This window comes from Vitis vinifera, chromosome 14 (assembly GCF_030704535.1).
Source record: "Vitis vinifera cultivar Pinot Noir 40024 chromosome 14, ASM3070453v1".
NCBI lineage: Eukaryota > Viridiplantae > Streptophyta > Magnoliopsida > Vitales > Vitaceae > Vitis > Vitis vinifera.
Genome location: NC_081818.1, coordinates 7,805,888 through 7,877,976, shown reverse-complemented (window position 1 = coordinate 7,877,976; position 72,089 = coordinate 7,805,888). Strand labels below are relative to the sequence as shown.

At 33.9% G+C, this 72,089-nt stretch overlaps 1 protein-coding gene across 3 annotated transcripts; it reads left to right on the top strand.

Annotated features, from left to right (window-relative positions):
* Window positions 1-32,550: 32,550 nt before the first annotated feature.
* Window positions 32,551-55,390, top strand: LOC100253609 (GRF1-interacting factor 1). 3 transcript variants are annotated; one of them, XM_010661834.3, is made up of 5 exons: window positions 32,611-32,700; window positions 32,781-32,971; window positions 45,369-45,445; window positions 54,028-54,112; window positions 54,723-55,390. In XM_010661834.3, exons 2-5 carry the CDS (start codon window positions 32,891-32,893, stop codon window positions 55,149-55,151), a joined length of 672 nt encoding a protein of 223 aa, XP_010660136.1. In that variant the 5' UTR covers window positions 32,611-32,700; window positions 32,781-32,890; the 3' UTR covers window positions 55,152-55,390. The 3 variants fall into 3 exon arrangements, with proteins under 3 accessions (XP_002263259.1, XP_010660136.1, XP_059598600.1); XM_059742617.1 differs by having other exon boundaries at window positions 32,666-32,704; XM_002263223.4 differs by having other exon boundaries at window positions 32,551-32,971.
* Window positions 55,391-72,089: the final 16,699 nt, after the last annotated feature.

Below are 72,089 nucleotides of genomic sequence, written 5' to 3'. Positions count from 1 at the left end.
TTGTGATTTTAATATTATTTTTAAAATATTATTTATCATAATAACCATAAAACCATAGTTAGTAATTGTGGTTTTAAAAATATCTTAAAAACCACAATCACAAACTGTGGTTTTACAATTTTCTTTAAAACCACAGTTACTAACTGTGGTTTCACAAATATCTTTAAGGGGAACTCATGTAACCATACATCAACTAAAAAAAAAATGAGATTTTAGAACTTTGTTTTTTTATTTTTTATTTTAGTGTAAATTATGGATGTACCAAAATTTCTTAACGATGTACCAAATTTCCTTAAAGTTCGTTTCGGAATGGGAAAAATTTATTTGTTTTATGAATTTTATCACATATGAATTAAATAAAATTATTTTTTTCATATTATTTTTAAATTTTAAAATAACTAAACAAATTGTTTATATTATTTTAAAATTTTATATTTTCATATGAAAATTAATACCAATGATAATGATTTTAGATTATTCCTTATTAAGTATGATTTGAACTTATGTCTTGGTTAAAATGTATGATTTTTTTAATTATATGAAAGAAAAATAGGTTATGGTTGTAACAATTTGTTTAGTTAGAATTTCTTTCACTTAAAATTTAGGATGCATTTGAATCTGATTTGTTTAAATTATCAAGGAAACAAGTGAATAACATAACATCACTAATTTGAATTAACATTTTATATAACCTTAAATGTATGAACCAAAGTATTATAGTTCTACAGACATGAAAAAAAACTCTCAATGTGTCCCACATGATGGAATCTTTCTCTTTTGTTGTGAACATCTTTTGTAGATGGCCATATTTGTTGTATTCATCTGTACTATCTAAAAAGCCTCCATCTCTATAGACTGTGACACGTCATTTACATGAGCTGTCAAGTTAGATGGGACTGATGAAGGTAGAGCACGACCTACACGTGGAGCTCAATGTCCTCTAGGTACTAGTACATGCAATCGTGCGACATGAGTTGTCCTCTCAAGAAAGGGTAGAGGTGTAATGGACTCTATAATAGGTGGATGTGCAATAGACTCAGTAACAGGCAGGGGTGCATCCAATGATATAGATGGCTGGGGTGAAGGTGGAGGTGGAGAAGTCTGTATAAATGTAACATGAGGGAAGAAAGGTAAGTCTAATGATATAGATGGCTCAACAAAGGTAAGGGTAGATGGTATGGTAGTCTCGGGTCGAGATGAATGGGCTAGTAAGGATACATCAGGGGAAAAGAGTGGGGACTCTAATGATGCAGATGGCTGAAATAGAGGAAAGGTAGATGTGACTGGTGGATGTGAGGGTTGTACCAAAGTAGATGCTAGAGATACATGTCACTGACCAGCTCGACGACCACCTCTCTCCTGACCTCTAATGGGTGGTACCCTAACAGGCGTAATCAATGATGGTGGTCTCATGGATGGCCCTAAAGATGTGGATGGCTCTTGTATCGAGTGTAAGTGATGGTTCTCTCCTATAGCATGTAAAACATCAATAGCAATTCGGTGAGTTTCCTCTAAATCATCTAAAATAGCCATTTGCGATACAGTAGTGATCTATATAAGAAAATGAAACATGAGGCATTTGCATATAATTTAAGTTTAACATTCATTAAAAAATGGTTTTGTATTTCAAATGGTCTCACCAATAACTCGGTGGCAAAAGTTGTACTATGGAACCTCATATGACCTCTATACAAAACAGGTGCGATCAAGCGTCGTGTGATACGTCGATACCACTGCATATATGGATCATAAAAATCCATGGTAGTAATCGCAAGTGGTGTTGTCGCAATACGCTAAGAACGAGTAACCCAAAGAGAAATATAATGAACATGGAATGTCGCCCAATCATACTGATGTCGTCCTCACCTATCTAATAAATGTAGTTCCATATCTATCAAACAAGGTGGAGGTATCCCTTCTTGCATACGAAACTAGCATAAAACTCGCTCTAGTCTATGCCACTCGATAATATCAAAGCAAATTAGAGGTGACATAGTTCGCCAAATCTCTTAATCAGCTTGACATATAACCGGAAGATGTACAATCAAATCTATTGTATATGGTTCCCATAATGCCTGTAATTTAAAAAAAAAAAAAATAGTCACATTGATGGAAAATGTTGCAAAGGTAATCTTACACGTCAACACTTTACCCGATCCTATGTCTGGGCATCCAATTGATCTCGATAGACTGTCAACACATGTGGTGATGGGTTATGAGACCAAAACAGAGGTACTCTCCACCTATGGCCCAATGGATCAACTGGAAGTGTCTCATCTAGCAGTAGATGATCACGTAAACCATCAACTACATCATCATGTAAATGTGGGACTACTATAGGTATTAGAGAACGACCAAAATCAGGTCGATCCACATGAAGTCTCTCCCATGACCAAAACTACAAAAGCAGATAGCATTATCAAAATTAAACAACTTACAACAATAATGTAAGTCAATTAATTAGAATAGATAGTTATGTCGAAATACCTATAATAGTGTGGTAGGTTCATAAATCTTTATGGCACTATCCAAACTCGCATGACATAACTCTCTATATAGGTATGCCAACACTGCACTGCCCCAACTATAGTGAGAAATCTCAATGAAGTCTCTCAACAGTGGAAGGTAACATAATTGTACATGTGTGCCAGTCTTGTTTGCGAACAATGCTCCACCCAATAGTGCTAATATGAAAGCATGAGCATAACGCTGTAAAATAACATCATCAACCCCTACTGGTGGATATGAGAACTGCTCAAGCAACCATCGTGTTGATATAGCTGACTCTCTAATCTGAGATGGAGGTGGGACCACACCTAAAAGCTCTGAACATAGTAGTGATCAATCTATGTCACATGTGCCAATGATAGAAGATCGATGAATACATGACCCTAGAATCATGGCTACATCTTGTAAAGTAACAATCATCTCTCCAATAGGTAAATGAAATGTGTGTGTCTCGGACTGCCATCGCTCAACAAGACTCGTGATCAATGGCCAATCTAGTGAAATGTGTCCAACACGATATACACTATAAAAACCAAACTACATCACATATCGCCGAATACAAGGGTTCATCTCCCACTCTTGCATGAATGTCCATAAACATTGTCGACATGTCAATACCCGATTAAGGTACAAAAAATACTATTTCGATTAAATAAGAACTTAATTAAGGTTTATGATTATGTTTTTACATACATCTATATTTATATATACATATATACCTAACCAAAATCCACTAATTGAGACCTATGTCAATCATGTAGCACTAAAATAGAGCAATCTAATGGATTTGGATCGGATCTGCCCTCTCTATGCTCCATTACTATATTGTCATAATAAACTAATGTTAATATTATAATTTAAACAATTTCAATAGAGTCTCCTCTATAAATAGGGTATTCTCCAAAATACAAAGAACCTGATTAATCAAAATATCCGTCTGCAACCAATATCAATATCCAAGTACAAAAATGGAAAAAAAAATGTCATAAACTAATATTCACATCCAAATTTTAAAAATTTCAGCAGAGTCTCCCTTATAAATAAGGTATTCTCCAAAATACAAACAACCTGATTAATCAAAGTATTCATCTGCAACCAATATCAACATTCAAGTACAATAATGAAAAAAAAACTGTAATAAACTAATGTTCGCATCCAAACATTAAAAATTTTGCCAGAGTCTCCCATATAAATAGGGTATTCTCCAAAATACAAACAACCTGATTAATCAAAATATTCATTTGCAAATGATATACTATTATAAGACTAATAATTTTTAATATTACAATTTTGAAATTAACAGTAAAGTCTCTCTTATAACATAGGTATTGTCCAAAATACAAATAACGTAATGTCAACATCCAAAGCTAACCAAGGCCAATGAAAAGTTAAACACAACTAAATCATTCATGAACTTGTGTCTATGTTAAAGGAGAAATACAATGTCAATGACACATCATGAAGCCCAACACCCATGTTCTTATTTGGATAAGAACAAAGATTGTGACCACTTTGTTTGCACAAACCACATGTAACCAAGGTTTTACATGAGCTTTGACCCAAAAGACTATGTTTTAAAAAAAAATTCATAAAATACCCCGTTTTCTAAAATAATGCCCAATCTAATGTGTGTGCGCCATGTAGATTACCACGTCATAAAACCGTAGTTGGTAACTACGGTTTTATTTTTAAAAAATAGTTAAAACCGTAGTCACCAACCACGGTTTTAACTTTAAGTTTAAAACCGTAGTTGGTGACTACGGCTTTGACTATATTTAAAAACAGTCAAAGCCGTAGTCACCAACTACGGCTTTAACTTTCCTTTACCTTTTCCCCCATTCCCAATTAGGTTTATTCATTTTCCCAATTACCTTTCTAAAATTTACAATCTAAACCTCCAATCAAAATAATTTTTAAAAAAATTGAACATTCACATGATTTAAAATTTGAACTTAAAATATTGGTTTTAGGTTTAAATTTAAAGTTATGATCACCAACTACTATTTTGACTATTTTTATAAATAAAAAAATCAAAAATCATGATTACCAATTACAGTTTTGTGATGTGAATACCCACATGAATAAGATACACATTACATTAAAAATTATTTTGAGAATAAAATTATTTTATGAATTTTCTGTTTTAAAGAAATCATTTTTGCCCAAAACTTCCATTAGTACCCAATAAGAAACATTTTTCTTATTATCAATGAATTTACAAAAATATTCCAAAAGCATTTTCATCTATTTACCAAAACAATTAAACTAAATAGTGAATTGATTGGGAAAACAAAGGTATTTTCTTTCTACAATTCTATATTTTAAGAAATGGAAAAACAAATTCTTTTAGGTTGACATTTTAAGTTTAACATTTTAAGCCTTTCCATTCCATTTTGATCCCATTTTGAAAGGAGAAAAATGGAAAAAAAAAAATATTTTTGTTGTATTTAAGTAATTTTCCAATTATTTACCTACTTGAAGTCATATTATATTTTGTACAAGTGCATAATTGCCTTTAATTTTTACACAAAGTTACAAAATAATATAATATTATATAAAACAATATATTTATAACTAATTATATTTATATTGAGTGTATTGCCAAATATTTTAATAAAATTATCAAAATATTTTTTTATATCAAATTAAAGACATCAATTATTTAATTTCATATATTACTATTATTTAAATAATGAGATCAATTAAAGTTAAATATTTTTATTACACCACTTACATATTTTTAATCAATATAAAATCAAAATAATATAATATTTTATTTAAAAAAATTAAAGTTAAATATATATATATAAATATATATTTATATATAAAATTAAAGTTAAAGTCATAGTTGGTGACTACGGCTTTGACTATTTTTAAAAATAGTCAAAGTCGTAGTCACCAACTACAGTTTTAAACTTAAAGTTAAAACCGTAGTTGGTGACTAGAATTTTGACTATTTTTAAAAAGTAAAACCGTAGTTACCAACTACGGTTTTATGACATGGCAATTTACGTGGCACAAACACATTAGATTGGACATTATTTTGAAAATGGGGGTACTTTATGGATTTTTTTTTTTAAAAACATAGTATTTTGGGTCAAAGCTCGTTTTACCTTCTCTAACATCCATTTCATTGTGCAAACGAGTAGATTTAGGTCATCCACCTGACACACGTTTCATTGAATCTACAGGCATAATAACTAGACCAACATATGGCGGCCACTCGTACTCATTGTGTATAGGGTTAAACAATGGTGCCCAAGTGCTAAAATACGATTGCATAGTATAATAATGTTGAACAAATGATCTAAAATCAATTAAACGAAAATGACATGCCGCTATAATATGACTACATGGAAATCCATATATGAGTGTTTTGCCACATTTGTATCTATGCTCACGTAGGTTAACATGATATGTTCACCCACCAGATGATGTCTTTTTACTACCCCTACTAGCCTTCACATGAAACAGTGCTTGGAAGTGGTCATACAAACCAACCTCATGAAAACCTGTTTTCACAACATTTGCATTAATCTTAGCATCAACATAAGGAGTGTATTCACCTGAAGCAAGTCAACTAGCACCATGTTCTCTTCTTACAGCAAAGTAACTATTAACTCGATAGAATGTCAATTGAACAAATGCAGTGATAGGGAAGCTTTGAGCCCCTTTAAGCACACTATTGAACACTTTTGACATGTTTGTAGTCATTATATCATATCGTCGACCTCCATCACGTGATAGTGCCCATTTCTCAAAGGGAATAGCCTCCAACCAGCTGAGTGTGTCTTGATTAATTCTCCCAATTGTATCCATATGCGTGTTGAACTTTTCTACCTTAGTTTCTAAGGCGGCTCTACATCAAAGTTGTTTCAAGCATTTTTCCTTAAAGCGAGTCATAAAGTTGCTAGCAAGATGGCGCATACAAATCCAATGATATGCATTTGGATCAGACCAACCAGGATAAATATTAGCAAACGTAGCCATAATGCCCAGATGACGATCAAAGATAACACAAAGACCTTTCTTTTGAGTTACTCGATTCCTAATACATGCCAAAAATCATCCCCAACTATTAACATTTTCACCCTTAATTAATGCAAAAGTGAGAGGAAACAATTGATTATTTTTGTCACACCCCATGACAATCATTACAGTGCCCTTATACTTCCCATACAAGTGTGTACCATCAATAGTTAGCACAGGACGACAATGCTTGAAGCCCTCTATGGAAGGATGAAATGCCCAAAAGACTCACTAAAATACCTCTTCATTTTGCATACTACATGGGAATGTTTTAGAAATTACAACACATCTTGGATTTGTTTGCTCTAAGGCACAAAAAAAATGTGGCAGTTTAGCGTATAATTTATAGAAATCACCAAACAAATTAATTAATGTTTTACGCTTGCCTTTTGAAGCCTTAATGTATGAGATCTGGTACCCGAATCTTTCTACAACACTTGCTTGAATGACAGCCACTAAAAGTGTGAATTGTGTCTTAATAATTCCCTCTATATGGGTGGCTATCAGGTTCTAGTCTAATTGATGATAATCTTGGTTCATGCAAGGATTGACACATGTGTGCGGGCTACTATATTTGTTGATCTCAAATAAAGATGTCACTTCAACAACCGTAGCATGAAGTCTCTAAGGACATTGAAACTGTTCAATTTTCTTGCATCTTAGGACCAACAATTTCTTGTGGATGACAAAACGATATACTCTTGGTGCGAATTAATAGAGTACATCTTTACAGCATGTTGCAAATCTCCTTTGGAATGAAATATTTGGTTAACTATGAACTCTCCAATTGGATGTCCAATCATTTGGCACAACATGACCAATATTTTCAACATTTTCAAACTGTGGTGATGGTGCCAAATGATATTGCATTGGAGATAATTCAATTAGGTCCTCTAAATCCTCTATATCTGGATTGTTTGACAAGTTACATCATTCCCCATCCACAGCCATATATCTCATTTGTTCCCTTTCAATTGCCTCACGAACAACTAAAAAAGGCGAGCTACGTTCCTTATCCTAATTATCATCATTATGAACATCCTCAACTCCTACACTATCATCATCACATTGTCTTCTTTCTTCATCTTCCTCATCCTTTTCTGATCTATGCTCAAAAGTAAATGGATTTTGAACATTACTAGTACCATCATTTTCACCAAGTAACAAAGGTATGCAATTACCAATTAGTGAATTCATTTGTAAGTCAATCGGTACTTGTTCAACAAATAACTCAACTTCATCCATCCCAAATCTGTTATGCATTTCTAACATTTGAGCTACACCATTATCATTCTTTACTAGGCAAGGTTGGAATTTATTCCTTTTTTTCATAGGATACTTACAACTAAGAATTAATTGAAAATGTTCTCTATTGATGTCAGTGACTTAGTATATCATTTCCAACAGTTGTTCATATGTTGTCCCAAGAGACACGTCAATAGTTTCAACCACAACTCTATACCCAAGATAATCAACATCGGTTTGTGTTCTCACCATTTTCCCATTACAAAAACAAACTATTGTCACCTATAAATTAAACATAGTTTACCTATAAAAGATGCCAAAAAAATCAAATCAATTTCATTTTTAACCACAAAATTACACAATAGAAAACATTAGTAATAACATCAATTTGTAATGAAATAACAAATAACAATAATAGGGTATGCTATTAACAATAATCAAATAACAAATAACTCCTTAATATCCAAATAATTCCATGTTTTTTATTAATACTATTTTCTTATTATTTATTACCATTAAAATTGAATAAAATGTTGTTATTTTTCCGTTAACAATTACAATGTCGTTGTTTAAGCTACCCATATTAAGTGGAAAAAATTTTAAATTTGTTCAAAAAATGATTTTATATAAGTTTCAAAAATGGATGTAAAGTGTACATATTCAACAAAATTAATAGTTATGACTAAAAATATTTTAATATTTTTCCATTAAAATAATAATAAAAAAAACGGAATAGACAGATTAATACACTTTTGCTTATCTTTAGTTAATTTTTAAAATTTTCTAATTTAATTCAATTTTTACAATTTATAATTTAATAAGTTAAATTTTAAGTAAAAACTAATATTTTTCTATATATTAAATTTGTTTTTAGTGCTTTTTTTTTTGTTAATAATTTAACATTTTGGTAATGGTTTTACACGTAATTAATGAAAATTTTATAAAATATAATATTAATAATAATATTTTTAAAATATAATTTTGATTTGTTTAAAAGGGAGGACTAAGTGTTTTTTTAGATTTTTTTTACAAATATTTTACGTTTTCATATGATATCATCCCAAAATCCATTTTTAAGACTTATTACCAATTGAATAAAATTTAAAATAATTGAAAAAATAAATTAAAATATGCCCAATAAGGCCATTTTTATCATTTATATCCTTCATTCTCTCAACTTCTATACAATTTAATAAGTCCAAAAATAGTAATTAAAATATTAATTTCTTTCTTTTTCCTATTAAATATTATAAGATTTGTAGGATTTATGTACAAATATATCATCCATTCTTAAGTAGTAATTTAACCAATTTCACTTTTTAATTATCTAGTTGGCCACAATGAGAAATCTAAAATAAATATTAATGGAATATAGATAAATCTAAAATAAATATTAATGGAATATAAATATTAAATAATGGGTGTGATAATAAAAAATTTGTCACATGCTTAGCAATCACATTTATAGCTTGAAAATAAATGAAATTTAGGGCCTGTTTGGTTGCTGTTTTTTAAAAATAGTTTTTAAGAATAGTTTTTGGTTTTTTTCAGAAATAAAATTGTATTTGGAAACTGAATTTTGGAAAAAAGTTTTTGTTCTTAAAAATAGAAAAAACATGTTTGGTTGAGTTAATAAAAAATGTTTTTTATATCAAATAAAACAAAAAAAAGTTTGGAAGTTGGTTTTTTTTTTTTTAATTTAATGTTTTCTTCATAACTCTTCTCTATTTATAGAAAAATATATAAATAAAAAAATCAACAAAAGATAATAATAAGAGGGTGATGGATTTGAATGGGAAATCAAATTATATTTTTAGTTTTTATTTTATTTTAAATTTTGATAATATGTTTTTTTATTTTAATTACAATAAATAAGAACATGAAATATTTTAATAACAAACAACTAAATATCATACTAAATGAGGATTAATGATAAGGTAATCATTTTCAATAAATGGTTAGATTTTTTAATAAAAAGAAAAAAATAAAAGGTTATAATTTAAATTTAAAACTTTTGTTAGCACTCTAAATTGATTGTAGAAACATTAGATACAAATATTTAAAGGAAATATTGACAATTATGTAAAATCAGACATATTTTATTATTTTAAATATTGGTAAGAAATATTATTAATTAAAGGATTTATGATTTATAAGGATATATTTATTTGAAATTTTCTTAACATTTGCCTTTTTTATCTCCTATTTTTTACTAAATCTTATCCCTCCAACATCTTTTCCAATTATTCTAATTTTCAAAATAAATACAAAATTATTTTAATCATAAAAATAATTTGATAATTAAATTAATCTATAAATATGAAGCCTTTTCAATATGTTTATTTTTTAATATATATATATATATATATATATATATATATTTTTTCTTTGATTAACTTAATATTTTAAAGATAAAAAAAAAATATATCCAATTTTCAATTAATTTTAAAAAATTGTGTGCATTTTTTAATATAAAAATTATTTGTTTAATCATTTTTATTTTTCTTTTTTTAATAAAAAAAATTAAAAATTAATTTTTAAAAAAAAAATTAAAAAAAAAAAAACTCTTTTTAGACCTACCCCTTACCCTAATTTTTCATCTGCACCCTCTTCTTTCTCTTGAAATCTCTCTCATTCGTCTCTCTTCTCACGATCTCTCCCTCTCGTTTCACATAATCCAAACTCATTTCTTTCTTTTTCATCTCAACACCTCCATTTCCCCAATCCTCTTATCTCTCTCATACACACATATATTCACCCACCTTCGTTGTCCATGTGAAGTTCAGATTGCAGCATTGTCACCATTACCAACACTGTAGCTGATAAATTTAGCATTTGGAGAAGGAAATTTGGAAAAGAAATTTTTGAGATCACAAATTTGAGGGTTTGTGGGTTTGTGGGTTTGTTCTCTATGTGTGGATTTGGGATTTTATTGAATTTGTTGTAAGATACATTTTTTGAGGGTTTGTTATTTGTTCTCTATGAATGGTTTTTTGTTCTCCGCAAGTGTTTTTTTTTTTTTCTCCATGATTTTCTTGTACTTTTTTTTTCTTCCGTTCACACTATAGAAAACAAGAAAAACAACTTGAGATTGTTCTCCAAAACCACCAAATTAAAAACAAAGAAAACAAATTTAAAAACACGAGAAACAATTGTCAATTGTGTTTTTGAGTGTCTTTTGTTCTCAAGAACAAAAAACAATTTTCGGAAACAGAAACCAAACAAGCCCTTAATTTTTTTTAAATTTCAAATGGTGTTTCTAATGTTTCGTTTTCCTCCGTTTGGTTGGTAAGAAAGCTATGGAAAATGAGGGCAAAAAAACTCATGAACCACTTTTTCGATTTGATTCTTTGTTTATTTTCGGCATTTTTAATGTTTCATTTTCCTTTGTTTGGTTAGTGAGAAAGCTAAGGAAAATAAGAGGAAAAAACCCATTAGCCACTTCTATCCTCAAACCCACTTACCCAAATATTTGCCTATTATTTTACCCAAAATTAAATTGATTCAAAAACTTACCTAGCCATTGCAAGACATTACTAATGGGCAAGGAGGAAAATGTCGCGATATTTCGGTGATATATCGCCGAAATATCGTGTGTCGAAGGGTGTCGACACGATTTTTCTTGCATAAATATTGGCCAGACAATTTTTCGGGATAAATCTCGAGAAATCGGCGATTTTTCCTCGATATATCGCCTGGTCAACGCAGGTCAACGGAGTCAACGCGCTACAGTGAAAGTCAAATGTGCTACAGTGTCCCCCGCTACAGTGCACCCTTATGATATAAAGTGCATTAAACATATATATACTTAAAGTCCTTATATAAAGAAAATGTTAAAAGAATATTTTAAAGAGCAAATTAATTATAATTATTTTATAATTAAAAGCAAAATTTTCTTTTAATTAATTACCAAAAATATAAAAATTATATAATTTTCTTCATAATGTTTTTAATATCATTAATAATTAATTAATTATTAAAAAATTATATATATATATATATATATATATATATATATATATATATATATATTATAATTTATTTTATATTGTTTAATACAATTGAATTAAATGGATCATATTTTAATATTAATATATATTTTAAAATTAGACATATTGTAATCAAATATCATAATATTATATGTAATTTAATAATAAATGTACACTTATAAAATTCATATTTTTATCGATGCATACAATATTATTATCAAATATGATAAATCATGTTATACATATATCAAAATTTTCAATAAAATAACTTTAAAATGTCTATTATATTTCTAATTATATTATTATGAGGTTTTCTTTACATTTTCACGAGTTTTTAACAATTTTAAGCACCAATATTTTTTTCCAAAATATCTACCGATATATCTCCGATATATCCAATATATCTCCGATATATCCGTAAAATCGAAGTACCGATATATCCGTGATTACCGATATTTTCATCCTTGCTAATGGGAGCTGTTAGTGGAACTGTTGGTGGGAGTCACAGATGGTGGAAGCCACAGATGGTGATGAGAGAAAATAGGAGCTACAAATAGTGGGAGCCGTAGACAATGAGGAGAGAAAATAATAGTTAGGGTTTCAAATAAAAATAGCTTTGGGATAAAAGTATGTTGAATGGTTTCAGATGAAAAAAATGGTCTTAGAATAAAAGTGTGTTGAATGGAAAAAAAAAAAAAAAAAAGTCAAAGATAGCTTGCTGATGTGGATTCAAAAGAGTAGTTTGACAATTAGTTTGAAAGATGCACTATTTTGGTTTTTTTTTTTTTAAGTAAAGACTACTTTGGCTGCAAACTCGATATCTTATGCCTCGTATACTGGATTTACATGCCTTAATGCATTAAATCTCTCATTGCCATTAAAGAAACTTTAACTTGCATTTTAGATATGGTAGCCTAGTAGCTGCATCGACTCCCTTACTAATTGGTGTAATTATGTGTGCTCCTGCATTAGATGGACTTGACTCCTTATTGATTACGCAGGTTTATTGCACTATAATGTATTGTACCTTTAGGGTGCATCATGTTGTGGATATCAGACAAACACATTGTTTAAGGAGGTAACCACATACTATTCGTGCCAATTTTATCTTTATATTTAATCAGCTTATCAATCGGTTATTTCAATGCAATGTACACGCCAAGGGGTGTCCATGTTGCTACAGAGGCTATAAGCAATGCCACAAATGATGGTTTGCTGGCAGTAAGAATGTTGGGGATTGGTGATCCCGATCTACAAGCAAGGTTGGGCTCTCTCTCTGTCTCTCTCTTTCTTTCTCCTCTCTACAAATTGCTTTGTTGAGCTTCATCTATCTCACTGTACTCTTTCCATGGATACTGCATTGTTGGACTTTCTTTTCTTGCTCCATGGGAAAAAGAAGACAAATCCCATGTACCGATCTGATATTTATGTTGTGGGAGGAATGAGCTATCACCAAGAAGACAAATGATGATGTCTTTGTAAAAGCTGAGAAGTTAGAGAAATATGGCTGAGAGTCCTACTTGAATCCCTAGTGCTGGCATAGTTTTGGCAATTTTTTGGCCATTCTATTTTTCTCGGAAAGCTCATACACTTACCATTAGATGATTTTGAGGTTGGAATAAAATCAACATCAACAAAGACCATTAGGATTTAGGACAATTGCAAAAACATCTGAGAAAGATATAGCAATGTTTAAGTTACAATATTGGGAAGCTGGGAAAGCAAAATTGGGGAGGAGACAGTGGTGGTTACTGATTTTGTGTTTGTTTAAAAGCAAAACTAGCTAGTTATTTTTTTCTAACAAAAAAATTGGTATCAAACCTTTCGGGAAAGTTTTAAGAAAAAAACAATTTTAAGAAAAATGATTTTCTCATATTTGGTTATATTATAGAAAATGGAATTTAGATTGAAATAGAAATTTCAAATAAAAGAAATGAAAAAAGAATCAGCTCAAAAAATAGAGTTTGGCTAACACTTTATTTATATGATAGTTTGTGGTAACAAACTATACAAGTGGTAGCAACAAGGCAATTGAAAAAAAATGAAAAGGAAGACCCTAACTAATTACACGTATTAGTAAGGGCAAAGCACTTAAGCAGTGCTTTATCATCCCCCGTAAGCTGATGGGGTTGGGAAAGACTGTCAGCTTGTTCTTGAGACTTTGGAAGTGTTAGGTAGGAAGGGGTTTGTTCAATATGTCAACCACTTGTTCTTTTGATAGAGTGAAATGAACTTGAAGAGACTTGTTACAACACTGTCTCGAATAAAATGAAAATCAATTTCAATGTGTTTGGTCTGAGCATGGAGAATAGGATTAGCAGTGAGATGAGTGGCACTGAGATTATCACAGAGCAAATCAGGGGGCGACAGAAGAGAAAGATGAAGTTCAATAAGAAGTGTTTCAATCCAAATTAACTCAGCAGCTACATTAGTGAGACCATGATATTCTAACTTAGAACTAGATCATGAAACAACACGTTGCTTCAAGGAAGACCACGAGATGAGATTTGAGCTGAGAAAGCAACAATGGCCACTAGTACTCTTCCTATCATCGAGGCAGCTAGCTCAATCAACATCAGTAAAACATGTAAGAGATTGGCCTGATGATTGTTGGAAGGAAATGTCATGACTAATAGTGCTCTTGAGATACCATAAGATGCTTTTAACAACCTTTAAGTGAACTATAGTAAGAGAATGCATGAACAAACAAACTTTATTCACAACAAAACTAATGTTTGGCCTAATAATGGTGCAATATTGCAATGCACCAACATTACTACAATAAGACGTAGAATCAAACGGCACTTTACCATCATACAATAAAATAGATGCAGTAGAAGCCATGAGGTGGAGATAGGCTTACATTCAAACATTGAGGCACGATAAAGGAGGTCAAAAATATACTTCTGTTGAGATAAATGCAGCATAAAAGCAATAAAAGTCACTTGGATTCCCAAAAAAATCAGATAAAGCACCTAAATCCTTCAAGGCAAAGTGTTGATTCAGCTAGCAAATAAGGAAGCCCATAAACTGAGAATCACTACTCGTGACAATGATGTCATCGACATAAACCAAGAAAATAGTAATGGAGGAGCCAAAATGAAGAACAAATAGAGATGTATCAAATTTGGAGCTAGAGAATCCCCATTGAAGTAAGCAATTGCTAAGCTTGTTGTACCAAGCACGAAGGCTTTATCTTAGACCATAAAGTGACTTGTTGAGCTTACAAACATGAGTTGGAGCAGTAGAGGAAATAAAACCAATAGGTTGCTCCATAAAAACATCTTCAGCCAAGTCACCATTTAAGAAAGTACTGTGAACATCTAACTACTTTAAAGACCAAGAGAAGGTAAGAGACAAGCTGAACACAATCCGGATAGTCATAGGCTTAACAACGAGGCTAAAAGTTTCAAAATAATCCAACCCATGAGTTTGATGAAAGTCTTTAGCCACAAGGCGAGCTTTGTAGCATTCCATTGACCCATCAAGTTTCAATTTAACCTTGACAACCCATTTATAGCCAATAACCTTTTATTCAGGTGTTGGGGGAACCAAAGTCTAGATGTGGTTGTTCAAAAGTGCTTGAAATTCAGTTTTCATAGCCTGTTGCCAATGAGCATGCCTTGCATCTTGGTTATGAGTAGTTGGTTCAAAGAGATCCAACTCAGATGAAGCACCATATTAAGCAAGTAGGATTTTAGGCTTATAAATTCCAACCTTGGAGCGAGTAACCATCGAGTGTGTATTGACAGGGCCTTGCAAGTCAACAGTAAGATTGATGGGTGATATCCCTATTGAGTTCAAGGTCTGAGAGTCCTAAGAGGAAGAGGAGAATGATGAGTAAGAGGATAAGGGATTATGAGAAAGAAAGAATAGATAAGAAAATGAAAGAGAATGAGAAAAATAAGTTGAGGATAGAGAAAAAGCAAGAGAATCATGTTGGTAAGTTGGAGAACAAGAAGAATGAAAAAAAAAAAAAAAAAGACAACTCATTGAACACAATATGGCAAGATATGTAAACATGACTAGTGTCCTTTTGAAAGCAAAGGTAACCCTTATGATAAAAGCTAAACCCAAGGAAGACACGTTCAATAGACCGAAATTGGAGTTTATTTTTATTATAGAGCCGAAGAAAAGGAAAACAAACACAACCAAAAATACAAATTGAGACATAGGAAAGCGAGAGTGATAGAGCAATCAAATGGTGTTTTGTTGCAAAGAATTGGTATAAGAAGCCTATTAATAAGATAAATAGCATATTGAAAGGCGTAATGCCAAAAAGATAAAGGTACAGAGGCATGAGCAAGTAAGGATAGGCCTTTTTCAACAACATCATGATTATTTAGTTTAATCCTCCCATTTTGTTCAGGAGTAAAAGGACATGGATGAGATGAATGATACCTAGGTTGGTAAGAAACAATTTCAGGGGTCAAAATTCTCCACCCCGATCTGTTTGCAATGTCTTAATGGTTGTGTTGAATTGTGTCTCAATGAGTTGTTTAAATTTAAAAAAGTAAGAGAAGGTGTCACTTTTATTATTTAACAAGTAAAACCAAGCGAAGCATGTATAATCATCAATAAACAAGAAAAAATATTTAATACCAGTGACATAAGCAATAGGAGATGGTCCTAATAAATCAAAATGTACTAAATCAAAAGGTTTCATTGCTTGAGATTCTAAAAGTACAAAGGGTAAACGATGGCTCTTGGCCAATTGACAAGCAAAACAAAAATGTTTACAATTCGAAAATTTCAAATTGCAGGATTGTAGAACTTGACGAACTACTTTAGGAGCAGGATGGCCAAGATGATTATGCCACAACACAACTTGATTTTGTTGAGACAAAAAGGCTTAAGCAGTAGGAGTTGGAAAGAATTGAGTTGGGAAAGATGAAGACATAGAACTGGAAGAGAGAGTGACAGACTAAGCAAGTTTATAAAGACCATGATCAGGATGGCCCTAGAGGAGAAATTGTTTCGTTTGTTGGTCGTTCAAAAGAAAGTAAGTGGGGTAAAACTCAATAAAGGCTTTATTGTCAGCACAAAGTCTAATGACACTAGTGAGTTGTTTAGAAATCACAAGAGTATGAAGCACATGATTTAAATGTATGGGTTTCATAGGACTATGTAATAGAGCATGGCCAATATGAGATATAGCAATTTTCTTACCATTGCCTACTACAGCATGATCACCACCTGAGTATTGCATTGCATCAGTCATGTGCCCAAATTTAACGGTAAAATTGTGTGTGGCCCCCTAATCCATACTAAGAATTGCCAAGTGATTGAGAGGAAAAACATGTTGGTGCAATAGAAGTGGTGAGCATTGCTAAGATTGAAGAACTCGTTTGGCCAAGACCATTTGGATTGAAGGTTGTTGCATTTGGGAAAACTGGTGGGTGATAATTCAGGTTTGTCTTATGATAGCAATTACGAGCAAAATGACCTGATGTGGACCCTGCATTTCGGCTCATGCGTTTTCCACTCGATGGCGAACTCATTTTTTATTAGAAAATGAGTTGGAGTCGCCACTTATTTTTTATTTATTTAAAAGTGTGACTCCTTATTTAGAAAATGTGGTCTATGAAAACCGAAAATGGGCTCAGGGGTCAGGTTACTTATCGGGAAGGTATGGTAAAGATCGTAGCACCCCTCTAAGTTTCTAAAAATGGGTCTCTACTAATGAAATGAAGTAATCATGGTAATCGATAAGGAGATCAATGATAGTCAACAAGATCACACACTGTAAGCCATAGCATGCATGGAAAACGATCAAAGCGATAGGGAATGCGTACCTGGACAACAAGCCACTATACGCTATCAAGAAAAGAGGTTAGTGCACAATTAAGGAATAATCTTGTGCATGTCATAGAGCAGAATAAATCAATCGTGCATGGCAATCAAATCAATCAATCATTCAATCAATCAATTATAAAATCACGTATGTTGGGCCCCCACCAATGCCCGATTTATTTCTGAGTGAATCAATTTTGTAAATTCCATCACTTAGAATTACGAAAATAAATTCACACTTATTTTAAAATTCGAAAGTGGCTCGCCAGAAAGAAAATGGCAGCCAAATTTTATTGAAAGATGGGACTTTTGGTCCTAAAAATTCTAAGAGTGAAAGATGAGAGAAGTTGGGATTATTTGAGAAGTTGGAATTTGGAAAATCATTTGAAAATGAGGTTAGGAAATTATTTTTAAAATGAAACAAGGATGGAGAAGCAGGAGGGTGACACGTGGCCCAAATAGCCAAGCTTAGGTGCGTTTTGTAAACAAGAAGCATGCAAAGTGGGCCCAAAATTCTTTACACTCACACTGAAAAGAATCGTTCTTCTGGGCTCAACCCATCTTATACTACTCCATTTTGTTTTCATCATGTGAACTGCTTTCAACTGGTGCACCTCCCCTATCGCCATTCATATCTTTTTTTTTCCTTCGAATTGTTCTCAGGTAATGAATCCACATCCCGACCATTTACAAGGACTTCCATTTCTGTAGTTTCCCCTGATTTGCTTTCAGGAGGCAAGTCCCTATTCGCAACATGTGAATCGGCAGGCCTATCAGTGTCCATGGGCTGGTGTTGGGATGTTGAATTCAGCTGACTGTTTTGCTCCTCCCATCCACCCAGGGATGGTGCTACTTGTTCTGAATGAGCCGAAAACTGATCAAATTGATGGCCCATTAGTCGAGCCTGATATACCTGATGCATTTTGAAATTAACAATGCCACTCGTCTCTTCAACACCACTGACAAGCTGGACTAGTCCAGGATCTACAACATGTCGATCTGTAAATGATGTAGTTTCATTCAAGTTTAGGGCAAGATGATATAGTCTTTGAAACAGAAGTTGAAATGTAGGCTACAGTTCATAGCATTGTTTAAACAGAGAAAAACGAAAAAACACATAGAGACCAAGTCGAGCACGAGACATGGCAACAACCAGTCTTCTAACATCACGAAGGTGACCCACGAAACGAGTTCGAACAAGAGACAGTAAGATAAAATCATTTTACTGACCTTGAAACTTATCAACTGTAGTAACCTTACCGGAAGGACTTATGAAATCATATGGAATGCGTCGTCTGTTGATGACATCATGTATCAGTAGTTTCTAGCAGCATGGATTTTAAGGATTTCCATTCTGGATTGTTCATTTGGCAATGGAATTTCTATCTTCCTATCCAGTCGCCTAGGACAAAGAAGTGCAGGGTCCAGAACATCAGGTCTATTTGTTGCCATAATCATTTTGACCTTCCCAAACTGATCAAATCCATCCAGCTAGTTGAGCAACTCCATGAGTGTTCTCTGAATTTCACGATCAGCACAAATTCCCTCGCTGAAACGACGCTTACCAATGGCATCAATCTCATCCATAAAAATGATATAGGGTTGGTGATCTCGTGCATATCCAAACATTTCCCTCATCAATCTCGCTCTTTCACCAATATATTTATCAATAATGGCACTTGAGACAACCTTCAAGAAGTTGGCATCTATGTTGCTCGCAATTGCTCTGGCTAATAGTGTCTTGCCTATTCCAGGAGGTCCATAGAGAAGAACACCCTTGGGAGGCTTAATGGAATGGGGATGAATAAGTTTAGAAAGAGAAATGTGATGATATGCATGGGGGTATAGAAGATAGGTGATACGTGTATGCATAGAGATGGGCATAAGAAAGTTGAAGAATGAGTATGAAGTGGGTGTGAATGGCAACCATGGGTGCACAATCCTAGCATGCATGCGTGAGAAATGAATACATGAAGGTGGTGAGCAGGTTTGATGAGCATGAGGGATGACAACGGATGAGTATTCAAAAGGCGTGGGCCATGATGGATGGTAAGGTTATAGTCACGTGGAGGGTACTAGTGGGTTTGAAAATGGGTTGAGATGGGAAAAATGTGATGTAAAGAGAATAAGTTAAAAATTTTGCAAAGGCTTGATGGGATCATGCATGCGATGAGATGGGTATTGAACAGAACCCAGAAAAAATGAAACTCAGTGCGCCATTACAGCCATTCTACCCTCAATCCATCTTCAACTGAACCATGTAGACTTTTTGTAGGGATCGACTATCCATGGGCTGCATAACCAATTGATTGGAATAAATCCCAAGCATCTTCCAGATATTTTTTCTACAGGCTCCATACATCCCATGAGACTAGAATAGGTGAGGAGATTCTTGACATTAACTGCATTGGGTTGGACTCAGGCGGCACAACCTTGGGATACTTCACATCTCTGCTTTGAGGCATTTGTATATGCATTCCAAGTTATTCTCTGCTCGAGCATCATCAATATTCCTCATTGCAGATTCACATGTAGCTGGATTAGACAAAAATATCTCCATTTATATTGATATTTCTCAAGCAAACCTTCATCATCAGATAAATTCCTTTCCGCATGACTGCAATCACCAGTCCACTGAACCGAAGATTTTGCCCGAATAGCTCCCAAACACAATTTCAACCAATACGTTAGAGCCTCAGTTCAAACACTGAACTAAACTCTCAAACAAGACGCCATGGAAATTTCCGCAGAGTGATGGCCATGGCACTTCGCTGGCTGGATGAACTCCAACTCAAGGAATGGGCAATAAGGCACATGAATCCCAGAGGCTTTGCTACTGAGCTCTTTCAAAGACATCCCAATGTAGGCAACCAACCCCAAACATGATACTCATACTAAACATATCAGAGACGAAAGACACAGTGAAGGAAAACAGAGCATGTGAAAGAAGAAATAATACGATTAAATCTAGCTCTCTTCCATGAAAATCACTGAGAGTTAAGAACCGGTGGGAAGTTCTTGACTGATTTTAACACACAAACAAATAGCATAATCATAATGTAACACATACAGGAGAAAGCAGAGACTAAGCAAACGGAAACTGAGAAACAGGTTTAACACATTAGACAGCCAAAATAAGCATCCAAATGTTATGAAGAAACATCGAATGACTGAAATAATGGAGAACTTAAGGTGTACAAATAGCTAAACCTGAGCGATCTTTTCGATCAAAAGTCGTTTGGTTCTCAGCAAGCCGCAACCTCTCTCCTCTGTTTCTTGCTTCTTCTGTGGATCTCCAGGAAATGTCCTCCCCACCCCCCCACCCCCCTCTCTCGTCTGGACCTCTCTCCAAGCCAAAAACTTCCTCTTCTCACTCAAAGAACACCTCTGGAATCTCTCACCCATCTCCTCTCTAGCTTGCCGCCCAAGTAAAACCAATACCCTCTCAAAAAAAATCTCTAGCCAGCAACAAAAAGCCTACCCCCACTTGCTCTCGTCCAGACTTCTCTCCACTCTGCCAAAATCTCATTTCTCTCTCTTACGCTCTTGCATAACGACCTCAATGCCAAAAAAACCTCCTCCCCCTACGTGTCATCCTCCTATAGCTCCTCAAAAAGCAATGTTGATTCTCTAGCAGCCATCCACAAGGTGACACGTGGACTTCCAGGGTTGTGACATCTGGTAAGATAACCTGCAAAAAAAAAAAATGAACCAGCCCCAAATGGGGGTCTACACCTGATTTGCCACAAATTTGACATTGAGGTTTAGAGTTATTATAACCTGGTTGACGAGGCTAAAAAGAAGAAGTGGTATAGGGTGTTTGCCCAATAAACCTAGAAAGCTATTTGGGCGAGGGTGTGAAAATTCGTTATACTGGGTGGTTTGATGTGAGTATGGGAAGAAGTTAAGCATTTGTGGTTGTTTGGGATAATGTTGGTAATGATTTTTTTGGTTAATCTTCTTGTTTCCTAGATAGGTAGTGACATTAACTTGAGGAAAATTCAAGTTCTAGTCCATAGACCGCTGAGAAAGCCTGTACTCATAAGTGTGTAGCAAGTTGTGAACCTCTTGAAGAGAAGGTTTATTAGATCTATTGTGAATAGAAGTGACAAAACTGTCATACTCTTCAGGTAATCCCTCTAAAATACAAATAAGCTTATCTCTGTAGGATAGAGGTTCTCCAATAACAGCAACTTAATCAAACACAAATTTAAGTCTAGACAAATACTCAGATAGAAGAATATCAATCTTCTTGATTCTCTATAGTTGAGAGTTTAAACTCATTACCGTGGCTATGGAAGGCAATTCATACTCTTCATTCAGTGATGCCCAAATGTCACGAGCAATAGAGTATTAGACAATTCGCCTAACCATCCCTGGAGTTAGAGATGAATAGATCCAACTCATTACCAACCGATTCAAATGCTCCAACTGCACAAATTCAAGATTTACTTGTCAACGAGTTGCATCGAGATATTTGGGTAGACTAGATTGATGAAATCTTCCAGCCCATTTGTTATAATCACGTTGAGAAGCTAATTCTTCCATAGCAACAGATTCATCTCGTCCAATTTGATAGAGAAGGGGTTTAAGAAAAGGATGGTGAAGGTAAGGTCATTTGGGTTATTTGTGGAGCTGGTTATTTGTGTTGGTGTTGGAATTGCTTATAGAAGTAGGAGAAAAAGTTGACATGGTTGGGTATCACCTGCTCTGATACCAAAATGGGATTTAGGTTGAAAAAAAAAATTCAGAGAAAAAAATGAAAAAAGAACCAACTAAAAAAAAAAAAGTATGGGTAACACTTTATTTAGATGAAAGTTTGTGGTAACAAATTGTACAGGTGTCAGCAGAAGGCAACTGAAGAAAAAAAAAAAGAAAAAGACCTTAACTAATTACACGTATTAATAAGGGTTGACCACATATTAATAAGGGTTGACCACTGAAGCAATGTTTTACCAATAAAAAATATAAAAGAAAGTCAAATATAATAAAAATGATCAATAAAAATTTTATATATTTTAAATTATTTATTTTTTATAAAAAATTATTAAATAAATTAAAAGAGTTTGAACTAATATATAAAAATAATTTATTGATACTAATTCTTTTATTTATTTTCTTTCATTTTTTTTCCTACTCTTTTTTCATCCCATTTTCTCCCTTAGCATTTTCCTTCAAACTTTAGCCTTAGGAAATATCTTGAGTATTTCAAAACTTAACTATATCAATAAAATATTAAAAATAAAATAAAATATAAAAAATAATTACATTTCAAGCACCACAAAAAGAAATTTAAATTAAAAAAAATGTTATAAATTTTAAATAAATTTTTTTAAAAAAAATTACTTTATAAAGTTAATTCAACTCACCTCCCTTGGATTGAATATGCTTAATTAATATTAATTTGAATTTTTATCGAAACTCATCCCTTATTTAATTTATTTGTTAATTTCACTTGTTTTCCTTTTCACTCAAAATAAAAGAGTATTATTGAGTATATTTAATTCAAACCTCAAGGGATTTAATATATTTATTCCAAATGAGTAAAATTAAGCTTTATTTCATTAAGTTAAATAAAATTAAAAGAAAATAGAATATTTTACAAAATCTACTTAATATCATCACTTATTGTTTCCTTTTATTCTATTTTTATCATTTTTTTTTTCTCTTATCTTGATTTTTTTTTCCTAACTAATAAATTTTTTAAAATAAAATTAATTTATTTTTATCATTTTGTATTTTATATTTTGTTAAATAATTTTCTCATGGTATATACTCTACCATCATTTGAAAATTTAAAATTTATTCACATTAATTGAATTTATATTTAGTCTTAGTCCTTCAAGATAATGTAACTAATAAAATACTTTAAACCATATATAAATGATAATAAATATCAAATTCTTAGTAACTACTTATACTTTTAAGTTAATATGTTAGAGATATTATTATATAATAGATAATTTCTAATTAAAAGATTTCATCACTTTCAAAATTTAATTGATTTTACACTTATTTGGAAAACAAAATTCTCAAATTTTATTAAAAATTTATTGAAAAAAAATTGAAAATTTTCTAATCAGACTTCTAATCACTTTAAAATTCTTAATTTTGAGGGTTTTTTTTTTATTTTTTTGCAAATTTTCTTTTTTGGCCAACATTTTTGGTTAAATGATAAAGAGAATATTATATTTTATCACGGTCGGCCTCCGCCATTGTTTGTGTTATTTAGATATTCAAGTAGAGAAAGAAAGGAATACAAGAAGAAAAAACGTAAAATATAACAATAATTACAAACTGATCAAGAATACTTGATACTGGAAAATAAATAAATAATTGTACATGAATGGTTATTTATGTTGACATGGAACAAGTGGTACGTTTTCCCACCATATCCTTTGCTTTGGAACAATGAGTCCCAAACTCCATTTGGAGCTTATTGACTCATCAGCTACATATCTACTACATGCACCTTCCCACAAAGAGCACTGCTTCCTCCACCGTCTTTAGCAACTGATTCCTTTAGAAGATGATCAAGAGCTGGAGTTTTAAACGTGATCATTAGGCTCAGGAAAAGCAGGTGGCGCACGAGCAACACCCATTTGATCAGGATCAGGATCAGCCAAGGTGCATCGTCCGTGGTTACGTTCCGGGATGTAAGTGCATGGGGAGCTGCCAGAGGGTGGCACTGGGCCTCTCTGAAGGGACTGAATTTCCATTACAGCTGAAGCATATCCCTCTATTAATGGCCTCATTGCCACAAGCTGTTGAATATTATTTGAGACGGCAAAAAGAAGAACAAGGATGAGCATTATTGTTGTGGAGTTGGAGCTGTTTCTGTGAAAACCCATCTCGGAAATTAATGGACTAACGAAAGGATTATTGATTTGGAGGAGGAGGTGAGGTCTGTGTTTGAAGAGAGAGAAAGGGTGGTGGGGTTTGAGAATGATGTGAGGATTTGGTAGTAACATTATGCCTATATTTATAAGCCATAATTTCTTCTTCATCCGTGTTTCCGTGCCTTTGAAATCAAAGACTTGAAGCTCGAGAGGACCCCGTGAGCAAGGTAGTCCATGTTTTCACTACTTTGGAATAAGTCCATATGTGGGATTTTTACCTACTTTTTACCTACTCAAGTATATACATAATTTTTAAAAATATTCAATAATAATAATAATAATTTATCCCTTTTTAATAAGTTAAAATAAAAAAAATTACTTTATCATAAAAATAAATTATAAAATTTATTTAAAATATAAAATTCATAAATAAAAAATTAAGCTTGTGGATTTAAATAGTAATGGGTTAAAAAGACAAAATAATCTTATATTTATAAATCAACCCTTCATATTTTTTTGTAGCTTACAAATACTTATTTTGACAAAAATTACTTTATTTTTTTTTTATAAAATTAAATTCACTTCTAAAATTTAACATACCAAAAATTAAATTTACAATTTTAATGTCATTTTATCCATTTTAATCAAATAATATTTTAGCATAATTGGGGGTTGATAAATAATATATCATTATCAATCAATGTGTGGACTTATTCCAAAGTAATGAAAAATGAAAATAGAGACCATTTTGTCCTAACCTCTATAGTTTAGCTATTCAAAAAAAGTGTTGGCAGCAGACTTGTGGCAGGAAGGTAAGGGAACTCCAGTAATTTGTTGCCTAAGTTTAGAAAGAACTTTCAGGATTAGGAGTTGGTCTCTAAGTCTTTGCTGCACGTGGACTTATTCCAAAGTAATGAAAAATGAAAATAGAGACCATTTTGTGGTTGAAGGGTTGGTGTCTTTGATATCAAGAAGCGGTCAATCGATTCTTTTAACGGTTGAAAGGGCAAAATTCAATAATGTGTGATTATTATTATTATTATTTTCTACTTTCCTTTTATTTTCTTTTTTTCGTATTTTCCTTCAAACTTTTCGGAACTAAACACGGTCTATATTTCAAAGCCATATAGAAAATACCCGAGAATAAGTTTAAGCCGCTATAAAACCAATTAATTAGTTGAATCTTAATCCACTGAATTAATTGGGGGCAGACCAAAGAAAAAATATCCAGAAGGACAAAGGCATCTCCCTCATTACATAGACTTATTCCAGAGCGAAAATATGGACCCAGTAATTGGTGGTTCAACTTCAAAGTTCCGAGTCATTAATTTCAAACCACATGGCTCGTCAACTCAATGCCCTTTTAACTGAGAGTCATGGTTTGAGCAGGTCTAGGGTTGGGCGGGTGATTCAAACCAGGCTGGCCAATTGACCGCCGTGGGGGCTCGCACCCACCCCTTGGATTTTACTTTTCAATGTTTCAAAACCAATCTTGATTGCCAATTTTTGATGATTTGAATAATATGAATTATTCAAACCATACCCTCTATGGCACTATAGAATTGACCCAGGAGACCATAAGACGTATAGTCCACATGCCTAAGCCCAGGATGTCACAAATGGTTCTAGGCCTTTTTCTCTTGTAGCTCGGCCTCGCTCGGCCTGGCACATGCCCAACATGAATTCTTCCCTAATTAAAATATATATTTTGATTACACATATTTGCAAGGATTAGTCTATCATTTTTAATTAAGTTTAAGGGGAAATTTTTAAATTTAATTATATTATATACTTTTAATTCTAGACATGGTGGGAAGAAGTGGCTACACGACACGTGTCTCATTACATGGGACCAAGATGCCATTAAAGGGCATGATGTACGAAATCAACGAGTGTCTAACCATGATAAAAATAATGAAAGGAACTAATAAAAGAAAATAAAATGATAATAATATTTGTCAAAACTAACAGGGAGTTTGAAAAATCGTAATATTTATTATTTAATTATTTAAATTGACTTTAACTTAAATTATACTTAAGTTATTGACATAAAACTTATTACTTAATTTTTATTTTAAGTATAAAAGTTGTTTAATAAATTTAACTTAAAACTCTTTCTAAATCATCAAATTGATATATTTATCATCATAAATTATAAATACGGCAAAGGGGTTAAGTAATTTCAAATCTTAAAATAGTAAATTAGATTGTAGAGATAATTATGATAAATAAAAATAAAAATATAGACTTAGAAATGATTAATTGTTTTTACTTATTACTTAAAATAGTGTTTTATTTTAAATCATATCATTGAATTATTTTATTAAATATATTTAATTTATTAAATTACTTAAATTAAATTATTAAATCACTTTAAGTGTTATTAACTTGATTTATCAAATCCCGGAAATAGGAGAACTTATATAACATATAAACACATGGAAATCCATTGGCATAGAGCAAAAGTCAAAGAAGTGATGTCCTACGTTTATGCACCACCTGCCAAGATGTTATTATGGGACTCATTTCACTATAGCATAATAAATGCAATTAAACCACCACCATCTTCATACCATAGAAGGGGTGGACCCCCTTTACGGATCGACCATGGCTTGCAAATTTTGATCTCACATAGGGGACGGTTCAATTTTTTAATCACACTAATCATATAGAGGCCAGAACTTTAAGGTTTATTCCATATTAATTACATAATAGCTAGAGCCTTCGCAATGGATGTGATAGAAATCATTCTAAGTAGCGTCTGCCCGACACCTTCATTTATTACCTTCCCGTAAACGATCCTCTAAAAGCAAATGATAAAAAAAAAGGGTATCAAGTCCATAACAAAGTACAAAAAATAATTCATCGATTACCTCTTGTCTTGTCTCTATGGTTAACTTGATTATCAAATAAGGGTCCACCTAATGGATCTATACCTTTTCATATTTTTTTTTGTTCTTATTGATATGCATTGGGAAAAGGCCACCCAATTTGACCAAAATTAAAGGAATATGTAACAAATTGATGTAGTCTATAGGAATTCAATATACCGGTCATTGCCTAATAAATTAAGTCATACTCTAACTTTGAACTAACATTAGATACTTATGTGGTGACTATACTGTCATGGATCAAAAAACGGATGAATAAAATAGAACACATATTTCAATGAGAAAACGAAGAGACAATGTGTTAATTCGAAAAGTTAAACAAATATAATGAAAAGATCGATCATTACAATAATGTCCACTAGGTCAATGGGCATCCAAGCTCCTAATCGATCAATTGATATGATTTTAGTGTAATAGTAAAGAATTAAGAGAATACTCGCATAATTATCTTTAAAATTGAATTTCAACATAAACATTTTGAAAATTGAATTTATAGCACTAACATATATTATTTTGGTTAAATCTAACATTCTGAAACAGACATATGACATAAATAATGTTAGTTTATAGATATGTAAAAAAATAAAAAAATAAACGAAAATGTAATAATAAATAATTAACCCTGTCAAAATAAGTTGGAGCAACAAAATGTTTTCCAAATCAATAGTATCCCATGTAGGGAAAGTGAAGATGAGCATGAATGAGTTCATGGCTTGGGCATGAAAATGTGAAAGGAGTGGGCCAACACACACCAAGAGGTTCACATGGCAAGTGCAGAATAAGCAGAGGCATAATTACAATATAGAGGGAGAGATGGCCAAGGCAAAGGCATATAACATGAAAATGGAATATGGGTGTGACATTTCACACCCAAAAATACATGTGAAGGGTGTCATAAAAATCATAATTCACCATAGACTTAGCTGTCATTTGACTGCAAACCTAGTCATATATATATAATTTTTCATAAGGGGTTTTGGGTTTTGGCACCCACTTCAATGTCCTACATTGGGACCCATCATCCTCAAAATAATAACTTCAGTACCAAAAAAAAATATGAACCTTCCTATTCATCTCACATTCCAAGCATTGTTTAGATGCTTTCATATTTTACCCTTTTCATTTTCAGCCATTCACCAATTTTGCTTTTCCATCACCACAAGTTTGAATTCATTGAAGATTGAAGTTTAGTTGTACTTGTTCCAAGATTTCCATGCCAATCTTTTTGGGTGAGGAAAGTTGTGGGCATGGACATAGATTCGGTTCCCCACCCCAACTACTTCCACTTTTTTTTTAATTAATTAATATTTTCCTTTTATTTTTATAGAGAAAGTAATATATAATTTAAATTTTTATTTAAAAAAAAAACATTTTAGTGTTTGAGAGAAAAAAAAAATCAGCATTTGGTCGGTTTAAAAGTGATTGGATTTTTAAAAATATCTCAAAAATAATTTTTGTGCAATTATATTTTTCTATTGCAAAACATTAAGACATGGTTGTTACTAAAAATATTTTTATTTTTATTTTTTAGATTTAAAAATAATTTTTTGCAAAGTGTTTCAAGCAAAAATTGAAGATAGAAAGTATTTTGAAAACTTAAGCATACTCTATTTTCATATAAAATAATTTCTATATTAAAAAAATTATTTTTCATTCCTAAAATTAATAGAGAACTAATGTTTGAAAATTATTACCAATTAAGTCCTAATATTTTCTTTTGAGCTTCTATGTAATCAAATCGGGTTGGAATTGAAATTGGGTTGTATATTTATACTTTAATTGACCCTCAAGTATACCCCATTGATCTAATGTTGCCTTAAGTGTGAGTAAATCTATTATAGTTAGGAAATTAAAATTTGAAAAAAATTATTTTATGTATGCACAATCAAATTAGATTTTTAATGGTTTGAAGAAGGATATTGGTACAATCTTTATTTTATCCTTTAAGTTTTTTCTTTTCTAACTATTATTGGAGGGCTTAAAGATGATCTTAAATAACTTAAGTTAATCTCTTGCTTAATTTAGTTTAAGCGTTGATTTGGGTTTTAGTGTAATTGAAATTTTGGTTTGAGTTGATCTTAGCATCACTCAAAAGTTAGTATGACTTAGACCTTGTTGTGACTTAACTTTAATATGATTTGGATCTTGGCATGACTTAATTGGTTTGAGTGTCACTTGAACATTAGTTTGACTTGGATTTTGGTGTGATATAAACCTTGACTTGACTTAGGTCTTGATGTAAATTGAGTTATGTTGCGTGACTTGAGTTTTAAATTGACTTAGGCTTTAATTTGATTTAGTCATTCACATGACTTGAACTTTAACTTCACTTGGGTCGTGATCTGATTTGAACGACTTGATTTTAAGCAATTTGATTTTTAAATTAAAGAAAACTTTTGTAGATTTCAATTTTAAAGTTTTTTTTTTTTTTAAATAAAAAATTTGAAGAAGTTTTGGATTTCTCTTGAGAAGCTTTCCTCCAACTCATATTTTGAATTGTTTTCTCACTTGTCTTTTGACTTATCTTAAGAGGTTTAGAATTAGTCATATAATATTTGGATAGTTTTATAATTTCTTAGAAATATTATTTATTTAAAGAGATTTGAAAGACTATATTTGATAATTAATTTCTAAAAATATTATTCTTGAATTAAAAATAACATTTAAGAAATTTTGAAAGAGTAGATTAGGTAGTGTTTAATTTTTTTCTTAACAAGACTTGACAAAGAATCTTAGATGGAGAAGTGTGCTTAATATTTGGACATGGTTTAATGTAGCCTATCATAAAAGAAAAACTTTAAGACTAAATTAAGACAAGCATAAAATGAGAAAGATAATTTATATAATTTATTTTAAATATTTTTAAGAAATTGTGGTAGATACACATATACTTGTTATACTCTTTTACCATCCTTTTCTATCTCAACTTGCTCTAATATCTCTCCTTATAACTTTATAAATAGATGTTGAACATGAAATTCAACCCCATCAATCAAATATATGACCCAAAATTAATCATAAGGAGTAGTTCAATTTGTTCGGTCTTGGATTTGCTTCCCAATGGTCACCAGTTTTAATCCTCTCAGAACCACTAAATGATTTTCCAAATCATTAACTTCAGGCCCGGGTTATAAAAAAAAAATATATATATATGACCCAAAATTAGCCAACTTTGATAACGTTTTTCATATATACACATTTTTTCCTTTTCACATGGGAAGAAATTAATTAAATTCTCATAGGATATGACAAAAATATTGACCCATGCATGCCTTCACAAAGATATTTAGGATATAGTAAAAGAATTCAGGGATACATCACCCACTATATACAATACAATTATTTGGTTAGTGAAAAGGTCCAAAAAGGAGGGGCCCAAAGGATGAGAAATGAGTAGAGAAATCAAAGAGACACCCCAACCACCCATCATGTTATGGTAGCTGGGAGCATCACCTACCTTTCATGATTTCATTCCACTTTTGACCTTTTCTTTTTCTTTCCAAAGTCTTTTTGGGTGGGGGAATCCACTATAATTAGGGGACCCCCACCCCCCTCCCCTAAAAAGTAAGACACCCACCCCCAACCATGCCATGTTGTTCCATTCAATTTACATCAGACCTCCATAGGAGACAGGAGATAGCTAGGAGAAAGGACATAGCTCCTCCTCCCCCCAACCTTATTGGGTAACAGCTATGCCTATATTCAATGATATGTCTGTGTCATCACTTTGGCCTGATATATGAATCAAGCATGGGAACATGGATAGGTCACACCAAGTCTAGGGCACTATCATTAGCTCTTGGGACCAATGGGGTTTTCAAAACATAATATATATGTATATGAAGTTACACTAAATGAATCTGATTATATTTATTATTTTTAGTCAATGTTTTGTTGTAGTGGATTTTGAAAAGTTATTCTTCTTTCTTCTGTTTGAACAGAAGAAGTGGTCAGGTGCAGCAAGACAAGAGTAAAAAGCTCTTCTCACTTTATACCATTAATTAATGAATATTTTATTTTCTTTATTATTGATGTAAATGGTAGGAAATGATTTTTTTTGTATGAAGGATTGTTAAAGATAAAACAATTAATTAATATTGTTAATATTTTTTTATATTTTTTATTAAGAGTTTATGATTTATTAAAAAAAAATCATATTACTTTTTGTAAAATTTTATTTTGAGTAATATAGAAAATTTATACAACTTTTATATCATAAACATTTTAAAAAATGATGACTTAGAACTTGGTAATGATTTTTGAGAATAATTTTTCAGTTTTTAAAATAAAAAATTGGGAAAACAAGTTTGATAATAAAAAATTGTTTTTACTTTTCTATTCTTAAGAATATAAAATATAGTGTTTATAAATAACATTTTTAATTATTATTTTTAATTATTTTCACCTACTAGATATAAAAATTGTTTTAAAAAATAATTACATAAATATGTAGAATAATTAAAAATAAAATATTAGATATAGAAATTATTTTTAAAACATATTTCAAAATATTAAAAACAAATTAAGAACATTTTAAGTTTCTAAATAGATTTATATAACAAATTTTAAATATTTTTTTGAAAATCCGTTCTTTAATGATTTGTAAAGAAAAAGTCTGTTTTGAAATTTAAATATTTTTAACTTATTTTTAATATTTTTAAAAATAATTTTTATGTCTAGAACACTATTCTACAATTATTTGTAAAACAAAAGTTTGTTTTAAAATTTAAAATAGTTTTAATTTGTTTTTAATATTTTTAAAAATAATTTTTATGTTTAGTGTTTTATTCCTAATCATTCTATATATTTATATAATAGAAAACAATTAATAGATATGATTTAATTTTTTTTTTCTATTCTTAAGTATAAAAAAACAAAAAGCAGTATTTGATTATTACACGTGTTTTCTCAACTTCTTGTTCTAAAAAAACATAAAATTGTTTTAAAAAACAGCTCTCATGCTCTTTCATTTTAACTCTATTTTCTAATTTATTACTAAATTTATTACTTTATTTTTTATTATAGGAAATCTCTACTAACGCTTTTGCATTTTTTTTTTTTGAAAAAAACTAAAGCATTAAAAGGCAATATAGATATATAATATAATAATTAATATGTCCGAAACAAAATTGAAAAAAATAATTTCCAAAATTGATGATTTTCAATAGGAAAAAAACGAGGAGGGGGAAATAATAAAAGTGGAGGATTTTGTCCTTGGATGTATTGTTGTGCTGGGTATGACTCAGAGGTTGTGTCTCTATCATCAATCACGTGACCCACTGCATAGAGAGAGAAGAAAACCCCAAAAACCCACTGATCGGCTACAGAGTGTGTGGTATTTGGGAAGTGGGTGTGGTGGTGGAAGAGGAGGTGGTGGTGGAGGTGGTGGCAGTGTCATTTGTAAGTGTAAGTAAGTAGGGAAAAAGCGAAGGCATCTCTATCTCTCTTTAGTCTTTTAGTCCTTTTAGTCTTTGTTCACTTTGCAGTTTGCAGCTGTTGTTTCTCGGCACCTCTGTTCTCTGCTCAACACTTAAGTGTGTGTAGAGAAAGCTAGAGTGAGAAAGTGATACATATAGAGGGATATAGAGAGAGAGAAATGCAGCAGCACCTGATGCAGATGCAGCCCATGATGGCAGCCTATTACCCCAGCAACGTCACCACTGATCACATTCAGCAGGTTCCTCTTCTCTTCTCTCTCTTTCTTCTCCTTCTCTCTCTTTTTTTTTTGCCTTTTTTTTGGGGGAGGGTTCTTTGTTCCTGTTTTTCCCTTTCTTCCTGTTTGGTTGCTGAGAAAAAGGATATGGAGGAAAAGAGAAGAAAAATGAAAACCTGGGTTTTGTATTTCTAGTTTGTTTGTTACTTCTTTGTTTTTGTTTTGATTTTCCTGATGAGAAGCTAAACCCAACTGGGCTAAGTAGTCGTGTAGCTTCTGTTAGGGTCAGATGAGCGGGGGCAGTTATTTTCTTGGGTATATCCATCCTCAAATGTGAAAAACTTAGAACTTACCTAGTTCTGATTTCTTTTTGTTTCTTGCATTTTCTCAGCAACCAAACGTTGCCTTTGGCTTAACTTCTGGTTCGTTCTTGATTTTCTCTATTTTTCTGAGTTTTGCCAATTATTGTTTAATGGGTATTTATAGTTTTGGTTCTTCCTCATGGCCCTGGAATGCCCTTTTCCAATTTTTTTGAAGTTTTCATGAGTGCTAATAAATGGGTATTGATGGTTTTGATGTTTGCTCATCATCCTTAGTTGTGATGTTTCGTCACCATCACCAAATGGGTTTCTTTTTCCCTTTTTCCAATTGGTGTTTATTGTTGAAAATTTTTGTTATTTGGTTTAATTTGGTGCTTCTTTCAGATCCTTGTCTCTTTCTTAGATTTTGGTTTGAGGGAGAGATTAGTAGTTCCTTTGGATTTTGCTCATCTTTTGCCCACTGGTTACTGTATTTTGTTTTGGGTATGCACTCTTTGTTAATTATTTTTTATTGTTGGTGAATGTCATGAGCATTATCTCGATATTTTATGTCATCCCTCCTTTATCATTTGTAGCTTATTTTAATAGGATGTAATGTTATTGTCTCGACCAGCTTTTTTGCTTAGTGTCATTTTGATTCACTTCCTACTCTTGTTTTTTGTTTTTAAAATCTGAAAATAGTAGTAACTTTTATATAATATATACGAATTCTTAAAGGTTTATATTGAAAAAGTAATGGTTTTAAATGCTCTGTAAAAAAGTTGAGGTTACTACCTCAAATTTTAAATGTGTCAGGAAATGATTTTTAAGAACATAAGGTAAATCCATACTTTTTGTACAATAAGTTTTCCTTTCATATAGAATTTGTTAATACTTTTTCCTACTAACTGAGCTGGGAAGTGCTTAGTTTTAATAAGTTAATTTTTTTTAGGCTTTTATTTTTACAATTTTCATCACAAAGCATTTTCCTTCCATAAATGAAAAAGACAAAAAAAGTGGCCTTTCCATGGATATTGTTTCATTCATTGTGTCCTACGTAACATTTGAATCTACATGTTGGCACTTGGCAATACCTATCAAAAAAAAACATGTTGGCACTTAGCTATGTATTGGCAACTCATTCCAATTATTAGATGAGAATAGATGAAGTTCATTTGCTGATATCCTAAGAATGCTCTTAATTTAAGCAAGTGTCATGGAAGTGGATTCATCTAAATGCAATAAACTGAAATACACAATGAAGTTGATTCAGATCCTGTGCTACTCAATAGACACAATTTAAATTGTCATGGAATTTCCAGTCCCCATGAATGAATGCGTATACAATCAACCTCAAGCAGCACCTGCAGTTTCATGGCTTAAGCTTGGTAGTTTATATAAGATTGTCCCTAGACTCTGGCATGGCTGATGAGGCATGTGTATGATGAGCCAAATAGTTCTGAAAGTAAAAGTAGCCTGAGTTACAACTGTAAGCAAAGGTGTTTCTTGGTCTTGTCTGGTGAGATTCTGAGGCTTTTGGAGGGATCAAATATTGACCTTGTGAACTGATTTGGACCTTCCACTGGTTGAACACTATTGTCAATTTTTTAATTTTTTTTCTTCATTACCATATGAAAATTTAGTGAAAACATAACTTAAATCTTCATTGCCTTGTGAATTACCCTTTTAACAACCTAAACTTTTTTTTTACTTCCAGTGATGGATGAACATGTTTGCTAACGTGAAAATGGTCTTCTACCTCTTCATCTTTGTTCCTTTCCTAGGCTGGGACAACAATGGAGGTTATTCCTCAGTTCCATGAGTTTGAATTGTGTATGACGAATAGAATAAGTACTCTTACCTGTCAACTGGTCTTCTCAAGACTCATGGTAGCCTTCTCTCCTGCTACCAGTTGGCCTACCAGGAATGTTGGATCATTTCTCAGGTGACAATTTAAGTAAAATAGTTTCATACTTTTTAATTCATAAAGTTAATGCCAGACAGTCAGGACAAATTTGGTAGTTCTGGTTCTAGTCAAGGATTTAAACGGGAGATTTTGGATTGTCAAATGTATATTAGATGTTGCAAAATCTATGAATAGAAGATTAGGTCATGCAATTACCCTTCCCATCTAAGATATACCAATCAGGATGATTTCATAATTTTAGACCATTTGATTCTGTAAAAAAGCTCATCTGCTTTCAACCCTACACCATGCTGTGGGCTACATGCATGGTTAAGAGTGCTTAGGACTTATGTTTTAGGTCTAATCTTAGATATGATATACTTTCTAAAAGATAAAACTAGAATTATAATTAATTTGATAAACATCTATAATCATTAACATTTCTAAAAAGGTTTCATTTGGTATGCTTGTCCATAGTTTTCTGTATGTGACATTTATATCTTCCTCAAAGTTAAGTGAAGCTTGATGGAATTTTTTTATGTTTTGTTATATCTGCAGTGGAAGCCTCACTTATACCCTCGTGTGAACCTAGCAATAGTAATCCACAGTTAGGCGGTTGTAAAATTGTCTTTTCTACTTTCCCTCAAATCACTTCCCTGTGTGTAAGCTCCCAAATCTCATCCAGATCCAAAATATTGTGTCTCAAGGAAAAATTGTCAATTTTAAGGCTGCAGTTTATCAAACAGAATCTCAAGATACCAAGGAGATATCATATATGTCTATGTTCTCCTCTATTTCTCTCCTAGACAGCAATAATTGAAAATTTTGTCAATATATGGATGTGAAGGGCATGTTTTTTGTCTTTATTCAGCTGCTTTCCAACCCTTTTTCAGCGCTCTTTGGTAGCTCTTTCCTCTTGTTGTTTCCTCTATTTGAGGAAATGAATATTATGTAATATTTTAGTGCTAATTCATATGTTACTTTTTATTGATTGATTTCTATATATGCTTGTTGGCATGAATTTTGACTGTTTCCATTTTTTTTTTCATAGGCAGCATCAATTTTTGACTCTAAATAATGCACTGTTGTCTCTATTGACACTTCCTGAAATTTTATTAGATATTGTGATACTAATTTTTGTCAACTTTTTCCAATTCAATCACTATCAAGAAATTGTCATTCCTCTCGTGCTATCTCCATGTTGAGATCCTGATACCTCTTTAAATATGAGATTTAAGTCTTTTCCTCGGTCCTAATTAATAAGCAGGCTATAGTAATTGATTGGGTCTTGTAAAATAAGTTAATGTAAAAGTGCATATCTTAAACTAACAACTACCTTTTTGTGAAGCTTCAATCATCGCTATGCATTATTCAATTCACCCTTTGATTCCTTGTACATGCTGAGAATAACTGTAAATGCTACTACAGTTTAGGTGTGATGAATGACCTAGCATTGAAATAGGCATTTCTCTACTGTTACCTCATGTTTCCTGGAGGCTATCTTTTAGAGAAGTTTGAGCCATGGTAGGTGTTTCCTTTAAAAGACTAATTGTGGCTTATGCTCTGATGCTCACCTCTAGATGAGACACTATTAATTACCCAGAGGCTGTAGCCTCACTACAGGGTAATTGAGGCTTAAGCTTTAACACCCTGTTGAGGCTTAGGCATCAACACCCTGTTGCGACTTACAGCATTGAGGCTATAGCCTTGAGGCTGTTAAGACTTAAGCCTCAAATATTCAATGAATTTTAACAGGTGTTGAGCTTTTGTGGGCCTTTGGTATATCTTTTATAAAAGACTTAATGTCTTAACCTTCTATTTTTAACTGATTTTAAGCTTTTATTCTATAGCTCTTGGGTCTTGGTTCTAGGATTTGTTGGGTAAACTTTTTATGAAATAAGGGCTTAGTTAGCCCACCTTTGAAAAAAAAAAAGGAAAAGTTCAGAATAAGAAATAGAGGAGTTAGCTGTTGTAGTGGATCGATTAATATGTAATCTTTGTCTTACTATTGATATAAAACAATAGCAGAAATGAAATTAAAAACTATTGAAAATGATAAAAAAATTAATTTTCTTACTATGAATTTTATGGTTTTCTTATTATTCTATTTTATGTGGTTTTATAAGTATTTTTCTGATTTTTTGAGGGTTTTTTTTTTTTTTTTTTTTTTTTGTGGGTTTTGTTTGTTTGTTTAAGTTGAGGCTTATGCCTTGTTTTGTCTCAAGACTTATGCTTTACCTCATTTGGGCAAAATGTGTGGAAGTTGTCTTTTGCCTTTTAAAACATTGCTTGGAAGGGGGAGGACTGAAATCTCTGACCTCTCTCTCAGCTGAGGGGAGTATTCAACCACGGATGGGTGGAACGCGGGGAGAAGATGGAGCTGTCAGGGGTGGAAGAAGTTGGTTTGTGGTGGAGTCCAAATCCTTTGAGATTTTGGTTGAGGATTTGGGAGGGAAGCTGAAAGGCTGCATTTGGGAGAGAAGCAGAGGTGTTTCTTCATGGATTAGATTCGGGGAGGTTAGTTTACGATGCTTACTGGAAGGAGTAGAAGCTTGTTGTAGAGAGGTTGATAACCGAAGTTGGGTTATTGGCTGGGAGGAGGGGAGTAGGAAGTATAGGTTGGAACGTCGTTTAAATGAGGCAGGAAGGTTCATTCTCTGCTCTATCCGTGATCTTGAATAAAAAAAATACAGCATTATCTTTCCAGAAGGGAAGGGACAGTCTATTGGGTGGAATTCTCTGGCCGAGAGGTTGAGAAGCCTTGGAGTGGTCCCGGTAGGAGGCTTAAAGGAAATCAGAGTTCCAGAGGTTCTGTTGAGGGTGAAGGGGGGCCCGAAGGTTCTGTGGAGGGAGAAGGGGGTGGAGATGAAGTCATATGCAGGTGCTGTTAAGTTGAGCCCGGGAAGAGTAGGCGAGTCAGTTTGCTTAGAGGTGGGGGAAAGAGAAGTGCGAGGAAGATTAGAACAGATGAGACAATGTCTGGTGGGTTGGTGGGGTATTAATTCAACTCCTTTACCTGAGTTGGAATATGTAAGGAGTTGGACGTATCAATATTGGGCTTTAAAGGGGAACTTAGGGGTTGTTGTGTTAGGCAGAGGACACTTGCTGTTTGATTTTGAGTCGCCAAGTGAGGCTGAGCGTGTTCTAGCAAGAGGCAAAAGAACTATTAAGGAGAATTTTATTATTTTGGATAGATGGAACCCAGAGGTGGGGTGCCTTTGCAAGGACTCCATTGTTGATGAGGCTTGGGTAAGGGTGGTCAGGCTCTTGCTTCATTTGTGGAGTCATGAGGTGTTTAAAAGAATCGGCGATGGGTGTGGAGGCTTTGTTGCAGTGGATGAAGATACTATTTCTTTGTCTGAGCTGCAGTGGGCTTGGATCATGAAGCGCGCGGAAAGGGATTTACCTAACTTTGCTCATGTTGTTATGGGGTCGGGGTGCTATTCTCTTCATCTGTGGTGGGAGTCTCCACCTTGGTTCAAGCAAGTGGTGCTGGCGGGAAGAATCTGCGGGGAGGACAGTCCAAGGGTAGGAGAAGAAGATGGTGGAACTTCACGCGCTGTTTGTTGTGGGAGTCAAAGAGAGAAGGTGGAGCAGTTAAGTTTGCAGCTGGGGGTACAAGACGTGTCGTTTGTTGAAGGTAACCCGCCTACCCTTCCTGTTGAGGTCTCTGGTAAGGGACTGATGTGAGGGGTAGGGTAGGTATTTCTGTTGGACTTGGGAGAGGGGGTAGGGAGTCTTCATTAAACAGTTCAGGTAGTTTTGATTTAGGGTCGAATGGCTTTTGTTGTGGGTCTAATGGATTGGGACTTGGGGAGGCCCAGGGACTATTAAAGGAGCTGCAAGTGGGCTTGGGTCGAGTCTTAAGGCCCATCAACCTAAATGGTTTGAAAGGCTGCAACGAGGGGGTGACGGGTGTGGGCTTTGGGCCCGAAGGGGATGAGTCAAAGGGAGGAGGGGTTTTATTTAGGGAAGAGCCTCCAATTCCTCTCTCTGGAGCACAAAGTGAGATTTTGATTAGCAAGGTGAGAGGCGTAAGCAGAGACGACGACCCTCTTGTTGTGATAACGAGGGTTGCGATGCCATTGGAGGCCCTTGAGGTGGTGGAAAGGGCGTCGATGACTGACGAAGCATTGTGTGAAGAAGCTTCTAGGTACGTCAAAACTCTTTCGTTCTCTGTGGGGGGTTGGGAGCTCTCTTCTTCTACTCTTTCTTCTGGGTTCGATTGGGTGGTGTTGAAGGGGGGCTTTCGATGGATTGGCCTCCGTGAATGATGGAGAGGAGCAGATTCCTTTGAGTATTATTCTGGCTGATGGCAGCACTAGGGAGATGGCCTCTGAGGGGGATAAGACTATGGCTGGAGAAGGAGTGGGGGGTGAGTTTGAGGAGTTGTTGCAGGATCTGGAGGGGAAAGGCTGTCGATGGGACGATAGCTATCTGGCGAGGTTCAACAAGTTTCTGGGTTTTTCTACGGAAGGATTTGAAGGTGAAATTTTGAATTTGCTTCTAAGGACCAAGAAAAGAAGAGAGCAAAATAATAAGGGAACCACAATGTCTACTAAGTTTGATCGTGAAATGAAAAAATTAGAGTAGTCCATTAATTATAATGGTGCGAGAAATGAGAACTCTTTGGTTAGAGAAGGTGGGGCTAGACTCTCGACCATTAGATGAAGTTACAAAATTTTATCTTGGAATGTTAGAGGGGCCAATGACAAAAATAAAAGGAAGATAATCAAGGCCTTGATCAGGTCGCAAAGAGTGGATTTGGTGTGTTTGCAGGAGACTAAAATTCAAGACATGACCCAGGGGATAATACACGGTCTTGGAGTGGGAAGATTTTTAGGTTGGGGTGCAGTGTGTGCAAGGGGGGCAGCTGGTGGGGTGGTAGTTATTTGGGATAATAGAGTTTTGGAGTTAGTAGGTATGGAAGTGGGCCTCTTCTCAATCTCGTGTCGTTTTAAAAATTGCGAGGATGGCTTCTTGTGGATCTTTACGGGGGTTTACGGACCTACATTGAAAAGATACAGAGAACTGTTTTGGGAAGAGTTAGGTGCCATTTGAGGGTTGTGGATTGATCCTTGGTGTATTGGAGGGGACTTTAATGTGATCGGATTTCCCAGTGAGCGTAGTAGAGAAGGAAGAATAACTGGGTCCATGAGAAGGTTTTCAGAGGTGATTGATGAGTTGGTTTTAAGAGATTTGCCTCTTTAGGGGGGGCCCTTTACGTGGAGTGGAGGGCTGAATGGTCAATCCAGGTCAAGACTGGATCGCTTTCGGATATCAAAGGATTGGGAGAATCATTTTAGCGGGGTGACTCAGTGTACTCTCCCAAGGCCGGTATCTGATCATTTCCCAATTCTGTTAGATGGGGGTGGTGTGAGGAGAGGTCCAATTTTCGTTTCGTTATGAGAATGTGGTTAAAGGAGGAGGTTTTTAAGGAGCTGCTAAAGGGCTGGTGGCAAGGTTTCAACTTTAGTGGGTCTATAGCTTTATCCTGACAAAAAAATTAAAGGCTTTAAAAAACAATTTGAAGATTTGGAATAAGGAAGTGTTTGGTAAAGTGGAGGTGAACAAAAGGCTGGCTCTGGACATAGTATCTTTTTGGGATGATCAGGAGCGGCTAAGAGCTTTAAACGAGTAGGAGTTAGAGGCTTGAAAGGATTTCAAGAAGTGGGCGCTTATGGAGGAAATTTCGTAGAGACAAAAATCAAGAGAAACGTGGTTGAAGGAAGACGATAAGAACACAAGATTCTTTCATAGGATGACAAATTCTAACAGAAGGAGGAATTGTTTGAAAAAGATTAAAGTTAATGGTATCTGGCTGTCAGAAGATCAAGAAATTCAGAGGGGTGTGGTTAGGGCCTATCAGAATTTGTTATCGGATCCTGGTGGCTGACACCCTAGTATGAATAGTTTAGAGTTTAATGGAATTGGGGTTGAGAAGGCAGCCAGGTTGGAGGAGATGTTCTCTATGGAAGAGGTGTATTTAGCCATTTCAGAGCTGAATGGGGACAAGGCGCCTGGTCCTAACGGGTTTCCCCTTGCTTTCTAGCAGTTCTGCTAGGATTTTGTTAAAGATGAGTTAATGGGTTTTTTCAAAGATTTTTTTGAGAGGGAAAAATTTGTCAAAAGCCTGAACACCACGTTTCTGGTTTTAGTCCCAAAAAAAGGTGGGGTTGATGATTTGAGTGATTTTAGACTCATCAGTTTGGTGGGAGGTCTGTACAAGCTGCTTGCAAAGGTCCTAGCTAATAGGCTAAAGAAGGTAGTGGGAAAGGTGGTGTCATCTACCCAAAATGCATTTGTTGAAGGAAGACAAATCCTCAATGCTGCGTTAATTGCTAATGAGGCCATAAACTCTTTGTTGAAAAGGAATGAAAGTGGTGTGTTGTGTAAATTAGACTTAGAGAAGGCTTACGATCATATTAATTGGGATTTTCTATTGATAGTGATGCAAAAAATGGGTTTTGGGGAAAAATGGGCTGGTTGGATTAGTTGGTGTATATCCACTGCTTTGTTTTTAGTTTTGATTAATGGCTCGCCAACGTATTTTTTTCAAAGCACTAGGGGGTTAAGTCAAGGGGACTCCCTTTCCCCTTACTTATTTGTGATAGGGATGGAGGCCTTAAGTTGTCTCATTAACAGAGCAATCAGGGGGGGTTTCCTAACAGGCTGCAGGATAAGGGGAAGGGGTGCCAATGGGATCCAAGTTTCCCACTTGCTGTTTGCTGACGATACGCTGGTTTTTTGTGAGGCTTCCCAACAAAAAATGACTTTTTTAAGTTGGTTGTTAATGTGGTTTGAAGCCATTTCAGGGTTGAGTTTCAATTTGAATAAGAGTGAAATTTTGCCAGTGGGAAGAGTAGAGAATGTAGAGTTATTGGCTTTTGAGCTTGATTGCAAAGTGGGAGCTCTTCCTTCCACTTATTTGGGGCTCCCATTGGTTGCTCCGCACAAGTCAGTGGTGGTTTGGGATGGTGTGGAAGAGAGGATGCGGAAGAGACTAGCCTTGTGGAAGAGGCAGTTCATTTCTAAGGGAGGGATAACTACTCTCATTCGGAACACTCTGGTTAGCATGCCAATCTATCTCATGTCCTTGATGCGAATGCCAAGAGTTGTTAAATTGAGACTAGAGAAAATCCAAAGGGACTTTCTTTGGGGCGGGGGAGGGTTGGAGAAGAGGCCCCATCTTGTAAAGTGGGCTGTTGTTTGTTCAGATAAAAAGAATGGTGGATTGGGGATTAGAAATCTTTCTATCCTCAATAGGGCCCTTTTGTGCAAAGAGAGTTGGCGCTATGCGGTTGAAAGGGAGTCCTTATGGAAGCTTGTAATTAGTAGGAAGTTTGGGGAAGAAGGTGGAGGGTGGAGTTCCCATGAAGTTAGGGAGGGCTATGGGGTGGGGTTTTGGAAGGAAATTAGAAAGGAAGGTTCCTTGTTGCTTAAAAAATATTACTTTCTCTGTGGGGGATGGTAGAAGGGTGAGATTTTGGAAGGACATTTGGTGCGGGAATAATTCCCTTCGTGAGGCTTTTCCCTCTTTGTTTGCCTTAGTGGATTCTAAAGATGCGTGGGTAGCGGATTGTTGGGATTCTTTGGGGCAAGAGGGGGGAGTGGAATCCCCATTTCTCTATATCTTTCAATGATTGGGAGGTGGAGGCGGTGGAGAGGCTCCTTTCGACCCTTCAAGGAAAGAGTCTAGCTGTTGGTTTGGAGGACAGGGTGGTGTGGAAAGAGACGAAGAATGAGTTTTTTTGTTAAATCCCTTTATAATACTCTTGATACTAGCTGTGCAGTCCCGTTTCCGTGGAGCATCATTTGGAGCCCTTGTGTTCCTACAAAGGTGGGTTTTTTTGCTTGGGAAGCTTCATAGGGGAAGGTCCTAACCCAAGATCAACTCAAGAGGAGGGGCTGGAACTTAGCTAACAGATGCTTCCTGTGTTGTGCTGAAGAGGAGACGATAAATCACATCCTTGTTCATTGCTCCAAGGCGAGGGTTTTGTGGGATCTCGTGTTTACTTTGTTTGGTGTTAATTAGGTCCTTCCGCTTACGGTTAGAGACACTCTTTTAGGTTGGTTTGCTTCCTTTTTGGACAAGAAGGGTAGAAAGGCTTGGCTGACAGCTCCTCTCTATTTATTTTGGATGATTTGGAAGGAAAGAAACATGATAGTTTTTGATAATGAGGATTTGGTGATTCAAAGAATGAAAAATTCGTTTGTTTGTAATCTTTGGTCTTGGGCTGAGTCTTGTTTAGATGTAGGACCCGTTTCTTTAATTAACTTTGTTGATTGGTTGGGTTCTTGTTGAGGGCCGGTGAGTGTTTGCCTTTTTTGTTTTTGCCTTTTGGTGACTCATGTATACTCCTTGTATGCTTCAGGTTGCCTTTTAAGCACCCTTTATCTAATATATTTTCTGTAGGTTTATCTATCAAAAAAAAAAAACATTGCTTGGAAGTGGAAGTTGATAAAGGTATCATTCACTAATTGATTATAGCATGTTATGAAAATCAGGATACTTTTTTTTTTTTTTGATAAGTAAAAGAGATAAAATTGTATTGAAAAGAGCCGCCAAAACAGCAACTCAAAATGAGGATACTAATATGCAAAACAATTTAACTTCACCGGTTTGTTTGATGAAACATCCAACTTCTTGGGGGATTAGTATTCCTTTTCTCTTTAAATACATTTAAAAATATTGTCGTGTCAAAATGCAAGGTTAAATGCATTATTGTAAAATCCATCAATGTTGTGGTTAAATGCATTTTTGTGAAATTCATAACTATTCAGATAAACATGAGAAAATTGACATGAACGATTTCATTTTTCTTCACTTAGCAAAGTGAGCTATGTAGGTCAACAATTTCTGGTGGTTTTATTCGGAAAAGAACCAATATTTCTGTTCCAAAGGGATAGACTACTCTGGTACATGTCTTTCTGAATGAAGTTCTGTTGAAAACTCATCTTATGAGAGTGATAAGTTGTAACACAATCCAGCCACTTGCATGTGTTGCTGTAGTTTGTGAGGAATTATTGAGTTCATCCAGTTATGAAATCAATTCTGATGCTTTGATCCTTTACTGCTTGTTTGATATTGTTGGTGGAGTTCCATCAAGGGTTTTCTTAGGGTCCTTTTGAAGTGCCTTGGCCTGGGCTTTGTCATAAGTAAATTGTTTCATTGTGGTTTACCACTTCATATCTTTGTAACTTGGTTGCATAATTGAAGTTAATAACTAGAATCTATCCCTCTATCCATATTCTGCAAAATTAAAATAATTAGCTGCATAACAAAATAAGGAACTTCATTTTTTAACTGTTCTGGGATTAAAATTAACTAACTAGGGACATCTATTCAATGAATGATTCTGGCTAATATGTTAGAAATGCTGCTGTGTGGTTTGGGCAGTCCCTTGCTTCAAGATCTTAAGGTGGCTGATAAGGCTGCTACCTCACTAATGCTTTTCCTAATCCACCATTTTATCTATTGAAAGATATGATAGAGATAATATTCTTTTACAGGTATGGCAGGACAATAGCAATTAGATTACTTACAAAATGGAATAGCTAGTGGCTGATGTGCTTCTTCTCTTTGTTGAAAAACAATTGTTGGAAACACCTTGTGTCCCCTTTCTTAGGAAAAAGTTCCTCCAAGTTGATGGACAATTGGCCTTCTTTTGTAAATTTTATGTTATTTTTCGGCAAAACCCTCTGAAAATTTCCCATCAAATTTTCCATAGCAGCTGAGCATAAGCAATAAAACATGTTATAGAATTTACATTTTTTGTAATTTCATATACCTGCTGTTATATTGAGTTGAACGGTATGATTTGCCTGAGTAGAATAATGACCTGAGTGTTTAAACTATTGAAGTTAAGGCATGGACTAAGGTAAATCATTCAATTTTACTAAGGGATTTGTGACTTTTCATGTTTTGCACTATTAATTTAAGATTTTCAATTTGAATATTTTGTTAACATGGGGAAGAAAAAAAAAAAGCTCTATTGCTGCATTAGTATGATTGATGTTTTGGGGGATTTTTCAGTTAGTTCTAATATAGTCACATCTTTCCTCCAAAGATAAATATCTGTCTAAATCTTTTCTGCCACATAACACCCATTTAATCCATTATTAACTCTACCATTGTATATGTCTTCTAGCCTCATTTTAATTTAATTTTTTTAATATTGGCTTGCAATTTATTTATTTATTTTTTTTTGTGTAGTATCTTGATGAAAACAAGTCATTGATTCTGAAGATTGTTGAGAGCCAGAATTCAGGAAAATTGACTGAATGTGCAGAGTAAGTATGCCTTCTTGGTTTTCATTTCCTTGTATGTTATAGTTTACTTACCTCAAAAAAGATTGTAGCTTTGCATAAATAATCAATCTTTTTCTCTTTGCTTGCAATTTTTCGGTGGCACAATGTCAAGTAGGCTCCAATGTTGTATTACCCTGTCTTTTGATTTGAATCTTCCTTGCGAATTCTCTGGTCAAAGGCATGACTATTGGTGAAGTAGCAGACTTGACATAGCCAGAAAAAATAACAAAGAAACAAACTTGTAACCACATTATTTAGGCTTTCAAAGAGAGGGAAGTTGTCCTCTTAATCTTTCTAGTTTCTCCTAAGATATAAAGTATGACCCTCTACCTACTCTACTCTCCTTGTTGATTTAAGATTTGGATCCCTATGGCTCCCATTGATCCAGGATTTCCATATTCTCCTAAAAAAATCCCTCCCACTCACCATGTTTATAAAAAAAATATATATATAATTAAAAAATAAAGGACCAATAACACAAATGTCACTAGCATTGAAACCTGCTATGAGATAGCTGTCCAGCAGCAGGCACAAAGCATTTTGACATGATAACATCCACAAGTAATTATAAAGTCTCCAACAACTCAAGTCCCCATTGTAATCAAGAAGAAAATATCCCAAATACAACTACTTTAAACCAGAATCCAGGTACAAGAACACAGTTAAATATCCTGAGATTCTATTCCATCAGTCCTTGCTTGAGCTATCTATGCTTGAAAGGTGTTCAACAAAGGATTAAACTGGAAAGGCTCATAAGAAAGTAGTAATGTAGTGCATAAATAAATAGAGTCGAGTGTTTAAATTAAATTTTGAATGTCAGGAAATATCCTTCTTGAGATCATAACATATCAAAATGTTCAAAACATGTAATGTATTTCATGTAAGAAATTCTTGATTTTAGAAAAATGAGAATCATATACATATTAAATTTGAAAATATGCAAATTATTGCTCTGATTTATGATCATGCCAAAGTTAAGGTGGAAGCTTAGTTTTATCATAGTGCAGCTGGAACCAACAATACTAGTACTGGTAGCCTTCATCTTAACTTCTTTGAGGCTGGGATCTAATTCATTGTATCTCCCATTAAAGGGACATGGAGGTCAACATTTTAACTCTTGTCAACCAAGGCCTTAACTAACTGGAGTTGAGAAAGCAGTTTTTAGATAGAACATGCTTGGTTTTAAACATTTAATTTGATAATTTCATTTATTTTCAAAGTGTCTACTACAAAAATATTACGAATCATGTAACTCACTTGATCCAAGTAAAATGAACGAGGATTCATATCAAATTACTTTGGTTTCTATGGCCTTTTGACAATTTTGTGGCCTATAGGGGGTAGGGAGGATGCTGTTTTTCGAGGATTTTCATTCAAAGGAGGTTTTTAGGCGCAGCTTCAATGCCGCTTTCCTGGCTCTCATTCCTAAGAAGGGAGGGGTGGATGACATTAAGGATTTTAAGTCAATCAATCTGGTGGGTATATCTGTAAGCTTGTTACTAAGGTGCTGGAAAATAGGATGAAGAGGATGCTTGGGAAGGTGGTGTCAATTTTTGAAAATGTCTTTGTGGGAGGTAGGCAGATCCTTAATGCAGTGTGATGGTTGATTCAAGGAAGAGAAGCTCTAGGGTTGGGTTAGTTTGCAAATTGGATATAGAAGAGGCTTACAACCATGTGGATTGGAGTTTTCTCCTTTTGTTGATGGAAAAAATGGGTTTTGGTGTTAAATGGAGAAATTGGAGTCAGTTTTGTGTCTCTTTTGTACGGATGGCTGTTTTAGTTAATGGTTCCCTTAGAGTTCTTCCTGTAAGAGGCTTGCGCCAGGGTGATCCTCTCTCATCTTATCTTTTTGTGTTAGTTATGGAAGCTTTGAGTGGTCTAATCTCGAGGATTGAGTAGTGAGGGTTTATACATGGCTTCAAGGCTGGGGATAGTTGGGAAGAAGGTTTCCAACTCTCCTACCTCCTGTTTGGGGATGATATTCTTCTTTTTGTGAGCCCAGTTTGAATCAACTAAGATAATGAAGGTGGATTATTATTGGCTTTGAGGTCATGTCAAGTTTGAAAAGTAACCTTCAAAAGAATGTGCTCATTCTGTGGGGGATATGGAGGAAGTGGATAGTTTGGCTTCTTTGCTTAGGTGCAAGGTTCGGCGGTTTCTCACTTCTTATCTCCGTTTGCCCTTGGGAGTGCCTCACAAGTTATGGGATGTTGTTGAGGAAAGATTTAGTAGAAGATTGGCCTCTTGGAAGAAACAGTATTTGTCTAAGGGTGATAGTTCAACACTAATTAAGAGTACCCTCTTGAGCCAACCAATCTACTTTATGTCATTTGCTATTTCTAAGAGGGAGAAACATATTAGGAAAGATTCAAAGAGATTTTTTATGTGGAAATCCTTGGAAAGGCAACAAGATGCACTTAGTGAGTTGGCCTAAAGTTTGCAAGGAGAAAAAGTTTGGAGGTCCGGGTATTAGAAGATTGGAGATTCTCAATCGGGTCTTAGAAAATGGTTACGGTGGTTTGCTCAAACTGGTTATGGAGGTTTTTTCTTAAGCAGGGGAGCTTATGGATGAAGATCATTAAAGGGAAATTTAGGGAAATGGAAGGTGAGTGGATCTCTTGTGAGGTGAGGGAGTATTTTGTTATGAGTCTATTGAAAGATATTAAAAAAGGTTGGAAGGATTTTAGCCACATAATAGTCATTTAGGTTAAAAATGGTGGAAGAACAAAATTTTAGAGGGACAACTGGGTGGTGGAGATCAGTCTGAAAGAAGCTTTTCCTCTACTGTTTAGCTTAGCTTGTCATAAGAATGCCACAATTGCAAACCTATGGGAAGGAGGCAAAGGTTAATGGTTGTTTCCGTTTAGAAGATCTTTCCATGATTAGGAAATGGAGGGGGTCTCCCAATTTATGAAGCTTATTTATATAACAAAAGTCCAAGATGTAGGAGAAGATATCTTGATTGGGAAAGAGGTTAGGAAGGGCTTTTTTAGTGTAAAGTGGTACTACAATTCTTTGTGTGTTGAATCTAGAGTGGAGTTCCTTGTTAAGGAAATATGGGGTTCTCATGCTCCTTGGAGATCTTGTTTTTGCACTTGGGAAGCAGTTTGGGGAAAGATTTAAGCTATTGACATGTTAATGAAGATGGGGGATCGATGGCTGAAAGATGTGATCTTTGCAAAGAGAGAGCAGAGTCTGTTAATCATCATATCTTGATTCATTGTGAGAGGACAAAGAGGTTATGGATGTTATATATATATATATATATATGTATATGTATGTATGTATAATGGCAATTTTGGTTTGAAATGGGTATTTCTAGTGCTTTTGAGGAATTTGCTTCTTGAGTAGAAATTTATGGGATTGGATAAGAAGAGATGCCACGTTTGATAGATGGCTACCCTATATTTATTTTATTACATTTGGAGAGAGCATAATTGAGGAATCTTTAATGGTGGAGCTCTTAGATTACAGGTTGAAGGAGAACCTCATTAGAGCTTGAGGTGGTCATAATGAAATATTCCCCATTTTGGTACCATGATCATCATTATCAAATACTGACATGAGCCACTCGTCTATAAAGATACCCTTGATAGCCACTCGTCTGGAAGTTTTGTCAATGCTTGGCTCTTAGATAGTCTTGGCTTTGGGTAGCTGTGATTTTTTTTTTTTGTGTGGCTATTTTGGGTTGTTACCTGTTGGTTCTTTGTTTGATTTTTTATGTATACTTTCTATATACATGGGGTATGCCTTCTTTTTTTTTGGCGCTCTTTTAATAGATTTGCTTTGTTTGCTTATAAAAAACAAAATATCAAATTGCTTTCAAAATTAGAGGAAAAAGATGATGCATTATTCTCCAGTTACTTGAATATGAACAAATAAAGGCTAAAAAATAAGGAAAATTAAAAAAGGATTCAAATCCACCTATGGAAAGATCAAACAAATCAGTTAGACTTTAATTGTCCTTGGATTAATTTAAATTTTATTTCTTGTCACTTAATAAGTTCATCTAAGGTCTAAAGTCTTTAGTAGTGGTCATTGATATCTAAATCCAATGTTTTGGAGTTAAGAGAACAAAGCGGAACAAAAAAATTCTCTTTCTGATCGATCGAGTGGGACGATCAAGCTTCTTGTTGGCAAATGGATCCACATGTAGGCTCAGGGATCAAGTTAGGCCTTTTCAACCTAATTGATCCATTCAAACTCTTTCCCATCTTTGTTTTCCATTGCTGCCTCTTAAGATGCTTGGGTTTGGGATGTATGGGAGAACTCAAATGGGGTAGGGCCTTGAGACCCTTGCTTCCTAAGGCAATTTCATGATTGGGAGTTGAAAAGGTCAAGACTCTCCTCAAAAGGCTTCAAGAGGGATCAATTATGAGAATTGGTGGGGATATGTTGGTTTGGAAGGATTCCAAAAATGGGAAGTTTTCTTCTTTTGCTTATTTTGGTGTATTTAGGGAGAGTGCAACCAAAGGATCTTCAAAGATGAAGGATTGTCGGACCAAAGGCTGAGGGTTCTCTTTTTCAAATCCCTTGTGGAGTGGTCCAAACAATTGTTGGATTTGGAGATCCCCTTTCATCTGATTTTTCTGTTGTCTCTTTATTGTGACTAGTTTTACTTTTTTCTAGGTTCCTTCTTTCTTTTTTGGTGCTTGGGTTGTTTTTTTTTTTTTTTGTGTATACTACCTATCTACATTGGGTGCACCCCCTTTTTTTTGGCACTTCTTAATACAAGCTTTTGTCTATAAAAAAAAAAGGGAAGTTTTTAGTCAAAGCTTTCCAAAATTGGAAGACATGTTTGGCAATTGCTCTTCGTGTGTTCTCAAATTGGTGTTTTTAGAGAACAACTTGAAGTTGTTTTCCCAAGTTTTCTACACTATTTACAAAGAAAAAAACATGGAGAACATCCAAAAAAAAAAATGGAGAACAATGAAGCCATTAGTGTGATGTGAAGATTTGAAAATTGAAAAGATGAGACTTGTTTCTAAAAAAATAGGGAGAAAGGGGAGGATTTTTGGCTGTGTTTCTATGAGTGAGATGAAGAAGGGGTTATGGTCTTTGATGGCTTTGATACTTTTTCAACGGGGTTAAGAGCTATAGGTGGTGGTAGATCTAAGGAGCAGGATGATGGATGTGGGAGGACTCCTAGGTTTTCTCGCTCGGATAGGTCTCTTTTATGGTTTATCAAATGAAAGGAGAACTTGTGCGAAGTGAATGAGCCACATGGACAATAGGATTGGGTGCCTAACGGTGTAAATTTTGAGATGAACAAAAATATGAATTGAAGATAAAGGTAGAAATGACATAAGATAAAAATAAAATTTATTTTCATTTTGCAAAGCAGTGTCAGTGGGTTTCCATATTAAAAAGAAAAAAAGAAAAAAAGTCTTCACTTTCTCATTTGGCTCATTCTCTAGAGAAATTAAGGGTTTGTTTGGTAACTATTTTCAAAAACCGTTTTTTGTTATGAAAAAATAGGAAAACTCGTTTGACAATAAGAAAACAGAAAACAGTTTTTTGTTATTAAAAACAAAAAATAGAGTGTTTTTAGATGATATATTTTAGTTGTTTTCACTTGTTTTGTGAGGGCCGTTTTAAAAAATTAATTATACAAATATGGAGAATGATTAAAAATTAAGTACAATGTTTAAAAGTTATTATTAAAACATATTTAAAAACATAGAAAACAAGTTTAAAATATTTCAGGTTCCCAAACAAACATTTGTTCTCCAAAAAATCATAATTGTTTTTGAAAACAATCATCAAAGAGGGCCGAAACCTGTTTCCTCAAGTGATCTGCCTTGTGCATTTCACATGTCCTTGCCTGTAAAGCTTCTTGCCTGTGCAAAAGAAGGAAATAAACTTTCTTATGTTATAATCACAGCTGTTAACTTATCTTAATTATAACCGGAAATTCCTCTCTTGTGTGATATTTTGTGGATTAGATCTGCCTACTCTTTGGGTCATTTTGTCTCACACAAGTAGTAATTGAGAGCAACTGTGCCTTTTCAGTCCTCATGTCCAATTTTATATTTCACATAATTTGTAAGATTTTTGTTACTTGAGTTCTCTTAGTAAAGCTTCTCATTCTCTCAGGTCCCATGAATGATCTATACTCTATGGATGATGATGCTTGTGTGCATTGTGGGTTCGTGATGTTATCTAAAGAGTTTCGTTGTAAATTTTGTTGTTCTTTATAGGCTGTGAAGAAAACATGACAAAGAAAGAAGCTTTGGAGTTTTTTATATTGTGCTCTTAGCTTTCCAAACAGGGAATTCATGAACTTTCTTTAATAAAAACTCACTTCTAATTTAAGGGGAGAAAAATACACAGAATGATACTTGCAAGCATCAGCTCAATGTTGTTTGTCATCATTGAACAATCTAGACGCAAAAGAGGAAATTCAGTTCTTAAAAAAAATTTCATTATTGAAGACAGATTAAATAATAATCTTCACCTATATTTTTTTTTAATTTTTTATTTTTGATCATAAACGAAGAAGATTATATTAATAAAAGAACAAATACAGGAGAGAAAAAAGAGACAATAGAAAGAGAAAAAAACGAAGGGAAGGATGAGAGGTCCTTCCTACACAAATACCAAGGAAAAACACCCAACAATAGAACTCTAAAAACCAAGAGAAACCCCATCAATCTTCAAACTCTTGAAACACAAACCCCAATCCAATTGAGTTGTAGAATGCTTAGAGGGACTCCTCTAAAAGCTTCAGTACAAGAAGCCCATAGAGAAGAATAAAACCGGATCAAATCCCAAACCATCTCTTCCGTTCTCCCTTTATCCTCAAAGATCCTATTTTTTCTTTCTTACCACACCATCCAAATCAAAGTAAGGCAAGCAATTTGCCAAAGTGTCTTGTCTCTTAATGAGTTCCCCAAGCCTTTAAAAGAAATAACCAACATGTCCTCAAGGCTCCTTAGAGGGACCCAAATCAAACCTACTAGATTGAACAACCTGTGCCAAAGTCCAATGGTAACGGGACAATGAAGAAAAAGGTGGTCAATCGACTCTTCATTTCCTTTGCAAAGAATGCACCATTGAGGACAGAGGGCTTTGTAGGGTCTTCTCAATTGCAACTTGTCATTAGTGTTTACCTTCCCATGTGCTACTAACCAAGCGAGGGCCTTAACCTTTGAAGGGACTTTTGAGCTCCATAAAAATTTGGCCGGAAGGAACATTAAAGGATTTGAAACTTTTGACAAGGCACAGAAAAAAAATTTCACTGAAAACGAGCCTGACAAGGACAAAGACCACACTCTTGAGTTTGATGAAGAAAGGGAAAAAAGCACAGAATTAAGGGAGGACATTAATCTCTGAAGGAGATCAATTTCTGAATCCGTTAGATTGCGGCGAAAGTTAAAATTCCAAGACAGTGGTAAGGAATTGCCAAGGACATTTGAGACAGAGAGGTTTTTCACAGAAATAACTTTGTAAAGATCAGCAAATTGAGAGCACAAAGTTTGGTTTCCCCACCAAAGATCTTCCCAAAACCGAATTCTCTCCCCATTGCCCACCACTAAGCGGACAAAAGAGGAGAACTCCTGGAAAACTTGAGCAATAGCCTTCCAATGACATCTGTGAGACCATCTAACCACCGTGTTGGCGTCCCATCCATTAGGATGTGTCCCATATATACTCGCAATAACCTTATGCCAAAGACCGCTCCTTCCTCTAGGGAACCTCCAGAGCCATTTCCCTAAGAGGGCAATATTTCTCATAGAAGTCTTCCCAAAGCCCAGACCTCCCATCTCCTTTGGTCTACTAACATAGAGCAATCTTCACCTATATTAGGCTCCTTATCTCCTTAATAAACTAGGATGTAATATAGAGCAATCTTCAAATACTGAGATCTATTCAACTTTCCCCTTTTCCTTACCAAATAGTTAAGCACTCAAATTAATTACCCGAAGAAAGTCTGAAATTGAAATTAAAAAAAAAAAAAACACTGAAAACAAATCAAATTAATAAGTGAAAAAAAAAAAAGTTTCAGGGTTGGTGATATATAAATATATCGTGTCGCTAATTGTTTCATCATTTGGATCATAGGACCTAATAATTTTGATCAAATGACACTCATAATACTCTTTTGAGAGATTGTTTTTTATCTGTTGATGCCTGCTTCCTCAAACATGGTTCTAATTGGTGTTGTACAGGTGCATCTAAGACTAGTTCCCAATCTGTCCGCATTTTGGATTAATTCATGTGTGGTGCAAATTTTCTCATGCCTTACTGCATTTGTGTTTCCTTTAAATCTGATGGTGGTCTTATTTTTAACTTCTAGGCAACACACCATGTATGATCTATCAATTTGCACATTGGCTAAAGAATGAAACAAAATAGTAGCTTTATGAATATAATTGAAATAGTGGAAATTCTATATGTAAAACTTTCGAGATTTATGATTTCCAGAACTGCATTAAAAATAGACTGCTTGTACCGTTGCTTAGAGGCCCACCTGCCTAACTTTCCTGCAGATTGGGACAGAATTTAAAATGCATAGGTTGAACCTATTAGAAGAGTTGCTGAACCTTCTTACCTTTTTTCAGGAACCAGGCAAGACTACAGAGAAACCTCATGTACCTGGCTGCAATCGCTGATTCTCAACCCCAACCACCCACCATGCATGCTCAGGTACGTATTTCATTTCCGGAATGTAAACTTGTATATTTAATGAAGGCTGTTTGCCGCATGGTTAGTGAAAGGATGCTCAACCATATCAACTCAAATTTTATTTACAATTTTTTCATGTTCAAAACTGCCCTGGATGGATTTTCTAGTTTCCTCTGCACTTATGAACTGGATCATGGAGATTACACTGCTGGAAATTGTTTTTCAAACCATTTTGATAAACTTTTGTTCTCCTATTTGCTAACATGTGAATCTGTTTCAGTGCAATTTTGAGTGAACATTGGTAATCAAATTTTATTTCTTTTTATAATTTAATCATTTAAAAGCTTTTCATGATGATTCGCATGGATTTTATCTTTACTCCCAAATTGCTCATAATTCCATATTGTTCTGAGTAGTTCTGAAGAACAACTCATGCTTCCTTTTAATATCAACTGCTTGTCCACTGTCGTACATTTCACTCTTCCAAAGTTATTCCTGAAATATGTGGTGGGTTTGTTCTGTCTTATTAACGACTCGGTTCTTATTTTGTCACCTGACTGGTCCCTAAATCATTGATGCTACTGTGCTCAAAACTATGAAATCCCTAAAACAATCCATTACTACCCTGCAGTTCCCTCCTAGTGGCATTGTTCAGCCAGGAGCTCACTACATGCAGCACCAACAAGCTCAACAAATGACACCACAGTCGCTCCTGGCTGCACGCTCCTCCATGCTGTACTCCCAACAACCATTTTCGGCCCTGCAACAACAACAAGCCATCCATAGCCAGCTTGGCATGGGCTCTGGTGGAAGTGCAGGACTTCACATGCTGCAAAGCGAGGGGAGTAATCCAGGAGGCAATGGAACACTGGGGACTGGTGGGTTTCCTGATTTCAGCCGTGGAACTTCTGGAGAAGGCCTGCAGGCTGCAGGCAGGGGAATGGCTGGTGGGAGCAAGCAAGATATGGGAAATGCAGAAGGGCGAGGAGGGAACTCAGGAGGTCAGGGTGGGGATGGAGGTGAGACTCTTTACTTGAAAGCTGCTGAAGATGGGAATTGAGAGATAAGAAATGAAGCTAGTTGTCTGTTAACATCTGAACCTAGAAGAGTTTAGTATGAAAAGACCAACTGATAAAAATGATGCTTGAACAACTTATGTGATGCAAAACAAGGTGGACACTTACCCTTTAGACCTTGGGTTTGATGTTTTTTTAAGTCGTGAGACAAATGCATCTTGTGGTAGTGCATCATGTAAATTGTAGGTTATATCCTTATGTGCCTTGATTTTTGTTCAGCTGATTCCTGAGGTGCCAAAGTTATCAAAAAGTGCCAAGGAAAGGCGATCAATCGACCGATTGGCCGGTCGCCTAGTCGACTGGTCTAGGTATATATATAGAAACTACAAGAGATGGGTGATGCTATATTTTCTAACCAAATAAAACTAATGGTTTTCATAGTATAAATTACATTGCAGGTTGGGTAACTTGTTTAGATGTTTGAGTAGGGCTTTTGTTAGGGGGAGGGGTTTTCTCCGATTCAATCAAACCCTAACAGGTTAGTGAAAACATTTCTTCTTAATTGTGATGAAACTCCACGTTTAGATGAATTTTTAATCTCTGTCCCTAATGATTAGATCATATATCATCTCCTTTGTTAGTCCATGTTATAACTTATGAACCATGGATGCCAATCTTAACAACTCTTCATAAGACAACTTGGATTTAAGCATGGCCTCAAAAAGAATGATCCTACCCTTTTCATCAACTCAAATCAAGTTTAAATTTGATCTTCCAATCCAATATTTAGGCATAAATCCCCTTTACTATTACTTTATACGGATTATGCCTAAAGAAATTATTGTTCAATATGAAATTTTTGTTAGACTCGTTTCCATAAGTTGCGTGCCATATAATGACAGTATTAACTTACAGAAAAGTTATCAATAATATGAGTTGGGCAGAGCCTCGTAACCTGTGGATGTAAGCTCATGGGTTGAGAAAGGTTGGCTTAGAGAGCATCTAAGTAGGAATGGCAACGGGATGAGTTGTCTCATCCAGTCTTGTTTATTCAAAACAATTCTCATCCTTATTCCATTTAAAAAATTAAATGGGATGGGGCGGGGCGGGTATGTCTCATATCGGTCCCATTTTTTTTTTTTTGAATTTTTTAAAATTACTTTTAAAATTTTTAATTACATTAAAATAAATATATTTTATAAATAATTAAATTATTATATTTTTTATAACTTATTTTATTAAAAATATTTTATTATTATCTATATATTAAAAATAGTAAAATAAAAATTAAATTAAATTAATTTTAAATTTTAAATTAAATTAAATTTTATATATAATCAAGACGGGGTAGGACGGGGTAATACCCAAACCTGTCCCGGGTTTTTTATAATAAAAAATCTAAAACCCGTTTATTAAAATTGAACCCCGTCCTATTAGGGGTAGATCGGGTATCTGAAAAAATCTGTCTCATTGCCATCCCTACATCTAAGCATCCCACATACGCAAAAAGTTGAGGCTAGAGGCCTAGATTTGCATGTATGATGATAGCTTTACATATGATGAGATTTGTTCTCACCTCCGTCATCCTGGTGTTTGGAACTGTTTTAAATTTGCATAATATTTAAATACTATTTTTGTCCCCATATGGTATATATCATTGATGTCTAAATAAAAAAATAAAAAAAACAACGCTTGCCGTATCAAATCCCTTGATTATAAGATTGGGGAGAAAAGCAAACAGTAGGAGCTAAAGCAGAAAAGTTGAAGCAAAGCAACATCCGAAATGCAAATAAAAGATCAGATCAGATCATGCAAAAACACAAGGAAATTGAAATCCGGGGAAGCCATCCGAAGCTTCTCTCCAAATGAAACCTTGATCCAACATGGGGGTGGAGCTGATGGGATTGATGGCTGAAGTTGAATGAGCTGCATCATCAACATTATTAACAGCACTCCATGCATCCATGCTTTCAGGGTTGGAGTTACACCCAGTGAGCTCCTGAACGATTGCTCGAAACTCGGAAGCGCTGCTAGCTTTCACCTTCATTGGGCTCGAAATGTATGTTACCTTGATGCCCTTTTTCTTACCCCTGCTGCCTCTGTGGCTCCTGGGCTGGTTCTGAGGGTTTCCCATTTCCATAGATGTGGCTCTAGTGGCTCTACTTTAGCATACAAGGAGTCTCTGCTCTGGAATTTATATACTTAACAGTGGTGACCTTCCAAGAAACAATGCAAGGGAAGAAAAAGACAAACATGGAGAAAATTAGAAAGGAAGATGACATGAAGCATCTGCATCCTAGGAACTTAGGACTAAATTTCTATAATGTCTGCGTGACCCCACCTATATATATATATATGCATGTGGTCCAGGTTGAAAGCTTCATTTAATCATAATATTGAAAATCAAAGTGATTTCTTACCGTTCACTTCAAAATCTGTAGTAAACAATCGTCTCTAGTTGTAGCAGCCTATCCCCACCTCTCATCTTTGCCGCTGACGAGGATGATAATGGCCAAAACCATTTCACTCCATTCTGCTTTAGACAAAGTCTCTGGAAGTAACCAGGAAATTTGAAATAGAATATAATTTTTATCCTACAAAATATCAAGTCATGTACAACTTTTGAATTCTATATCACCAAAGTTTTCCGATCTTTATTTTCTAATTTTATTTTTACTATAGATGCAACTCGGTCAGATTGATTAGATTGATTGGATTGATTAGATTGATGGTTAACTTGAACCTAATTAATCCGAGTTTAACCAAATCTAAATTCCAGCTCATAAACTCAACCTAAGTTTAACCCAACCTCACTTATCTAAATTTAGGTTGAGTTCGGATTGGTTAGGTTACGTTTAGATTGGTTAAGTTGATCCAGTCACATCATTCAAAATCCACTTGTAATATGTTTTAAAAAACTTTTTTTTTATATATATATTTATATGAAAATTTAAATAATAAATAAAACAAAATGTTAAAGATAGCAAAAAAAAAAATTATATATTTTTCTAGAAGAATTTAAAATATATGATATAATATAATTTCATATTTAAAAAAAAAATTAAACAAAAAATGAGTATTAATATATAGAATGATATACCTTGTAAAAACATTAAATCGAGTTTGACTTAGACTCAAGTTATTCAGATCTTGATTTGTGCTTAAGTTAAATTGAACTTGGTTTAGAAAAATCTAATTCAAACCTAACTTTATTTTTTAAAATGATTATCTAAATCTGCCTAAAGTTAAATTGGGTGGGACCAGCTGCCTAAATTACACATGTAATTTTTAATATGTTCTTCACACGTCACATGTTGATGTGACATGGAATAGAAGCATTCAATATGAAACCAAAATATATTTTTGGGTATCATATAAAATTAACATGTGACATTTATCTTGTAATTAATTCCAATAATATGGACGTAGTGGAAATGAAGAAAATTCAAATTAGAGAGGGTATGGACTCCAAGTCAATGAAGTTGCAGGCTTCACTAAAAAAGTAAAAACTAAAAAGCACGTGCTAGAAGCTACATGGTCAAGGGTCCTGGGTCCAAGCTGTCCCCGTCACTTTCTCTAGACAATGGTGACTGGAAATTGTTAACTAACAAACACAAACATCACTGAGGCCAGCAAGTACCCACCAACTATGAAGAAGAATCCCAGAAAATTAGATATAGAAAAAGTTCTCTCTTTATGCATATAACCTTTCTAGGCAGCTCTAGACTGTATATTATATTAGTCTACCATCCAAATTTTATAATTATATAACTTAGTGTCGGTAAACATTTGAATACACTTCTTATTTTTTATTTTTAAAATAAAAAATAATAATTAATTTTATATAAAATGCAAAACTTTGGTACACTAATATAAAACAAAAATTGTTTTAAAATTTGAGTTATAAATTTTTTTTATTAGCTCAAATTTTAAAATTAATGACACTGATTTTAAAATAATTCTATACATTTTCTATATGTTCAAATTTATATAGAAGTTTTTTATTTTAAAAATAAAAGAAAAAAAAACCAAGCCACTATATTCAAAGGATTGTTTAGATTTATTTTTATTTTTTATTTTTAGGAACAGAAAATAAAAGTAACTTTTATATAAAATATATAAATTTTTAAAGGCTTCATAGATTTAGGTAATTCAATAAAGACTGTAATACACTCCCTCCTAATTAGAGGGATGATTTATCCTAGATGTTGGGATAAGTTTCTCATATTGAGTTCATAGTATATGTTATGCATACTGGACTAGACCTATGATAAATCATGATGCAAGGCTATCAAGTATCACGATTTATTTATCAAGCTCCTATCCTTCATTCATTCTATATATATTGAGATGATATTAAGTATGTGTTGAAATTAATGGGAGACTTTAACTTCTAGGCGAATCCTAAATAGTCATATATCCCTATAAATTATATCATTATCAATGAAGGTTGGTAGCAATAGATATTTTTAATAGAGACCCCATGATATCTTATGGAATTGAGACAGTGTGTTCATTTAAATAATCCAAAAGTACATATGATTTATTAAAATATCTAGTTATTAAAATTTTTTTACTGTAAGTATATACTTTTTATATAGAAGTTTTTAATTTTAAAAATAAAAAAGAATATATTTGGACAAAACCTTGCCATCGGTTTTGGATATAGAAAATAATAATAATTTTTATAAAATATATAAAACTCTTAAAGACCAACATAAAAATGTAAAATTTTTAACATCTTATTAAAATAATTAAGGTATTAAAATATTTTTACTATTTAAAATAATGTAAAAGAAAATAAAAAATAAGTTTAAAGGTAATAAGTTATTTTATATACTATTTTAAACTTTTTTTTTACTTATTTAACATTTTTATATAAAAATTAAATAATTTAAAAATATAATTTTTTTAATAGTTTTAATTATATTTAACTTTTTTTTTATAATACAATCAAATGCGATAAAATTATATTTTTTTAACATTTTTTTTTTGGGGAATTACCCTTAAGGGTAGGCTGGGGGAATAAATGACCAATGAGGGTAGGTAACTTTGATAAGTCTTGTAAAGGGTAAGGTCAAATGATGATAATTCCTCCAAAGGACTTATTTTATTTTAATGCCAATACTACCCTTAAGTGAAAAGCAAGGAAAGTGAAAAGCAACGGAAAGTGAAAAAGTGTTTATTCTCCCTTTCTTTAACCTATCTGGAAAAGAGTTTATTCTCCATTTCTTTAACCTATCTGGAAAAGAGTTGTAGAAGAAAAAGGGGAAAGGAAAAAGGTGCGCACTTCAGGTCATTCTCTACAACCGATACACAAAACTTGTGTTTTTTTTTTGTGAATCTAACAAGAAATCCATTAAAGGTCAATTTTTTTTTTTAATACAAAAAAAAAAACGTCAGTTTATGGAAAAATAAATAAATAATTTAAAAATCGGATTGAATGAAGGAAAAGTTAATAATTTTAACAATGTAGCTGTAAGATATTAGATCTGAAATATTGAATGAGGTTTTCAGAAAGAAATTACATTTTTTTTTAAATGTGATTTAAATTTATTATTTTGAATTTTTTTATATTATTTAGGTCATATTGAAGATGTGTTTTTATTTTTAATTTATTTGCTGGGTGGGTTGTTTGATATGATTATTATTGATTTCCATTGAAAAGGTTTGCACTTTAGTTTTGTTGTTAAGACTTTTTGACATGATTGAAGAAAAAATGTTCTCAGTTGTTTCATGCTTGTTTGGGACCACTTTGTTTGTGTATTTATAAACATATTTGGATTGTCATTGAAAACCGAAATCCCCTTTGTACGAGACCACTTTGTCTTTTATTATGAATTTGTTAAAGAATTAAGATCACTATATTTTTGTTATAAATTTGTTACCTTTTTGTATAAGTATTATTTTGGTATGATGAGTCGAATGCCTAGTAGTTTGAAGGTTGTGTAAAAGAACCATTATTTCAGTTATAAAGTATAAGTACAATACAAATGCAATATAGTTACAATGAAAAAATATTAACATTATGATACATTACAATATACCAAAATGACAAAATATTGAATTATTTTTTACTGATTTGGCATTTCTAGGCTATCATGTTGTATTCCTATCATAAAGCATCCTTGCAAGCCAAAATTATAAAAAAAAAACAACAACAAAAATACACTATTGTAATTTCAATACATGAAGTTGTCGATGATAATCCAATGATGGATAAAAAAACTCTATAAAATTAATTTTTTTTATATAAAAATATAGAGGTATAATAAAAATACAGTACAATTACAATACAAATACAATAACATTACGATACATTACGATAAGGTAAAATTTTGAAAATGTCAAATTTCTTATGAAACTGGGCAATTATGGGTTCTTTGGCATATCCCTAACATGTATAATATACAACAAATATTGTTATTTATTATATAAAATATGTCTCTCAATTGATTATAATTTTCATTTGTTTATTTTGTATTCGTTGTTCAATTTTCATTGATTATAATATTGTGAAATAGTTGTTGATGATAATCCAATGATGGATAAAAAAAAAATCTATAAAATTAATTTTTTTTATATAAAAATATAGAGGTATAATAAAAATACAGTACAATTACAATACAAATACAATAACATTACGATACATTACGATAAGGTAAAATTTTGAAAATGTCAAATTTCTTATGAAACTAGGCAATTATGGGTTCTTTGGCATATCCCTAACTTGTACTTTATGACCTTGTCCTGTACAAAAGAGTATATAATATAATATTAAGAAAAATTCATGATCATAAAAAAAATATATATATATTTTATTCACCACAATATAATACATTTGCAATTGCACGAGAAATTCCACGGTTACTCCATAATTGCATAAACTTCATTACAAATATGCCACAATCCGTTCTGCAAATAGTAATTAAGGAGATTATAAGTCAATTGGGTATCAAATTAGTAAATTTATAACCTGATTTGCTTTCCATAGGGTATCAAATTAGCCAATTGGGTATCAAATTAGTGGAATAAAAATCTTCCATTTCAATTTGTCTCCAAAAATATATCACCCCTCACACAAGCAAAATCAAATCAACCTTTTCAATTGACCATACTGCTTCCACCAACCAAGTCAGCCCAAAAAAAGAGAAAAAAAGCCAACCCAAAAAAAAGAAAATCAAATCATACTTTTCAATTTACTGTAAATGCAATTTTATATTATAATGTGTCACCAAAGGTTCAAAGACAAGGGTTCTGACAAGGGTGGTTTTGGAGGTGGAGGCGGAGGTGATTCAGACAGGGGTAGTTTTGGAGGTAGGGGCCGTGGAAGGAGGGATCAAAGTGGTGGCTGGAACAACAGAAACAATTCTGGTGAGAATAATAAGTCCTTTGAATGGAACAAAGAGTCAAACAATAATGAGGAAGGGTGGAAAGGTCATGATGGTGCTGTCAGTTGGGGCCAAGGAGGTGGCGATAAGGGGCCAAGGAATTGGAATTCTGGGACTGGCAGAACTAGCAATCAATTGAGGGTAAATTAGTCTAATAAAAATATAAGGCCTTCAAAAGAATTATCAAAGTTACCTACCCTCATTGGTCATTTATTCCCCCAGCCTACCCTTAAGGGTAATTCTCCCTTTTTTTTTCCTTCCTCGTTACTTTCGAGGAACCAAGTATGACCGATTATTGCATGGATTCCAATATCAAAAAAAGGTTAAAGGAAGAGGGAAAAAAAAATGACATGATTTTTAAATTATTAAAAAAGGACAAGTCAGAGGAAAAGTCGGCACCAAACAAACAGGCTGAGATGAGCTGCTGCCACGCCACGGTGCCACCAAAGGAGACTGATAGCCTTTTTGAGAGATTTTTTTTTTTGCCCCCTGAAAATACGTGAAAAAATAGAAAATAATTTTTTTAATTAATAAATTATTTTGATATATTATTATATATTTATTTCACTATAAAAGTTAAATAAGCTAAAAATATGTAATTTTTTAAACTAACTTTTATTATTTTTATGATAAAATCAAACATGAAAAAAATTATTATCATATTTTACTTTAATTCTAACTCTTTCTCTCATCTATGCAAAACCTAAAAGAAAACTTTTTGTTTTTTGTTTTTGTTTTTAAGGTGTTTTTAGTATTTGGGAACATGAATAGAAATAGAATAAGAATCGAAGTAAAAAAAAAATTTGGGGAATCATAATCCTAATAAGAGTGAGATTTAGGTGATGTTTGGTAACTGTTATTAGAAATAGTTTTTTAGAACAATTTTTTAAAACTATTGTTGTACGATGTTTTGTAAAATAAAAATCTATTTGGAACTTAAAATATTTTTAACTTATCTTTAATATTTTAAAAATAATTTTTATCTATTTTTAATCATTATATATATTTGTATAATTTTTTTTAAATAGTTAAAAAATAGGTAAAAACAATTAAAAAATATTTTTTGAAAACATCTTGTTTTTTGTTTTTGAGAATAGAAAATAAAAAATAGTTTTCTAATTATTTAATCGTATTTTTTAGTTTTTTCATTTTAAAAAATAAAAAATTATTCTTGAAAACAATTACAAAACACATCGTTAGTTTTCATATTAATACATTTTTTATCCTCGTTTTCATTATAAAAAATAATTCTAACATATTGATAAATAAAAATAAAATTAATTTTTTATTTAACACCTATAAATATTTGTTTTAATTGAACATAAGTCCATAATCAATCCAATAGGAGGATTTGAAGAGTTAAATTAGAGGCATTTGGAAAGGTGAATGGATAAGTAGATATTGGTAGTCAAAATTAATTTAAATATGAAGCATAAATTATTAAATTATATTATTATTTAGATTTGAATGTCAATCACTTTCTTTTGAATGTTGGTGTTCAAAAGGCTTCCAGTCTATTGAGTGGTGCTGGGCTTCTAGTAGATCTGCAGAAATTTCAAAGTTTCAATTAGAAAAAAAAAATCATTAAGATGTGATTGATTGCTTGTAATAAAAGAAATATCTACATAAGAAATTATTTTTAAGTAATATCTTTTTTTCATTTTTTTTTGAAAATGTTTAGTCGGAAAAAATTTATCTCTTGGAGGGATAATATTGATTAAAATGATAAATTTGCACTTGACTTGACTAATTAAATTATCATTATTATTAAAAGCAGCCCAAAGGCTTAATAAATTCAAATTAATGAAATAAATTGCTCATTGCCTTTGAGATATTTTTTTTAGTCTTTGCTCATATCTTGGAGATATTGTAAGGAGATATTTTTATAAGTCCAACATAAAGTCAAAGGTCTATTGTTTTGTTGAATGGAAGAGAAATAAATTTGGTTGGGAAGATTATCTAGAAGAATATTTTTAAAATGGAAAGAATCTTCATACATAGATAATAAATGTCAAAAAATACATATCTAGGTGATAACGACGCATGAACCATCCTCATCCTCAACCCATTTAGAGTTTTCCAATGGGTTGTGTCGGTTGACACGACTAATTTAAAAATCGTGTTGGATCGATCCGACCCATGCAAACCAAATAGATGACCCAACACGACCTATAAGTCTGTGGGCCAATCGTGTTGTGCTGTGTCGACGAGCTGTGCTAACGGCCCATGACCCATGGGCTACTATGTTAAAAAATTTAATTTAATTTTTTAAGTCATTTTGTCTTAATTTTTTTTATTAAATGAAATTTCTTTTTATTACTTTAAACACCTTTAATAATTATACCTTTTATTTTTTTATACATCTCTAATAATTATATTTTTATTTTTTATATTTATATTTATCAAATTTGTAATTGTAAAATTTATAGAAATGTTAATTTTTTGTTTTTAAAAATGATTTAAAAAATTATATTTGAATTTTTTAAAATCAAAATAACAATAAATTTAAAGTAATGGAATACAAAAGGAAATAAAATATAAATATATATTTTTCAATATTTCAACAAATTACATGAAAAAATAGAGAGAAAAAAAAAATGTGAGAATTGCATTACTATAGTTTGAGTACATCCTAACTAAGTTGACACGTACCCAACTATCAATCATATGCATTACTCAACCTTTAAAAATTAGCTACATTTAATATATTTAAAGGAAATGAACAACGTATAATTCTTCAATTATCATATTCACTTTTGTCTTCTTATTCAATCTTCATTATTCTTTTTTCATTTTCATTCTTCATCTTCAATCGTCATCAATCTCTTTAACATCATTGTTTGTATTGAGATCAAATTTCTTGAGGTTTTTTTTTTTAAGTTCATCTTTCAAAGTTTGGAGTCCTCCTATCTCCTACTATATTTGTAACTATATAAAAAGCAGATTTCCATGCTACAGTAGAACTGGTGGAGTTAGTAGATCACGTGTCATTTTAGATAGCATAGGAAAAGTGGATTCATGAGATTTCTGCCAGTTCATAATATCAAATTTTTTTTACTTCATTAAGGGATAAATATGAACAATAATCAGTATTTAAATATTTTGAAAGATCCACCCCTATTTGAAGGACCAACTTGTCGCTTTCCCTTAGCTAATTGCATTTAGAATGAATCATTCCCAAATGCAGATAGAGTTATAGTACTTAAAGAGACTATCATATTTATTCTCATAATATTTATATAAGTTGTTTAATTGTTCATACATCTTACACTTTGGTTTTATGGTTGGTTCATACAAGTACCTATGAAATTTAAAATGTTTTCTACACTTTCAACCTTAACTTGTAGATTCATACAAGCAACTAAACAATAAAGTGGTGGAATGGTCTTCTAATATTTCAAAAAAAAAAATCCATTTGTACACATATTTCACTAAAAATGGGATATTTCTTATATTGTTGAAACATATCACTCATGTTACAAATACATGTAAGTACTATACAAGGTGTAGTGTTCTATACAAAAAAACACACAATAGTAGTTGAGAAAACAAAGGCTATGCTTAGTTAAGAAAAACACTCAAAAAAGGGGGGGGTGAATTGGGTTTTTAAAATCTTTTCAACCACAACAAATTTAAACAAAATATAAGCAAAGTAAAGAGATAGAGTTTAGAGAATTCAAACTCGGGTTTATAGTGGTTCGACACTTCCTTGCCTACGTCCACTCTCCTCAACCTCCTAACCGAGTGAGGGTTCCACTAACTTGAAGCTTCAACCAAGCTTCCAATCTTCTTACACTTGGATTCTGGCTCCAATGAGATCTTACACAACCTCTTCAAGATTCAACCCTCTTGAAGGCATTAACACTCATATTGTTACAAGATATAATCACTCAACCTAGCTTAAGGATGGCTCAAATACAAGACAAAGCTAGGATGACACACAAGAGTGCACTAAAGGATATGCAAGTGGTGATTTAATGCACTTATGAAGGAAATGAGAGCTTTTTGATCAAGAGCAGGTAGGTAGGCTTTGAATGCAAGTATTCTCTTCTCAATAAATGAAGTGGAGCCTCAATTTATAGGTTTCTAAGCTTAGGAGTCAAAAACAGCAAGAGGTAACCTCGTCCGGTTGAGCTAGGGGTCGATCGGTTCACTAGCCATTGGAACATTTAATGCATGACAGGTTATCGTTGCCTAAACTGGACCTCGATCGGTCCTCGACCGGTAAGGGAATCACCTTGATCGGGAAGAGAAGGCTACTGGGAAAGAGATAAGATTTTTGACCTTCCTCGACCGGACGACCACAACCGGTCGACTGGTTCCTCAATCGGTTGACCAGTTGACCATAGCCTCGACCGGTTGAGCCTTTTTGGCCCCGAAAACCTATTTTTTTTATTCCTTTCTTTTCTAACACTTAGTCAAGGTCTTTAGGTAAATTATTAAGCCAATTATAAAACATTTTGCTTAGGGTACATTAGTTTAAAACTCGGGTTTTAATGAAGTTAACGTTTTAAATAATAAACCGAGTTTTCTAAGATGCATGAAACGTATAAAAATCCTAAGTGCACTCATGCATTCATCTTACATTAGTTTCCTATGATCACAAGTCTTCCAAGCGTCTCGATCTTGTATCCATTTGGTCATTTGATGAATTTTCGAGTTTATACCTGAGATTCTTAAACATTTGAACCAATTAGTCACTTAACCATAGTTTGTTATCATCAAAACCCGATTAGGAGAACCCTTGGGCTAACAATCTCCCCTTTTTTTATGATGACAAACCTTGGTTATCTAGGAGAGAAAAAAAATCTCCCCCTCAAACCAATCATGGATTAATCAAACGATTTTTAATAGGAAGCAATGTAAAACACGAAAAATGAACAATGGATCATAAAAATATCATATCATATATATATGGAAATGAAACCTCACATGTAGAAACAAGATAGATATGACTATGATAACAATGACATGCATGAGAGTCTCCTAGATCCTATAAATTTCTCCCCATTTGGCAACATAAAAAAGAAACGGAAGGGGATGTCTAGATAGTCTCAAGGCTGAGGGGTGGAGGAGGAAACACAAAGCGGAGATATGCCATCATCTCCTCATGCTGACTCGCATGACGGCTCTCAATACGATCAATGTGCTGCTAGAGATGGTCAAAGGTAGCCTGCTGCTAATCCATACGCTCCTCTATGAGCTCAAATCGCTGCTGGAAGTGATCAAACCGAGAAGTGACTCCAGTTTGATACTGATCTAGGTGCTCCTTCATAGAGTAGAAGCGAGAGTCATGGACTAAGGCAAGCTCCTCCATACAAGTCCCAAGAGAGCTGATCTAAGCGGAGACATCCATCCAAGGCGCATGATCAAGAACGTGAGGTGCCTGAGATGGTAGCTCGGTAAATGATGGTTGAGATGAAGGGCCTGCTGTGAAAGACGGCTCAATCATCATAGGCTATGAGAAGGTAGCCTCAACATGAATGCCCTTTACCTGAGGTAGAGGCGGAATGTCAAGCTCGGGCCCTCTCTTCTCAAAGTCCCTCTGAGGGTCTAACCCATCCTCCATCTCTTTGATCTCGACTTCCTCCTCTACTCCGGGATGTATCTGATCTTATCCTCGGGCCTGTCGCTCGGCTTTCCTAACCCAGGAGCCATCGGGTGCCTTCTCGAACTTCATGCGCCCCAAAAACTGCTAATCATACATGTCATAATTGGTGGGGGCCTCGAAACCCATCTCTCTACTCAAGTTGACCCCGACATCCTTGAAAACTCGGGTAAGGAAGCGGTCGTAGGGGAGTACTCGGGTCATGCTCTCAACGCAGGAGATCATATGCATCATCATCAAGTATCCCATGTGAATCCGTCTCTCAGTGAGGATCGAGTCCACAATAAAAGCCTCGAGGTAGGAGACCTCGTCTCGATGTCCTCCACGTGGCAAGAAAATAGAGCAGATCATGTGGTGAAGGACTCGGTTGGTCACGATCAGGCATTGAGCCAATGGTTTGCCCATCCCCTAGGGATCAACGAGGCTGCACAACCTCTGAACAGCCTCTTTGGGCTCAAATCCCGGCACAGTGGGCCACGCCTTGGCCTCATACGCTCGAAGTCCAATCGAAGGGATGTCGAGAATGCGACAGATACTCTTGGGATTCAATCTGATCTCAACTCCTCTCATAGTGGATAATACGAGTCCTCTAAGCCCGTAGGTCGCCCGAGAATAAAAAGCCCGCACTAGAGTCGGGAAGATCAGCTCAGAGATCTTCACAACTGGCAGTCATCCCATCCGACCGACTAGCCCCTCAAACTTGAAGTGTTGAAGTTGGGAGAAATTGACACTTCTCCCAGAGACGACTTTCCTCTAGGCAAAATTTTGCTTGTAGCGCTGATAGTCTTCATTCGAACTGAAAAGTGCCGTGTCATATCTCGCCTTTCGACGAGCCTCCGTCTGCTCGAGTTGAGATGGCTCAACAGGGCGCTTGCCCTGAGCCCTAGAAGTGCCCGTCTCTCGCCTTGGTGCCATCTAATGGAACAAAAATGAGAAGGAGAAGGCCAAAATGAGAATGAAAGCAAATAGGAAGGAGAAACCACCAACCCGAAGCCCTAGATGCACAAAGATGGAGCTAAACAGACCCTAAGGCGCGCGGTGCAGAGAGAAGACGCTCCTAAAAGCTAAAACCCTAGGTTTCAAATCAAAGCCCTACCTCAAATCCGTCCCAAAAACAAGTCCAAGCCTTCAATCAATCCAAAATCCAACTCAAAATGGCCTTTAGAAGTAGGTATGTGAAGGGGTGGCAAGCTATGGAGGAGAAAATGTGAGAAATGAAGTGCAAGGGGAGGGGGGGGGTGCGTTTTAAATTCCTAGCCCCGACGAACTGGTCGACCGCCTGACCAATCTGTCCCAAAAACAAGTCCAAGCCTTCAATCAATCCAAAATCCAACTCAAAATGGCCTCTAGAAGCAGGTATGTGAAGGGGTGGCAAGCTATGGAGGAGAAAATGTGAGAAATGAAGTGCAAGGGGGGGGGGGGGGGGCGTTTTAAATTCCTAGCCCCGACGAACCGGTCGACCGCCTGGTCAACGGTCAACGGTTAATTTTTCCAAATTTTGTTTCATTTTCTTGTCTCGTGATCCTCCCCCTGCCCTTTTCAATTGAAATCCCCAATTTTTTATGTCCAATGCCATGGGAATTTTGATTTTTGGTCAAAATTTGACATCTTTCCTATGATTATTTCTATATTATGCATATAATATGAATTTCACGCAATCATAGGGTAAATTCAAGAGTAATATCAACAAGAATTCATTAAGCAATCATTTGATCATAAAGAAATCACCCCTAGTTGTCTTCTAATATCAACAAATTGCTCTTCACTTAGGGGTTTTGTAAAAATATCAACAAGTTGATCTTTTGTGCTTACAAATTCAAGTGTAATGTCACCCTTTTGTGCATGGTCTCTAAGAAAATGATGTCTTATCTCTATATGCTTAGTCCTAGAGTGTTGTACCGGATTTTTTGAAATGTTTATGGCACTAGTGTTATCACATTTTATAGGAACATGCTCAAAAATTACATTGAAATCACTAAGTGTTTGTTTCATCCAAAGGATTTGTGCACAACATAAATCGGCTGCTATGTATTCGGCTTCCGCCGTAGACAAAGCTACCGAATTTTGCTTCTTACTATGCCATGAAATAAGTGAGTGTCTTAGGAAATGACAAGTGCCACTAGTGTTTTTCCTCTCAACTTTACAACCGGCAAAGTCGGCATCCGAGTATCCAATTAATTCAAAGTTATCACCCTTAGGATACCATAGGCCTATGTCCATAGTCCCTTTTAAATATCTAAGAATTCGTTTTATAGCACTTAAATGAGATTCCTTAGAACAAAATTGAAATCTAACACACAAGCATACACTATACATGATGTCAGGTCTACTAGCGGTCAAATATAGTAAAGAACCTATCATGCCTCTATACATAGTTGAGTTGACGGGCTTACCTTTCTCATCCATGTCAAGCTTGATGGATGAACTCATTGGAGTCTTCATTGTTTCGGCTTCCTCCATATTGAACCTTTTGAGGAGATCTCTTATATACTTTGCTTGATTGATGAAGGTTCCTTCCTTTAGTTGCTTGATTTGAAGTCCAAGGAAGAAGTTAAGTTCTCCCATCATGCTCATTTCGAACTCACTATGCATGCATTTAGAGAATTTTTCACAAAGAGAGACATTAGTAGCTCTAAAAACGATATCATCAACATATATTTGTACTAAGAGCATGTCATTTTCTTTGGTTTTTATGAAAAGAGTTGTGTCAATATTTCCCATTTTAAACCCTTTTTTCAAAAGAAAATTATTCAATCTTTCATACCATGCTCTAGGTGCTTGTTTCAAACCATAAAGTGCCTTTTTAAGTCTAAAAACATGATTAGGAAAGTTAAAACTTTGAAAATCGGGTGGTTGTTCAACATATACCTCTTCATTTATAAAGCCGTTTAAGAAAGCGCTTTTCACATCCATTTGATATAAAACAAAGTATTTAAAACATGCAAAGGCAAGTAGCATCCTAATGGCTTCCAATCTAGCTACGGGAGCAAAGGTTTCTTCATAATCTATCCATTCTTCTTGATTAAAACCTTAGGCTACCAATCTTGCTTTATTCCTTATAATTATGCCATTTTCATCCATTTTGTTTCTAAAGACCCATCTAGTTCCAGTAACACTTTGATTTTGAGGTCTTGGCACTAATTCCCATACTTCACTTCTTTCAAATCGATTTAACTCTTCTTACATGGCAATCATCCAATTTTCATCAACTAGAGAATCTTTTATATTTTTAGGTTCAATTTGAAAGATAAAAGCAAGATTATTGCAAATATTTCTAAGGGATGATCTAGTTCTTACCCCACTAGATGGATTACCTATAATTTGATCTTGTGGGTGGTTGATGACAAACTTCCAATCTTTAGGGAGGTATTGGCTTGATTCACCTTGCGCTTGTTGAGGGGGAGGTAGTGCCAAAGGTGATTCTTCTTTCTTGGGATCATCTACAACTTCTTTTTGTTGCCTTCTATCTTCAATTTGTAATTTTCCCATGGAGGTCTCCAAGCCTAAATCATCATCAAAGTTCTTTCTTTCTTGGAGAGAATTGTTAGATTTATAAAAAATAACATGGATGGACTCCTCAACTACCATGGTTCTTTTGTTAAAAACTCTAAAGGCTTAACTTGAAGTTGAGTAACCAAGAAAAATTCCAACATCCGATTTTGCATCAAATTTTTCAAGATTGTCTTTGGTGTTTAATATAAAGCATTTGCACCCAAAGACTTTGAAATAGTTAATGTTGGGTTTCTTGTTTTTCCAAAGCTCATAGGGAGTTTTCTTAAGGATAGGCCTTAATAAAACTCTATTTAAAACATAACAAGAAGTGTTAACCGCTTCGGCCCAAAAGTATTTTGGTAGAACTTGTAATTAATGAACACTTGTGGATAATAGATAACTTGAAGCCTTGAATTGAAGTACTTATAGAGAATTTAAACTTAAAAAATTGTAGAAAGAGATATTAAAGAGAATTGTAACCAATATAAAAA

Bases quoted from the DNA above. Each gene is read 5' to 3' on its own strand.
- LOC100253609 (XM_002263223.4), top strand. From the start codon at position 32,891: ATGCAGCAGCACCTGATGCAGATGCAGCCCATGATGGCAGCCTATTAC. The intron at 32,972-45,368 runs GTTCCTCTTCTC...TTTTTTGTGTAG, and splicing joins CCACTGATCACATTCAGCAG to TATCTTGATGAAAACAAGTC. The intron at 45,446-54,027 runs GTAAGTATGCCT...ACCTTTTTTCAG, and splicing joins AAATTGACTGAATGTGCAGA to GAACCAGGCAAGACTACAGA.